Source organism: Antechinus flavipes, chromosome 3, assembly GCF_016432865.1.
Source record: "Antechinus flavipes isolate AdamAnt ecotype Samford, QLD, Australia chromosome 3, AdamAnt_v2, whole genome shotgun sequence".
Taxonomy (NCBI): domain Eukaryota; kingdom Metazoa; phylum Chordata; class Mammalia; order Dasyuromorphia; family Dasyuridae; genus Antechinus; species Antechinus flavipes.
The window spans coordinates 16,996,031-17,066,352 of NC_067400.1; the positions used below are offsets into that span (position 1 = coordinate 16,996,031).

Sequence of the window (70,322 nt, forward strand, 5' to 3'; positions counted from 1 at the left end):
AGTCCGGCAGGGGGCGGCGCTGGCAGACCCACGGCTCGGGCACGCCTGCAGGGATCCCTCCGACCGGCAGAGGGCGCGGCGCCGCTCGGACCTCCGACCTCCATAAGGAGACTTTCGGGCCGCCCCCGCTTCTTGATCGCCCATTGCTCCGGAAGTGTTGGAGCCCGGCTTCGCCGGTCCGGAAATGAGCGGCCGAAACCCGGCGTGACTTTGAGCGGCTCTTGCTGCGCCTGCGTCTGCTCGTGTGGGTGCCGGGAGACGGCGCCGTGTGTCTGCGAGTCCGTGCGTCTGTCCGACAGTCCCACAATGTGGCTGCTCCGAGTCCGGGCGGCGCTGGGCGGGCACGGGCTCCGGCCCGGGAGGCAGGTATGGGGCGGGGCGGGGTGACCTTCAGCCGGCACTGTCACGCCCCCGCCTGTTTACCCACGTGGGGTCCGGGGGTCGCGAGCAGGGAGAGGGGTCGCCACCTTCTTTGGTTTGGGGGTCCGTGCCCTGGGGCGAGTGCGGGGGTGGGGGGGAGGCGTGTGTCCCTCCCCCTCCCCGCGCCTCAGTTTCCCCATTCCCTCCTGCCGGGGTCGGGATGACAGCGCGTGTATAAAGCGCCGTGCACCCCGGAAAGCGCTTTAGAAATGCTGCTGTTAAAGCGCCGTGTAGACGCTGTAGGCATTAAAGTGGCATCGGTGCTTAATGTTACCGTTATTGTGAGGCACAAAATAGGAGACTTCTTACGGCTAGTGAAGCGTGGTGGTTATTATTAACAAGGACCCGGGCAGCGCCGGGAGAGGGGCAGGGGAGAGCGCTCCGTCTGCAGGCAGGAGGCCGTGAGTTCAAAGGCGACCTCACTAGCTCACACCCTGGGCAAATCACTTCATCCCCGCTGCCCCGGTCTCCCCGTCCGTCCGGTGAGCTGGCGAAGGAAAGCCGTTCCAATGTCTCCCCCCTCCCCCCCAAAATCAAATGGGATCCCGGAGAGTCAGGTGCAACTGAACAGCAGATGGAAACGTCCTTATTACTAAAGCCTAACTAACGACAGCTTGGGCCGGCTGGACGTCGGTACCACCGTTACTTTGTTATCAGTAATGAGGCACAGTGTATCCGCTGTTAGAGCGCTGGATACAGTGCTAGCTATTAAAAACCCGGCAGATTTGGCGCCGCTGGGTGGCGCTGTGGAGAGAGCGCCGGCTCTGAAGTCAGGAGGGCCCCCGGTTCAAGTTTGACCTCTGACACTTGACACTTCCTGGCCGTGTGACCCTGGGCAAGTCACTTAACCCCGATTGCCTCAGCAAGAAAACCCAAAAAACACCTTGGCAGATTTTGGCTGTTATGATAATATGATACAATGATGATAAAACTGAAACGCTGCTTATTGCTGGGCGGGACTAGGGGAATCCCAATTCTGGTTTAATCTGGGTCACACGTTTGGGACATTTGAATAATAACAGCTGTGGCATTTATAGAGCACCACTATTTGCCAGGAGCTTTGCGATAATTCTCTCCCTTGACCTGCTACTATTGTAGCTTTTATAGTCGGGGAAACTGAGGCAAACAGGTTCAGGGACTTGAGGCAGGGTCACCCAGCCGGTTAGTGTCTGCGGCTGGATTGGTCTCGGATTCAGCGCTCCGCCCCCGCCCCATGGGAAGAACTGCCATTCATGGCCTCCAGGGCTTGTAGGAGGTGGGGCCTGGGACCGGGCACACCTCATTGCCTCTCTGCCCTCTGTTTTCTTCCCCTGCAAGTTTGGGATGGGAGGAGAGAGGCAGGAGAGGGAGGCCACACAGAGAGAGCCTTGTTTGTTTTTCTGGGGACACACAGAAAAGGCTCCCCGAGCCTCTGCCTGCCACTTGCTGGCTTCCCCGGGGCGCGCCGGGAGTCCCCACGTTCCCCTGTTCCCCAGTCGGGCCCATCAGCCCACGGGTGCTGCAGTCTCGGGTCTCTGGGATGTAAGGATGTTTCCTGTCCAAAGCAAACTCATGCAGAGTTATTACTTCAGGAATCAAAGTTCTCCTTCCTTGGGCTGCCTCGGAGCCGTCCTCACGGCACTTACTGAAAGGCTCGCTCCCATCTTCTCCCCAAAAGCTGTGCTCGTGGCAGAGTCAGTCATGGCAAAGCACTGGCTGGTATTTTGTGCCAGAAAACTCGGGGAAGCAGTTGGTGCTTTTCCTGTCTGGTTCTGGGGAGAGATTGGCTCTCACACTCAGCCGTGTAGTCGCCTATACTGACGAGAAGCTCCTTTCCCATCCCAGGAGTCAGCATTGCCCGCCCCGTGACTGGTAGGACTGGGGCCCTGGGGCCAGAGGACTCGGCGACCCGGGGCCAGGCCGTAAAACCTACTCATCCTCTTCAGTCTACAAGCAGTTCTCTCCGGAGCTTAGTTAGTGCCTTGCGTGCCTGGTGATTGGTGCTGAGAAAGGCAAAAAACCCATCCCTGTCCTAGGGGGGCTCTCATCGTAATGTGGGCAGGGGCGATGATGACCATGATCTCAGCACACTGGGTATATGGGAGGTGAGCCCTGGGAAAGGGTGAAGGTCCACTAGCGAAGGATGGGAGAGGCAGGGAAAGGCCTCCTTTGGAAACTGAGGCTTGAGCCGAGCCCAGGAAGCTGGGGCTGAAGGAGACCATCCCAGCTTGGAGGGGAGCTAGCGTAGAATGCATGGCATCAGTCAAGCCCTAAGCCTTTCTTAAGGGCTTGCTGTTTGCCAGCCACTGGGTGTGTGCACACAAGGGGAAAGAGCCCGACCCCCGGGGAGTTTGCGTTTTAAAGTGGGAAGATAACACGGGGGAGCTAAAACCAGCAGTGGGGGGGGGGGGGGAGGAATCTTGGTCAGATAGAGACAAAGTTTGGAAATGAAAACGGGTGGTTTGGGACATGTTTGTTTACACTAGAGAAGTCCAAGAGACTGGTGAGCCCAGAGGCAGGGGCAGCCCAGAAAGATCTGAGATGCTAATGAAACAGCGGAGCGGATGAGGTCACCGGGAAGGACAGAAGAGGGTCCGGGACAGAGCCCCCAGGGACACAAAGTTTGAGGGCGTGATCTGGAGGGGACTCCAGCAAAGGAGACTGAGAGGGAACACTCAGAGAGGTAGGAGGAGGACCAGGAGAGAGGAGGGAGTGATGGACAGGGTCAGAGAGGTCCAGAAGGAGCAGGCCTGAGAAAAGGCAGCTCAAAAGCCTGGGGACTAAAGGGGGGGGGGGGGGAGGGAGGAGAAAGGGCAGCTTTCCTTGGAATGCCAAGCTCAGAAGAGACGCTGCCTTCTACAGGAAGTCTTGGTGGTCTGCCTTCCCTCCCAGAAGGCTTAGAAACTCCCTCCAAAAAGTCGCCCTGCATTTATTTTGTATGTATTTTAACACATCAAGTTGTGTGCGTGTGTTTATTTTCCATGGAACACAAGCTCCTTGAGAACAGGGCCTGTTTGTTAAACCTTGTGTCCCCAGCACGCCGCCCAGAGCCTGGCCCATGGTAATCGTTCGACATGCACGTGCTGGCTGCTCACCTGAAAAGATGGCAGGAGCACAAAAACATGGCTGAAGGACCACATGGGCCCCACAGGACACACGGAACTCATAAGCACGAGAAGTGGGCCCCAGACTCGGGGGGGTGAATCATCTTGGCTTTGGGGACAAAGAATAATAAATGTGTGCTTTCATTCTGCTAAACAATGGCTTACCAAAAAAGGGAAAGCAAGGCACGTGGTTTAAATTTTAATGGAATGGAATGTCCGACAATGAGTCTGTCAGATCCTCTCTTGCCATGTTCACTGAAGAAAGGTACCAAGGTGAACAGATGAGTTTCCTTTACTCTCTTTTTGTGTCAATTTAGTGCCTAAGTCCAGGAATCCGGGCCCTTCTGTCGCCCATGAGGCCATGTGTCAGTCCTCGCCTGCCCATGGGCCTGTGATCCTGTAGTTGAGTCATGCCTGCCTCAGTAGCCGAGCCTGATTGCCTCTTTATATTCTTGTGAGTGGAACTGAACCAGCCGTGTCTTTTCAGGTGACTTGGAAGAGCTGTCGATGGTGTTCCGGAGTTGTTCCTAATGAGAGGATCCGCAACATTGGCATTTCTGCTCACATCGATTCTGGAAAAACGACTTTAACTGAACGAGTGCTTTACTATACTGGAAGAATAGCCAAAATGCACGAGGTAGGAGCTGGTGGGTGGCCCCGCCGCCGCCTCCCGGTAGCTGTTTTCTGTCATGGCTAAAGAAGCTCCACTTAAAAAACAAAAACACCACCGGCAATGTGCTCTAAAATAGAAATCTCTGGCAATTTTCAGCTACATTTTGATAAAAGGTGAAAAGGCTAAAGTCTTGGGGAGTACAAAGAAGAAAGGTCATGTTGACTTTTGCTATTTATCTGATGACGTGGATGAAAAAACCAAGTCCTGTGTGGGACGCTGCATTTTGGCACATTGCGACTGACCTTTTACAATTTCCCCAGATTAAGGTCATCTTGTAAATGCTCATGTACATATGGGTAGCTGAGTAACTGCTGCCCCTTAGGGATGTGGGAATGGTGCAGGGGAGGAGGGGTCCGAAGTGGTGGATTCCTTCACCGATCATGTCTGCTGTGAGACTCGGCAACTTTGGGATCAGCTGAATCTTGTTCTTCGAAGCCATTTAGTTTTCTCTTTCAATGGGGATCCTGTCACGATAGAATCCTTCCCTTTTTGTGGTCTGTCTGAGTTATTTTTGGCATTTAGGTGAAAGGTAAAGATGGAGTCGGTGCCGTCATGGATTCCATGGAACTCGAGCGACAGCGAGGAATCACTATTCAGTCTGCGGCCACTTACACCATGTGGAAGGACGTGAACATCAACATCATAGACACGCCTGGTGGGCCTTTTATCCTCGTGGTTGTTAGGGCACCGCATGTAGCATGAGCTCCCTCCCCTCAGGGACGTTCCCCCATCCTGGATGTGTGGAGCTGACCTTTCTCCGGGCCCCGCACCTTCAGGTGCAGGATAAAAGGTCCGATTAGATAGCCGCGGTCCCTTCCAGCTCTGAGTCTGCCTCCCACAATGCCAACTGCATTGTCGTGGGGCTCTAAGTCTCTGCTGTACAGAGGGTCTGATGAAGAGACACGGCCTCCGAGAAGATACGGCACTTCTCCATAGTCCCAGAGCTCCTCAATCGGGAGGCAGGATTCAGACCCAGGGCTTTGGCCACTGGGTCACATGAGCTAGTTTATTATTTTATGTTAATTTATTATAAATCTTTATATTTAACTTAATAATTTATATGTGGCTCTGGGTAGTCAGTTGTAAATAATGTGCTAGATTCTGTGCCAGAGACTGGGATGATACTGAGATACAAGGACTGACAGGATGCCCAACAATACAGGGCTCTTGGCACTGCAGGTTACCAATCCCAGACTTACCAACACTTCGGCAATTGCCTCATGATTGAAGATGAATCATTGGATTGGGTATCCATTTAATTAGTTCTTAGCTGTAGTGACTAAATTAGGGCCTTTGTTGAATTGGTCCCATTTTTATGTAATTCATTCTGGAGCTGTTCACACCAACCGTGACTTGTTGGTAGTGAAAGGACACATATGTGGGGTGGGTCCTGTGCTAAGCAAGGCTCACCAGCCCACCTGACTTTCACCCACCCCAGGGGAGAGGGATGTTCCGAGCGGGCACAGAAGCTGGTGCCTGTATTAGGGACCGAGAGAGATGCACCTGTAGATAGTGACTAGAAGTCTTTTTCATGGTCACTAACTCTGGCATTGGGCTGATGATTGTCCACTCTGTGGGAGAATTTATTGCAGGGCTGCTCAGAATGGGAGGTGAGCCGAGGACCTGCCGGGCCGATCCTGGCTGCCCTTTGAGCCATCATGAGACGCTTCTGTCTCTCTAGGGCACGTGGACTTCACAATCGAAGTAGAGAGGGCACTGCGTGTGTTGGACGGCGCCATCCTGGTGCTCTGTGCGGTCGGAGGCGTTCAGTGCCAGACGATGACTGTCAACCGGCAGATGAAACGATACAACGTTCCATTTTTAACCTTCATTAATAAACTGGACCGAATGGGTTCCAGCCCTTCGAGAGCCCTGCAGCAAATGAGGTACCAGGGATGGGCTTCTGTCAGCAAAAGGTGCTGTGTCTGACGCAGGGGCCGCGGCCTTTTAATCCCCGGCTACTTCAGCTTCCTTAGCAACAAGAGGCAGTTCTGCTGCTGGGTCCCCCTAGACTTCAATGGACGCACCTTTGTCTGGGATCCTAAGTGGGGTGCATATTTAGAGTGGCCAGCTCCCAGTGTGTAAAACTTAGTACAGTGCATTGAGGGTGATGAAAACAGGAGCCCGTGTGCTGTCCTTAGATTGCCAAACACCTTGAAGGGTGATCTCATGTGATCTTCACCACAGTCCCATGGGACCAGTCTTATTATTATCTCCATTTTACATAAGCATTGTGTCTGAGACTGGATTCAAACTCAGGATCTCCTGACCCCAAGTCATGCACTATATTCCCAGCACCATGTAGCTGCCTTCAGAAACATAAAGCATTTGTCTCTGCCTGATGGTTTCATCAATTTAGACTGTAGCCTGAGGCTCATCTGTGAGTTAGAATAATCCTCTGCAGTTGCCAGGACCTAGAACTGAAGTGGCCCGCTCAGAGTCACTGCTAGTCTGGATCTCAGTTAGATTTTGCATCCAGGTCTTTGAAGCTTAGCATTTTCTGTGCTTTATAACAACCCTTTAGAACCCACAACAGAGACAGGTGAGAAAACCCTCAATTCACTTTAGCCTCTTGGCTGCAGAAAAGGAGCCAAAGGGTTCCCTGGAGCCCTATTCCTACGGTGTGTGAGAAGTGGCACCTGCCCCAGGGGCCAACTCTCTTACATCCTGCTCCTTTATACCCAGAATGGCCTAAACACATCTTGTACATCGTGCAAAAGTGATGGGGAGTGTCTTTACCTGCCCTTTTTGTTAGGAATTGTGGCTATACCTTTTCAGATTCCTTGAGGATAAAGTGAAATTCTTTCTTTGGTTTGCTACTTCTGAAACCCAAGTAAATCAACTTTCTTAACTTGAAACTGTTATTTGGAATCATTTGTCACATTCAGCATCAGTTCAGTGCTTTGCTTTTTTCTGACCTCCATGACAACAGATAGGCCAGAGCATGACCGTTCCCCTATACAGATTGGGGAATGAGTTTTAGAAGTGAGTTGTCTTGCTCAGGTTTCGTAACAAATTGAGTGGGGTAGAAATTTTGAACATGGGAAATTTCCTTTCTGTTCTGGTCACGGAGCTCTCAGCCTTTGGCCCAGTAGAAAGAAAGGAAAGATTTTGGGATGATGGACGAAAGGAAAGAGATGACTGTGATTGGAAGTCATCTGTGAACATCCACCTTTCTAATTGCTGAAAGAAATGGCACCGAACGGTGGTGGAGGCATTGGGCACAGTGGCACGTATAGGTACCTGGGCTTCCTTGCAGAGAAGTCAAGGCGTGACAGTCAGCCCCAGGTTCTTCCCTTGAGGCCGAGAAAACTGTAGAGCTGGATTTGTTCATTTTTCAGTGTTGAGAATTCTGGAGTAGCAAGTGAGCGCTATCTGGCCGGAGTATTATTTTTAACTTAAACTGTGAAGTAGTTATATAATTAGTGGTTTGCCACCTTTTCCCTTACAATCCCAAACATTCGGTTTTTATTTTTCAGATCAAAGCTAAATCACAATGCCGCATTTGTCCAGATACCCATTGGCTTGGAGGGTGATTTTAAGGGCATCATAGACCTCATTGAGGAGCGCGCCATATACTTTGATGGAGACTTTGGGTGAGTGGCCAAACCCTGAAATGATAAAGGGTGAAAACGAATTTCTTTCAGAAGATAGCGTCTCTCTGAGATTGGGTAGGAATGATTTCTTCCAAAATATTTAATGAAAAATAACATGTAATCTTCTCTTTACTAAAGTTCTGCTATGACAGAAAGAGCTAATAGAAATATTTTTGCATTTATGTTCCTTTTCCTCATTTTCTGGGTTCTCTCTAAGGCATGAGCCTAATAATGGAATAGCTGGGTCAAAGGTTGGGTGAAGTTTAGTGATAATTTAGGTATAGCTTTACTGGCATATGTTCACATTCAGGTTTTCTTGCATTCTTTTCAACGTTTATCATTTTCCTTTTTTGTCATCCTTGCTACACTGATAAGTGAGGTGAAGCTGCTTTAATTTGCAGTTCTTTTTTTTTTTTTTTTTTTTTTTTTTTTTTTTTGCTGAGGCAGTTGGGGTTAAGTGACTTGCCCAGAGTCACACAGCCAGGAAGTGTTAAGTATCAGACCAGATTTGAACTCAGGTCCTCCTGACTTCAGGACTGGTGCACTATCCACTGTACCACCGAGCTGCCCCAATTTGCAGTTCTTTAGTGGAGATTTGGAGCATCTTTTTCTTGTTTGTGGGTAGTTTGAATTTTCTCCTTTGAAAACTCCCCATAAGAGAGGACAGGAAAGATTGAGACTGAAAACAGTGATTGTCAGTTTGGCTTTAAGTGGTCATTGGTGATATATGAGAAAGCAGCTTTGGTGGGGTGGGCAGGGAAGAGGAGGGAGAAGCCACAGGGAAGCTTTTTTACCATTGGGGAAATCTGAGCATGTTAGTAAGCAGATGGGAAAGGACCATGGGGAGTCAGTGAGGATTCATGAGAGGGAGAAGGATGGCTAAAACAGGGTCCCAGAGGAGATGGACAGAAAGGGATCCAGGGGACAGACCAGAGAAGTTTGGGGAGGTGTGAGACTTTGCTCTTCTTTTGTGATCAAAGAGAGAACGGGCAGCGTTGCCCAGAGGCTTTCAGAATTGAGCAAAGATCACGGAGGGAAGCCTGCCCTGCACGCCCTCGCTTTTCCAGAAGAGCAGGAGATCCTATTTTTTGAAACAAAAGACTTTCTTTCCTCAGCCAGACCATCCGATATGCCGAAATCCCCGCGGAGTTTAGGGCAGCGGCCACCGACCACCGCCAGGAACTCATCGAATGTGTTGCAAATTCAGATGAGCAACTTGGAGAGCTGTTCTTGGAAGAAAAGGTCCCCTCAGTGACAGATTTAAAGGCAAGTATTTTCAAAATAGTCCTTACATTAATGGCGAAGCAATTATCTTGGTCTTTCTCTTTTTTTTCTTTCTATAAATGGTATTTCTACTGTCCTCATTGCTGATTGAGGGAATGATGACAAAAACCAATATGAATCTTGGAAAAATGCTTCTTATAACATGTCACTTTGATTTCTTGTATAATATTTTGGAATAGAAAAGAAGGAATAATGTGTGCTTTGAGAAAGATATATCATAAATATTAGCTTATTGGCTATGCCTTTTTCACAAAAGAAAATAAATATAGAAAATTTGGGAGAGCATTTATGTCAGTGCCAGAGGTGTCCCTTGAAGGTACTTCCCCTTCCCTAACACTGGAAGAATTTTTCAGTCTTTCATTAGTTGATATAATTTCAAATGTAAATGTTAGAGGATAAGCTGATAGACATATATCTTAAGCGTATTTGGAAGCCGTGAACCATACTTGTAGCTATGGTGCTTTTAGCCAGACAAAAAGAACTTAATTCCCCGTTGCTTATTTTACTTTTAATTCCGTCAGGTATCCTTGGCAGTTTTGGCTAAAATTGTGCATGCAGGAAGGATTGCGTTCTCTTGGATCGTTTTACCCTCAATACCTTTATTACTTGTAAGGAGGGAAGCTGCCCAGTGTTCAGAAGGTGACAAGCCTGTGAGAGAGGGAAAGCAGGAGTGCAGAATGGAGGGGGCCTTGGCCCCGAGCTTTTGGGTGCATTTCATGTTCTTAGTTTAGGACGCTCTCCCCTTCTTACAGCAGATGTGCTACTGGGGAAAGAGGTTAAGGTTTCAGGAGCAAAAGTTTTTGAAGGTTGGTTTGTTCCAATTTCTCTTCCTCCTCCTCTCTTTCTCCTGGATTTTCTTTTGTACAAAAGCAGAATAATCCTAGGCAGAAGTGTTCCTGATTCCTGAGGCTCCTTATTTCCTTCCCTGTCTACACTGGCAAGTAATGTGTGCTCAGGTGCTAGCCACAAAGCCTGGTCTGCTAAGCATCAGAAGCTTTCCTTCCCTGCTGCAGTCCTCACGCTAAGTCCAGCTTATTATCTGCCATCTGTACAGGTAGTGGGCAGGTTACTCTTCTGCTCAGAAGTCTTTAGTGGCTCCCCGATGCCTCCTTGGGGAGGCCCAAGAAATTGTCCCTACCCTGAGTTCCCTCTGCCGTTCTTGTCTCCTCTCCCATTCCTCAATTCCATCTCCTCAGTGCTCAGACTCTTCTCCCCTCAGGATGCTAGCCGAGCCCTGTGGTTGGCTGCTGCCTCCTCGTTCTGAGAGACAGAGGCAAGAAGGCCAAAGCTCTGGGGGAGAACTCCCCTTCAAGGTTCAGAAGCAGAATGCCTGGTCAGCCACAACCCTGTGGGCTCCAGTTTCTGCTCATGCCAGCAGCAGATTGGGCGACCTGAGGGACCAAGTACTTGGCGTGTTTCAGTCAAAGCGCCCACTCTTTCTTCTCTGCAAAAAACTGAGGGAGTTGACAGAGATGCCCTTGAAGATTCCTTCCAGCTCTCAAGTGCTTAGATTCCAGATCATTCCTTTTGCACTCTCATTTCTTCCATATGATCCCCTCCTATTTACAGTGTAGAGAAAAGGGCATTGTGAAGTTGCTTGGGTTCTCTGTGCACATCGCCTTGTCCTGTACCACGGTTTATAAAACAGCCATTTTTTTCTTATAATAATAGTTCACATTTCCATTTACAAATTGTTCTTCTGATTAAGAGCCTTGCTCTTAAATCAGGTAAAGCACGCTGCATGCTCTACACCCCTCAAAACAAAGCAGGCTAGAGACGGAAGAGCCGGGAATCAAACCGAAGTTTAATTTCAAAGTGAGGGAAATGGCATTTGAGTAAAGACTCACTTTCCAGCGAACCCTAGTGGGAGGGATCAGCTTTATGTGGGGAGATCTCAATGCTCACACCTGCGGCAAGGCAGGGAACCGAAGCCCTGACCACGAGGGTCACAGCAGCAATGAGACAAGACGGCCGCAGACAATTCTGGGCCTTCGCTGTGACAGAGATCATCCGGAGGGTGAGCACAAAGGATTGTTGTTATGCTGAGCCCAGGGCACAGCCTCTGGAATCGGCGTCGCCTCCTATTTCCAGATTTCCCTCTTTTGGTCAAAGCAAACCAAAGTCTGAAAGAACCTCCTAGCTCGACCGTTCCAGACCCTCTGGAATTCCTAGAATATGATCTTCTTACCTCTTAATCACTACATTTTACATCCTAGACACGATAATAGCAACAGTGGTGGTGGGTAGTAATGGTAGTAGTAGGAGAAGTGGTGGTGGTGGTGGTGGTAGTGGTAGTAGTAGTAGCAATAATAATAGCAGTATTAATGGTAGTAGTAGTAGCAGCAGCAGCAGCAGCCAACTCAACTGAGCCTTTCCCTTCCAGGTCAGCAGTGATCTCTTTTTTTTCCCTGAGGCAATTGAGGTTAAGTGACTTTCCTAAGGTCACACAGCCAGGAAGTGTTAAGTGTCTGAGATTACATTTGAACCCAGATCCTCCTGACTTCAGGTCTGGGGCTCTATCCACTGCACCACCTAGCTGACTTTAGCAGTGATCTCTTAACGTCAGCTCTGATGGTTTTCCTCATTTCTGTCCTTGACCACTGCAGTCTTTGACACTGCTGACTATTCTCCAGAATCTCCCCTCTGTTTTGGATTTTCATGATGTTGCTATCTCTTGATTCTCCCATTCCTCAGACTTCTTTTGGGAGTTATCATCCAGTGCGTGTTCCCTAATTGTGGATGTCCTCCCAAGGCTCTGTCTTGAGTAAATCTGAAACACTTTTCACTAGTTTGTTCCAGGCTTGTGATTTCATTAGTGCAGGGAATTCTTGATGAGTAAATTCTCTTGACCAATATTGATCTGCAAGTTTTACAACTTAAATGTGTAGTAATAGTAGTAGTAGTAGCTGCCTTAGCTGTCATTGTCTATAAAATTGCCAACCTGATTTTTCTTGAGGTACTCATCTGACCACGTCGCTTCCTATTCAGTGAACTCTAGTGGCCAGCCCCATTGTGCAGTGCTGCCCTCTTGCCTTCTGTAGCTTAGCCAAAAGTCCCTTCTCCATCGCCCGTTTTTGCCATGCCTCTTTCCTCTGTGTCAGTGCAGCTCTTTAGTAACCTTCTATGCAGAACCTCACTGGATCTTTCCATAACTGATATTCTCTCTAGTTTGTAATTAACTTGCTGGCGAGTTGTGTTTTTTATTTTATTTTTTTCTGGTTATGCATGTGTATATTGACTTTTAAAAATATACTTCTTTATGAATCATGTTGAGAGAAAAAAAATCAAAACAAAAGGGAAAAAAACATGAGAAAAAAAACAGAACAACAAAGTGAACCTAGCATATGTTGCTTTACATTCAGTCTCCTTAGATCTTTTTCTGGTGGCAGATAGCATTTCCTGTTCAGTCTGTTGGGATTGTTTCAGATCACTGAACTACTGAGAAGAACCAAGTCTTTCATGGTTGATCATTGCACAATTTTGCTGTTATTGTGTGCAATGGATTCCTGGTTCTGCTTGTTTTGCTCAGCATCAGTTCATATAAACCTTTCTGTAATCAGCGTGTTTATCATTTTTTAGAACAATAATGTTCCATTATTTTCATGTACTACAATTTGTTCAGCCATTCCCCAGCTGATGGACATCTACTCATTTTCCAATTCTTTGCTATCACAAAAAGAGCTGCTTCAAACATTTTTGCCCATGTGGGTCCTTTTCCCTCCTTTATGATTTCCTTGGGATACAGACCCAGTAGCAGCACTGTTGGGCAAAAGGTAAGCACAGTTTTATAGCCCTTTGAGCATAGTTCCAGATTGTTGTCCAGAATATTTGGATATTTCACAACTCCACTAACAAGGCATTAGTGTCCCAATTTTCCCACATCCCCTCCAACGTTTATCATTATTTTTTCCTGTCACTTTAGCCAATCTGAGAAGTAGGAGGCGGTACCTTGGGGTTGTTTTAATTTGCATTTCCCTTATTAGTAGTGATTTAGAGCATTTTTTCATATGACTATAGATGGCTTTAATTTCGTCATTTGAAAATTATCTGTGCTCACCCTTTGCGGGTCAGTTGTTTTTTCCAATGAGATGTTTCACATTGTTTTCTCTTTTTTCATTCTTTTGGTTTTGTTTTATTGTATCTTGGTTTCTCATAAAGTCATTTGTTAGGTGATTTTAGGTGTACGTGTAAAAAGGAGCTGTATAGCAGGAAATAACCTGAGGAGGGGGAACATTGTATGCAAAGGAGGAAAACAGGAAGGCAGTAGTGAAGGGTTGTTTATCCCAAAATTAATGATTTTATTATTGAGTAGCCTGTACAATGACAGAGTAAAGAATAAAGAAAGCTGGGAATGAGATGATGTAATGAAATGGTATATAAGAAGGAATGTAACTGTGAGAGGAGAGACACCATTATAGGAAATGCAAAGTGCTTAATAAATGCTTGCTGTGCTTAACAACATCTGGTGTCCCGGGTGCTCTGTGGGGAAAGAACACAGCTATAGAGAGCTCTGCCAGATATGTCTGAAGACCAGGGAAAAGGTAGGAGTCCAGTTGAGACCCTCTTGGTGAATAGAGGGACCCTTACAGTCATTAGCTTCCATTTGCTCAATTCTAATTTTTAAGGAATTATTTTTTTTTCTCAGTGAGGTTTTGTACTTCCTTTCCCACTTGACCAATTCTGCTTGTCCTCATAAGTTTTTTGTATTTCCTTTTGCATCCATTTCTCTTGCCAGTTTTTCCTTGATTTTCAAAATCCATTTTGAGCTCTTCCATGGTCCTTGGCCATGGAATATTTTTCTTAGAGGCTTTGAACGTAGGAGCTTTGACTTTGTTATCATCATGTGACTGTGTTTTTTGATCTTCCTTGTCACCATAGTAGGTTTCTATGGTCAGTATCTTTTTCTCTTGTTTGATCATTTGTCTGGAATATTACTTGGCTTTTAACCTTTAACCTTTCCAGGCTGGAGAGTGTGATGTCCCAGGCTTCACGTTTTGTGCAGCTATTTTCAGCGATCCTTTTAGGGATCTGTACTATGAGCCAGCACTGCTACCCTGATCTGCATATGGGCAAAGTGACAGCATCCCGCCTCAGTGCCAACAAAGAGGCCCCTGAAATATTCTGACCAACTCTTTGGGTCCCCCCCCGCCCCTCCTCGCCATGGGCTATCTCCGGAAGCCACAGCTGTCTCTGCATGATCGCTGCTGCTGCCACTGCTGTTAATTCAATGACTCTCACAGCCCTCTCCTGGTTTGCTGGGGCTCCCCCAGCCCCAAACCTTTCCTGCCTAGTTGTCATTTGTGTCTCTGGGCAGAGAGGTCTGGAGATTGCCACCAATACCACAGATTCAGAGGCCCCACCACCTGCTTCTGGTTTCCTGGGGCTCAGGTTCTGTTGGGGTGGCCTGTGCCATACTTATGCTCCATTCCCACCCTGATGCCATAGATGCCTCCTGCAGACCTTCTGAGCCTCCTTCAGCTGGAAGATTGTTCCGCTCTGTCTTTTTGTGGGTTCTGATGCGTTAAAATTTGTTTAGAATCATTTTTTAAAGGTATTTGGGGGAAAGCTCATACTTGTCCTTCTGTTCATTCCACCATCTTGGCTCTTATGATTAACTTCCTTGTAGTTATTTTATCTTCTGTCTACATCTGTGGGTATCTCATCTTCCTCAATAGCGCAATGATAAGTGGTGGCCATTGTGACTCCGAGGAAATGCCGTGGTCTTATCTTTCTTTGTCAGGACTAAGACCTGTGTGTGGCCCATCATGGGAACGATGGATTGTGCAGTTTGGGTAGAGCAGAGTTGTGAAAGGGAATAAGGTACATCGAGGCTAAAAAGAGTTTGGAGCAAGAATTCATTGTTGGGCAGTGACCTTTCAGTTTTCCATTATGGCCTTAAGAAAAAGGGGGCAACTCTCCCAATTGCTATTGGTTTCTGTGCTATAAAATCTTGATTAAAAGCAATAAATACTAATTTATTCTTACTTATTGGGTTTTAGGCATAAAATATACTGTTTAAATGGAGCCAAACAGAAGTAACATTTAGATAAAATTTTATTTTTTGTCTTTTTAGCTTGCAATCCGAAGAGCAACCATTAACCGAGTGTTTACGCCTGTTTTTGTGGGAAGTGCTTTGAAGAACAAAGGGGTGCAGCCTCTTCTCGATGGTGTCCTGGCTTATCTTCCTAATCCCTCTGAGGTCCAGAACTATGCCATTCTCAATCAGGAGTAAGAGAGATGGGGATGCTTTCTGGTTGGGAGGGCATTTTCATTCTCTAAAGAGGGCCGGGATCCGGGGCTATGTATTGAAGGGGCTTCATTTTCCAGCGCACAAATTAATATTATCAGGAAATCTTGGGCAGTGGTTTTTGCATATAACTTGCAACAAAAAAAAAAATTTCTTGTTTTTCATACTTGTTCTAAGTAGAGAACATTGTTTTGTATGTTGTGAGTCTATTTCTCCTTCCTCTGGCATAGATTTTGTAAATAGGCTCTAGTGCTTAAAAGCTTTTCTACCTTCTTTATCTCCCCTGATTTGCCTAGCCTCTGGCTGGGCGCTGCTGCCTTATCCTAGTTACATTCATGTTGGCTGGGAGATGCGGCTCAGAGAGAGGGGAGCAGCCGCCCTCTGCCCCCAGCTGACAGGCTGCTAAGTGAGCTTGAGGGGCACTGTTGGTCCTACAGCTTCCCCCATTTTCACTTCTTTTAAGGGATACCGAAGAGAAACCCAAAGTCCTGATGAGCTCCCAAAGAGATGGTTCCCAACCTTTTGTTGGCTTGGCTTTTAAACTGGAGGTAGGCCATTATTTTATTTTTGCGGAATAACTCTGCTAATTAAGAATGGTGAAAGTAATTGCATGTCTTTTGGGGAGGGTTGAATTGGAAAAGATAATTTGTCCTTGATCATCTAGACAGTAGTTTACATACCACTTGGGTTTGTTTATTTTCTCCCTAAGCACGACTGGAATGGGCGTGGGCTAAACATTGTCTAAACAGTTCTTGTCAACTCATCCTAAAGACAAGATTTGAAGGAAATGGGGGGGGAAGGGGTCCTGTTTTGGAGTGCTGGAGAACTGCTGGGTGACTCCCTTAAGGTTCCCTGAGAAGAGTTACCTTCTTCTCTCCTGGGGGTTGATGAATCATGTACAAAAGGGTCAGTTGCTTACAAAGATAGGACATGTTCTGAATTGACCACGTGCTCTTCTTGTCTGCCTTCCCGTCCAATGTCCCTTTCCAGGCTGGCCGATTTGGACAGTTGACTTATGTGCGAAATTACCAGGGTGAGCTGAAGAAGGGCGACACCATTTATAACACCAGGACCAAGAAGAAGGTGCGAGTGCAGCGCCTTGTCCGAATGCACGCAGACATGATGGAGGCAAGTATCCGGCCCACTGCGGAGGCCAGACATTTCCTTCTCTCCTCTCCTTGGTATGTCTTTCCTGTCCTAAGAGCTAGTTTCCGTTTAATGGAAATCACTTACTCTGTCTTTGTTGTTTCTCCTTCCTACAGTTTCCCATGGTTCTGATTCAGTGTTTCCTAGCATCAGGAAAAGGCAGTCCCTGTAAAGAAGTGGTTCTCTGCCAGATGCTGCAAGCTGTATATAGCATAGTGCCACTTTATTTGCTTTGGGGATGCTCTATAGCAACATCTCAGGCCAAAGAGAAGGAACTCTTTCCTAGCACTTGGCCAAGCGATCAGCTCTGGGTCTCAGCAAGATTCTGTTGTAGCAGTAGGTGCATGAAAAACCCTTCTAAAGGGTTCTCAGGACCAAGAAGTTTCGTGCTCACTCATGTGTCCTAAAAATGCCATCGCGTTTTCCAGAAATGCTTGATCCCTTTTTTCCCTAGTGGATCTGGAATTTGGTTGGAGGTCTCCTACACCCAGGGTGTCTGGAGAGCAAAGGGCAGTTTCTGCCTCCTCCCACTCCCAGGTGCCAACATCTCTTTGCCCAGCCTGCCAAGTGGGTCAGAATTAGCGCCAGGCTGGGAAGGGGCTTTGGCTTGGGCTTTGCCCTCTCTACCCAGTGCAGTGAAGATGACGGAGCTTTCTCTGAGGTCCACAGTGCTGCTGTTCTGTTTGTTGGGCAGCAGAGGGCGTGGATGGTGGGAAGCAGGGCCGGGTGGGTGTGTGCCAGCTGTGTCATGGGCCCCAGCCAGTCTCGGGCTGCCCAGCAAGCAAGGAAAAAGGAGGCTCTCGTGAATGAAACGAACACATGTGGACAAAAGCCGGGAAGCTTAGCGGACACCAGCGTTTTGCTCTCGGATTTCCTGTGTTTTGGGGCCCCTTTACATCTGTTGAAAATTAAGGTTATTTTTAGGCACAATGGGCTTCATTCTCCTGCCTACACTCTTAGAACTTCCTTTGAAGTTATAGACTGAAAATAGCTATCTCACATGTCGTTATCTGATCGAAGGTGCACATGTGGGACTTTTCAACCCCCAAGAAATCATTACACGAAGTTTGGTGATATCAGGGTTACCGATTCTTTCATGGCTTGTCTCGGAGAGGGCGGTCTTAAATGAGACAGAAATGAGACTCAAGTGAAGGTGCTCTGGCTTGCTGCTCGTTGGCTGCCAGAAGTGTTGGGAGATGCACCCTAACTGGTCACTGTGTTTCTGTTAAACACTGTGCACTTCGTTTCGATATTTTTCATGTGTCACGTGCATATAACCTAGTATTCTTTTTCTTCATTTAGGATGTTGAAGAAGTTTATGCTGGAGACATCTTTGCATTATTCGGCATTGATTGTGCCAGCGGAGATACATTCACAAACAAAGACAGTATTGATCTTTCTATGGTACGTTTCATTGCTTCAAAGCAATTCTTTGCTTGACTTGGCAAAATCTGTGTTTTTATACAGTCCATTTAGTGATAAGACTCAGAAAAGCATTGTCTTTTTTGTTGAATCTCACCATCTTGGCCATATAGATACCAGAATTAACAACTTGTTTTCTCCTAACTACTAGAAAATAAGGATCCAATCTGGACACCTAGAGAGAGGCAGGATCCTGGATTTGGGGGCTTCTGGATTTCCTGCTCTCTCTTACAGATGAAGACAGTGGGAATTTTCCCTCACAGAATTGAGACTCCTTGAGGGAAAAAAGGCCTTTTACTTTTGTCTTCATGATTTTTCCTGCCACATATTAGGTGCCTGTTAAGCTGATTCTTGATTGCTAATCCCTTTGTTGGTAAATTAGCCCTTAAAATTTCCAAATTGGGATTTTTGTTTTGATTTGAAAATTTAAAATGATCACATGGGCATCAAACAAGAGAATCATAGAACTGAACCACCCCAGATTTTGCCCGTCTAGTTGCTGGAAGTGCTTATTGTGTGCCAAGTATTATACTAAACATTGTGAGTGAAAAGAAGGCAAATCTAAATGAGCAGCTGGTACTGTCGATAATAAAATCTAGGGGTTTGTACAGAATATCTTATTTAGAGACTGGCCATCATTTCCTCTAACCCTTCATTTTACATATAAGGAGACTGAGCTCCTACACTGGGAGTGGGGATTTCCCGCTAAGGTTCTTTAGCTGCTTCAGTGACAAGAATTTGGGAGAAAACCCACAAGAACTGTCCTTTATTCTTCCTAATTTGTGTTACTTTGTGTAATTCTCCAGTCTGTTCCAACCTAAACTAGAACTTATTTTTTAAACTCTCCTAGGAATCGATCCATGTTCCTGATCCTGTCATTTCTATATCAATGAAGCCTTCTAACAAGGTAGGCATTTTTTGGAAGTGTGCCCCATCCCCACTTAGGTCCAGCAGGGGAGAAGGCCCTTTATTCTTTGTTCTCAGTCATTCCTTCAGGGCTGTCCTCTAGCCGGGTAAGTGAGTAAAGGTAGAAGTTGTGATGTGCCTCCTTGGCAGGGCAGATTAAAGGGCAGCTGTTCTGCACCACCCATGTTAACCAAGGCTTTTGCTGGAGGCCTGGCATTTCTAAAAGGTGCAGGCCCTCTTGAGAAGGGGGCACTTTTGAATGCAATAGGAAAGAGTGAAGTTTAACCCAAACTTCAGGAGCCTCTTTCTCTGTGAAGGGACGGAAAAGCAGAAAACTCCCTCTCCTCTTAGAGATATCTAGACCATAAGATGTCCTCTTTCCCCAGAACTCTGAAGTTTCTTAAGGAAAAAATCCATGTCAGAGTAGACTTTTTTCTTTTTACTTAATTCGGTCTGCTTGGTCCCTGAAATTCAAGGATATTTGAGAACGAGATATAGAGTAACTCTTGTCTTTGGAACAACACAAATAATGTAACTCATTGCTTTTTACTTTGAAAAGAATGATCTAGATAAATTTTCAAAAGGCATCGCCCGGTTTACAAGAGAAGACCCCACATTTAGGATTCACTATGATCCTGAAAGCAAAGAGACAGTTGTCTCAGGAATGGGAGAATTACACTTGGAAATTTATGCTCAGGTAATGACCACTGTTCCCCTTCCCTCTGACCCCTGGCCAGGGACTGTCATTTTGTGTTTCATACCCTTACTTTTGTAGAGGACAAGATTTGAAATTGATCTCAAGGAGTCTAGTTGGGGGCTTTCTTGGCTAGGATGGGATTTCGCCGTTTTAGGGAGCTCCTTGTGACGTGCCATGGGGTGAAGGGTAGCATGTGGACCCAGGGCTCTGAACCTTGCCTCTCCTGACATCACAGACACTGCAGCAGTAAAAGGGGTGTGGGGGAGGTCTGCCAGCCCCTGGGCCTCATACAGGAGCCCAGTCCCCTCTTAGTCCTTAATCTGAAGTTGCCCTTCTGTGACTTGCTTTTCTATGGGTTTTCATTTTAGACCACATAAAAGTGATAGGAAATGGCTGGAGAGCAGATTCTGATGTTTACATCTCTTTCCCCTCCTATCTCTCCCTTTCCCCTAGAGGATGGAAAGAGAATATGGCTGCCCCTGTATCACTGGAAAGCCCAAAGTAGCCTTTAGAGAAAGCATCACTGAGCCTGTACCGTAAGTATAGTGTGCAATTAATCTAATAATTAGACGTGGGTTGGAGTGGTTTATTATGGAATCTATACAAATAGTACACAGCAGTCTGGACACTGATACATCTTGGGCAGAATTTGGTTCCCAAGCTCTGTAGAAGGATGAAGGACACAAGCAGGACAGGTGACTGCGTGTTCCTGCTCATTTCAGTGACGGCACACCTTGGTTTGGTGCGTATAGTTTTTTACTTTAACTCCATATTGGGGATGCCAGAGGACTTGCATTTGGCAGGGATCCATTTCCTAGGGAGGAAATATGTAGAGTTGTTTAAGATGTTTAAGGACATTTAGCATCTTGCTAAAAAGAAATTCAAGGTATCTTTTTGAGTTGTGCATTCGGTCAGTCAATAATCAATAAGGATTTTATGTGCCTGGTCTGTATGAAGTGGCAAAGTAATTTTGTCTTCGAGGATAGGGGAGGCAAAGGTGTCATGCTACATATGTACAGATCTCTGAGGGAAAGGCATTGGCAGCTAATCACACATGAAATGGATCTGTCAACAAGTTGTTATTTTGCCCAGTAAGACAGTTCCTGAGGCAGGGGGTATGGTGATATTACTTTACCTGTGATGATACAAAGTTATGAAGTAGGAAGGTATAGTCAAATTCGATAAAATCATCCTGTCTTATCTGTAACAAAAATTAAATTAAAAATTAATTTAAAACACTTTTCTTTAGGAAAAAAAAAATCTTTGAATGTAAAAGAAGTCAGGTTTCATTTTGAGATGCAGATCCCAAGATGGCTCAAAAGTGAATTGAATTCAGTAGGCAGTCTAGAATGATGGAAAAGAACTGGCTAATGAGTTCTACACAGCTCTGCTCTCACCTTAGCTGGGGGAGGGGAGGTATTAGGGCAAGGTAAGGCACCTCTTCAGGGTAGTTTCCCTGAGAGTGGGGGGACAAGATACCCCCACCGTCCCTTCCAGCCAGAGTTCATCCTCTGATTCCAACTTTGCTTGAACTGGTTTAATTAGCATGTTCAAAAAGCATCACTGTTTGCCCTTTGTGTTGTTAGTCTCCTCATTATTGTGACAGCTGCATAAGAATTGTTAAAAGACTAGTTTATTATTTAAGAACCTAGAGAGCATCCGTCATTATTCATGAAAGCAGAGCTCAAGGGATAATCAATTATTGAAATGAGTTATTTGTATTAAAGCAGCACATGTTTCTATGGAAAGCTTACTCTGGAAAATCTAGAAGTTGTGATAAACACAATGTGTATGTTTACAGGGTTTTCTAATTAAGAGCAGCTAATTAGACATTGGTTTATCTTGTGAGGAGAGCTTCTGGCTCTTTAAGACAACTAATGGAATTAGTTAGTTCCAATTAGAATTGGAATATTCCTCAACTCTTTCGGGAATATGGTGGTTTTATGGTGATTGCTGTTGTGATTGTCTTGAATACAAGCCATTCTGGTTTAAATGAGTTGCTGCAGAGGGCCTTCCTGGCTCTCATCATACAGTTCTGCTTCATGATCTTTTCTGTGCAGATCCTTAACGAATGGCAAACGGGAGATGGGGGTTTGCTTTTGTTTGGCTCTGCAGACACTGTTTTCTTTGGCTGTTAAGGGAATGCATCCAGTAGTCTGCTTGCCATAATAGTGAGACATTTTCTTGAAAAATTGGAATCTTTCTGTTAAGGTACTTGATGTGACTCCAAGTCCCAGTGTTGGTCCAGGCTCTCTTATAAAAAATACCTTATGGATGTGACAATCTGTAAAATTTCTCTTATTTTCTCTATGCCTTAATTAAATTCCCCCCCCCCCCCAGGGAAATAATATTTCGGGCATATGGGCAAAGGAAATTAAAGTTCTGAGTGTTAGGTTATTGCCCACGATGTGACATGGCCGAGTTTTGATAGAACAATTCTTATAATCTGGATTTAAGGGCCACTTAAAATTTGTCTGAGCCAATGGAGAAGAGTCTATTATAATTGGTCTCTTGTTGCAAAACAAATCAGCCAGGTGCAACAAGTTTAACTAAAAGGTTTTATTCCTACAATAGAAGTAAAACTTGAATGAAAGGGTAGGGAAAGGTGGGGGAGGGGATTATTTTCAGTCAGGAGATTTTTTCACCCTTTTTTCCTTCCCTTCAAATTGAACTACTTATAAAACAAACAAACAGATAATGGAACAGTCGTAACAGCACCTTGGGAAAGGTCTCAGTAGCAATGCTATCCAAGACTTATTAAAGAGAGCAGATACATTCCAACATTAAATTAAGAAAGACAGGTGCCAAACATGACCTGGGTAGTTTGGGAAGCACAATTTGGGAGAGCAATTTCAGTGTTTACTGGGTGGCTTTAATAACTTAAAAATGAAATCATGTAGAGTATGGAATTACTAATAAAAGTGAAAAGATCAAAATCATTAAGTGTTTGTGACTAAAAATTTGGAGCTGAAATTGCAAGAAATAAATGACTTAAAAGATCTATGTTCTCAGAAACATCTACTAGTCAATTTAATTTGTGATTAAGGAAAAATTGACTGTTGAGATGCCCTTGAAAGCTAACAGAAGATAAAAAAGCCACGTCCGTGATAGGTATATCTTTCATTGGTACGATGAAACATTGACAGCACGTATTTGTGTGTAAGGGATTGCATTATCATCTATCTCTAGTTGTCAAAAATATAGGATATTTTGGAGGGTTTTGAGCTGTTTTCTTTTGGATACATGAGACGTTCATTTGAGTATACAGTCTCGGAACACTGCTTTGCCTCTGCATGATTATTGGCAGCTAGTATCTATCCCCCAAGAAAATATATTGTGCCTTAACATTGCCATGCTGCCTCCTAAATTTTGTGTTCAGGAAATGCAAACTAAATTTCCTATCAGGCCGAAACAACTCTACATAATTAAGAACCAAAATGTGCTGCCAGTAATTTGATCATCTTATTTTAGAGCCAAATATTTCATGGTCTCTTATAACTGTTTGCTCCCTTTCATAGTGGATAGTTAAGCATTGATTTAAGGACACCAACATTTGCTGTATTGCTAATTTTATGGTCAGAATGGATCTTTGGTATTATCCCCAATGTCTGATGGTCCCAAAGTTGCTACTCACCACTTGCTTGACATTTTGTAAAAATGCCAAGTTATAGTTTGTTTTTTCAGTGGACTCCTGCCATATTATGTAACCACAGGCCACCAAGGCTAGGTGTCGAACTGGCTTCATTTCCGGAGCGATGTACCCCTTATTGTCTGTTGGGCGGAAGCATTTATATGGTGAAGGCGGCCATCATTTCATTGACATAGCAGCAAACAACTCACAATTCTAGATCAGAAGTTGAGATTTCTGGATTTTTGGAAACATAGGCTTCTCGGCAGGATAAAGTTAAAGGGTTTCCAAAATTACTCTTAAGCACCCCCTTGTTGTTTGACTTGGGTACCATTTGAACTAATGCCAGGCCTGCTGAGGGGGAGCTGGGGGATGATCCCCTGAGCAGCTAGAAAGGACATCTCCAGTCTCAGACTCCATCCCTGGCCTTCTCCCTTTCTGGCTGAAGGGCCCCTGCCTGGTTGCCTTGGGGTCCGCAGCTGTCCAGCGATGGTGGTGCTGAAGGGGCCTGCCCCACCCACCCAGTCTATATACAATGCCTATAGCTGCTGGCTCATGGGGCAAAGGTGACTCCATAAGATCTGTAGCCTTTTTACATGTACCTGGAATGTTCTTTGCTTCCAATGGTTTCTTCATGGATTTGAGCCTCTCATAAAATTTATTGTCTTCCTCATCTGTATTTTTACCAGCGTCCCCTTCAATCGTGAATTCCACTTCGGGTACAGTGCTCTGTCCAGCTGTGGGGTAAAATATTTGTGCTTGGCAGCACACTGTTTCCTGTCAAAAACATATTTGCATAAAATTCAGATTTTCTGGTGCTGACTTAGAATTCAAAATACTCTGCTTCTGTAATTATTCTGGGTGTCCCTTAATCAGGCTGACTGCCCCGCTGACAGAAGACTATTTAAACACCTTGATACGAGTGTATGGCTTTATACATACACACATTACATATATATTCATTTATATTTATAAGACACATATTAACTTCGTGTAGAATCCTCATAATCCATCCTGCATTGGAACACCCAACGTTTTAAATATGAATAGTAACCATTTGCAGAATCAGATATCAAAGGCAAATCACCCCCAGTGCCCTCCCTCCCTTTAAACATTAGCAAAGTGAGGTGCTAATGGTACCACGAGAAGGAAAATCAAACATTTAGCTCTTCCATCATTGTTTTATTATTGGCCTCTGAAAGTATCTCATCTCTCATCCCTTACCAGAGGGCAGCAGCGGATAAGCCCAGTTTAAAGGTGGTTGGTTGTCTAGCAACTCGGAGGTCTTTTATCATAATTCCTATCAGACCCTGTATCTCTGGCTCACATTTAACATCTTGTGCCAAAGGCAGAACTTAAATTCTGACTGCCTCCTATCAGTCTTTATCAGGGCAGTGGCCCAAACATCTGTTTCCTTGCCATATTAATACATTTTCATTAAGCCTGTTTAATGTGGTACCATCTTTGCTATTACTGAAATACGTTGGTCCAACAGTATTTGGCCATTTTGTAACTCGTAGATATCTGGAAGATTATTCCCCTCCCCCCATCCCCTTTGCAGCCTCTTGCAAATCAGAACAGGAATGAGGAAAGCAATTTGAAAAACAATTATAATGGAAAAACCAAATTCCTTCAAGGTATTTCCAGTAAAGCCGGACAGTTCTATTGTATCCGGAAGATCGGATTGACCATGGTCATGCTGTTCTTGAAATGGAAACCAAAGGGAAATTGATGGCTTGTTGTTTTCTATATAACGCAGCAAAAATGCCCATTTCCCATTGGGCCTTTGCAGACCACAAAGCTCCAATATGGGTAATATTTAGGAGGCAAGGATTTCACCTTGTCTTTAAAACTAGTCACCCCGAATAGCAACCTTAGGTTCGGGTCAAAGATTATTTTAGGTGTTACAACTCAATGACGTTAAAACATTGGTTACTTACATTCTTGACGATTTCGTGCAAAAAAAGTTTCAGGCGGTACTTATGGCCACTTCCCGGGATGTCCTGAATTAACAATGTAAAGAGAAGGCCAGTCTTACTCTGGCGTTTGGGGAGGGAGATTTGTCCGGGGGCGGGGAACCAAGGGAAAGGGTAAAGGGGTGTTAAATGTCTATGTAAATACCCCTTAGGACAGCCCGGATGCAAAACTGAAGAACAGAACCGGTAACTACGCGCCAGGCTGTGTTCCGTACCTAAAGGGCAACCCACTGCTCGGTTTTTCAAATGATTTGCCAGGTCTTAGTGAGGGAGCCTGGGCCAGCTAAGCGGGGCTCTTCCGGCGCCCTTGCTGTGGCCCTCTAGCAGAGCTGACTCTCCCCGGGGCTCCGTGAGCCGATCCACTTTGGGGCCACTCTGCCGGCTCGGCCTGGGAGCCTAAGTATTCCCACCGCCCGGGCTGCGGAAAATGCTGTCAGCTCCCGGGCGCCCCGGCCGGCCCCTGCCCCTGGGGGCTGCCCACCTAGCCGGGGGCCGGGCATTTCCTCGGGCGCCCGGCATTTCCTCGGGCGCCCTCCTGCCCCCCCTCCCCGGGGTGCCCTCCTGCCATTTGAATCGCAGCTGTGGGAATTCTCCGGAGAAAGGGGGCTGGGGTGGGAGGAGGCTCGTGGGGGACCCCGGCCCTCCGGCCGCCGCCCGCCCTCCCTTCACCTGCTGCTCCAATGAATTAATTCCACGAGCCGAGCTGGAAAGCGGGGCTGCGGGGTGGGAACGCGGGGGCCGCCCCGGCCGGGGTAGGACACTCACCTCCAGGCTGGCCTGTAAGACCTCCCCACCCAGGTACACCTTGTGCGGGGTCCCCTGATGGTAGTTGATGTAGCTCGCGATCACATTGCCCGCCCGCCTTGCGGGGTAATGCGCCGGGTCGATTTCCATCGCTGGCGGGGGCAGCGACTCCGGAGGGTGACTGAGGGACGGAGGAGAGACGATGTGGAGACTCGGAGAAGCGCCGAGCCTTTGGCTGCCGGGCGGCGGGGGCGGGGGCTTCTGGGCGGGGGGCGGGCCCGCCTTCCTCCTCCCCCTCCTTCCTTATTCTCCTCCTACCCTCCTCGTCTTTCTCTCCTTTCCCTCCTCCTCCCTTCCTTCTCTTCCTCTTTCCCTCCTCCCGCCCCTTTCCCTCCTCCTGGAAGGCAGGAAGCTGAGGACCGTGGCCGCCGCTCCCTCTGCCCTCGGGGCTCTCCTGCTCGGCCTGGCTTCCTGTGGCTGCGGGTGTCTCCCGGAGTCGAGGGCTGGGCCCTGGGCGGGGGAGGGCGGGACCCTGCCCTTTGCCTCCCCAGCCCAGCTCTTTCCTTGCAACCTGTTAGAGCCCCTGGGGAAGCGGTTGGGATCCTTTGCTTCTTTCCCACCCAAGTAAGCTCGCACCCCAACCCAGCCCGGGAGCTATCTCGCAGTCAGTGGCTTGTGGGTTTCCCAGCCCGCGCCTCGGGGAGGGCCCTGACTTGGGGTTTGCAGCTCCAGTGATTTACTTAGCTCGTCTACACAGAAAAGTCTCCAGATGATAGCTCCTGCCCCAGTCTCTCCAACACCAGCCCTTGGTATCCACGGGCTTCCCTGCCTGTATGTCCCCGCGTATCTCGGCTGTCATCCCAAGCGGAATTCAGTTCAAAGTCATTTCCCAAGCTTCTCAGCATCAAAACGTTGCTGCGCCTGGGGCTCGCCCCTGCCCTGAGGGCTTTTTCCGAAATCTGGAGTTGAGTAGCCTACACAGATAGGGGAGGGAGGAGGGGGGCGTCAGGTAGCTGCTAAGGGGGTGCAGGATTGGCTTCTGGGAGAAAGGAACCTTGAAGAAAAGTGGCATTCGGAGGAAACCAGAATTTGAGAGTTAAAAGGGACTGATGCAACCACTAAAAGTGGAGTCCAACCCACGGGCCAGGAAGGAGTCTTCCCTGTGACTGAGTCACGTCTGACTGGTGTCCAGCCTCTGCTGGGAGGGCCAAAGGTCGCCCATTTCACTCTTGAGGAGCACTCATGGTCAGGGAGTTTTTCCTGTCGTTCATGTGCCTCTTTATGGGAACCAGCCTGGTCCCTCCCTCCCTTGGGATGCCTGAAGATAGCTGTCACATCCAACAGAGTCTCCTCTTCAACCATTCAAGGCCCGTCCTTCCCTATGCTGGTTGTCCTCTCCTGGAGGCTCATCGGTGCCCTTAAATCATGGCAGCCAGAATGGAAGGCGATCCTCCGGAGGGACAAGAGCAGATTCCAGTCAAACCCTCACCGCCCTGTCCCTTCGGGACCCTCCTCATGCAGCTCCCACTGGGGGCGGCCTCATCAGTCACTCAAGTTTAGCTCAGAATGGGCATTTTTAGCACAGAAGTTCTCTAGCCAAGCTTTCTGCTGTTTTATGCTTGTGAAATTGTATTTTTTGTTCCCTCTGTTCAGTGCTTCACATTTAACCCTAATGCGTCTCATGTTAGATTAAGCAGTAACTGCCAGGAGCCTTTTGGATCCTTTGAATCGCAGTTTCTTTCTCCTCCCAGTTTGATATCATCTGCAGATCTGGTGATCTCGCCCTCTGCACCTTGTCCAATTCATGATAAAATGATGAAATAACAGCAGATCCCCTGGGTACTCCAGTGGGAACTTCCCACCAAGCATAAAATGAAGTGCTTTGTCAAGTAATGGAGCTTTCTGGGTATGGTGGATAGAATATCCCCCCCTTGGAGTCAGGAAGATCTGAATTCAAATCATGCCTCAGATACTTAACACTTCCTGGCTGTGTGACCTTGCATGATTGTCTTGGCCCCTCCCCCCAAAAAATAAATAAATGATGGTGCTTTGGTACAGCTCCAGATAAGCAATATCTCTAGAATTTCCCTGATAAAGCAGTTTTGTAAAGTCCCTTACAAAAGGAAGGTCACTGGGCCAGGAACTGGGCCTGAGGAATCCAGAACCACCATTTTCTTTTCCTTGATGAGCCATCTAGAATTTTCTGAAGAATTGAAGCTAAGTCAGTGGCCTAGGATTTGTAAATTGGGGTCAGCCTGTGTCCTCCAGGCCTTCAGAACCTTTCTGCTTCTCCGCCTTTTGGAGCGGAGGATGAGTGGGGAGAGCATCGAGGCAGGCAGCTGCCTGCTGCGGTCCAGGTGAGGGCCGAGGCGACGTTGGTGAGCAATGTCGTGGAGGTAGAAACGGTAGGTCAGTGACACGTGGTACCAGGGATCGTGAGAGAGAGGAGGGCAAGGGGACACCGGGGTCAGGGTGCTTGGCAGTTATGGGGAAAGGGGGGAGATTTGGGGTTGTTCTCCGGAGCTGTTTTAGTTCTACCCTTTCCAAAGGCGCTTCTTTGGGGCAGAACAGACGGTAGTAAAATGTGAATTGAGCAACTCTCTTCCTGCTGTGCTGGCTGTTGACATCATCCCATCCACCCCAAGCTGCAGGCCTCGCCCTTCTTGGGTTTTCCTCTTCTCAGTGGAGCTGTAAAAGACAAGGATGACTCCTTCTGCTTGTCAGCGTTCCAGGCCAGCTGCAGCCCCTTGGGAGCTTCAGCAGCCCAGCCCTGTGTTTCCAGGACCAGGCCACACTCTTCCAGTTACCCAGTGGCCCTCTGGTCTTGCTTCTCTATTCTCCCATTACAGCCCCCAGTAGGTTAGTCACCGGGTCACCACACGCCCGTCTTAAGGTACCTCTTGTTTTATATTGTTTTCCTTTCTTTCTTTATAAACTTCATTTTTGAGAGTTTCTGACTCACTTGGGCTGACTTGTGTAAAATGTTAGTCCAAGGACCCTTTTTTATTTTCTGATGGAGAGAGAGAGAGATGTGGACATTTCCTTAATTTAAAACAAAAAATGCTGTGGAGGAACAGCTAAGAGGAGTGAATGGGGCTGGGGCTGCCCCAGAGGCACCGAAAGGTATTAGAGGAAAACTGAGCACCTGGGCCGATTCTCTGTGGAGGATCCATGGGAAATCATCGCCAGGAATCGCCCTTGAGGAGCAGAGGGAGAAGGGAGTGGCCATATTATCTTGGGGACCATTAAAATACGAAATAATACGGCCATTTTTGTGCCTCTCTCTACTTCATTTACAGGTTCGATTTTACTCATAAGAGACAATCTGGTGGTGCTGGCCAGTATGGAAAGGTGATAGGCGTCTTAGAACCTCTAGAACCTGAGAACTACACCAAGCTGGAATTTGTAGATAACACATATGGGACAAATATCCCAAAGCAGTTTATTCCTGCCATAGAAAAGGTGAGAAAATTCATTTTGGTTTGTTAAAACACTGGCCTGACTAACTTGACTTAACATCTTACTTCTTTCCTCTCTAACTTATTTGCCTTAATTATAGTTTTCTTCTTAAAGCTGACCTTTCCACTTCTCATTTGATTTAAGGAATTTCTGTTCTTTAATTGTGTGGCCATGTGACCAATAAATTCATGCCTTTTTGAGGTTAGGAAGAGATTTTACTTTCTTACTGATCATAAGCTTTACCTCTCTGATAATAGCTTGAATGTGTTTAGTTGGTTGCAAATATGTCCTAGTAAAACAGTTTTTAAAAATTGAAATTTTTCCTTCTATCTTGAGAGAGAAACATTATGTATGTTTAGTCTCATGGACTTTTGCTGATTTGTTGCTTCAGGGTAGAATTTAAAGTTGCAAGTGATTTTTATTTCTTATTTAATTTCAAAGTTTCTCTCCCCTCTTAAAATGAGAGGTTCCTTGCTGACAGGCTGTAATTTAGGGAACAGAGGTAACACTCCTGGATTTCTCATTTTGCCTACTTTCTTCTGTGTCCTTTGTAATCCTTCCATTGTTATTTATTCAGTAGCTTGCCTCAAGTAGGCAAAAAAAATTTTTAATTACTTGGAATTGAAATTTAAAAAGCTTAATAGAAATATACTTTTGTTACGGCTCTAAGGAAATGGCAGGTTAACGTTATCATCTGCCCCACTTTAGCCCTTATTGATGTTATAGACCATTTCAAGGCATGATCTATTACTCTTGGCATGATACTCAAGGGATTGGGATCTATAGAGAGAACTCAGTTTTGATGGAGGTTTTGTAATAGTATGTGAAATGGCTTCATTTCTCTCTCCCTTGTTTTCCTCATTGGGAAATCATAATAATGTTCTCTTACGATGGGCTGCAAAAATGAAGTAATTACTGTTAAGGGAAGGCGCCAAAGATGGCAGCCCTTTTTCTTTTCATATTGCTGCAATACCTGTGTAATAGAGCTATAAAATATTATCTCATTCATTATTCACTTGCAGTCTTATGTCCGAGTAATGTTCTTCACTCAGCTTTCAAACCCTTGAGTGTTTGGGGTTCTTGGCAGGGTTATGAGTCAGTGTGGAGGCTGTATGTCCACCTCTACCCCTACACACACCCTTCTGCCATTTTTTTCAGGGGTTCTTGGATGCTTGTCAGAAAGGCCCCCTCTCAGGGCACCGGATATCTGGGGTGCGGTTCATTGTAGAAGATGGAGCACACCATATGGTGGATTCTAATGAAATCGCTTTCATTCGAGCTGGGGAAGGTGCACTGAAGCAAGGTAGGATTGATCTGTCGAATCATGTGCTTTTTGTAGGCCGTCGCGGGTGGAGAGAGAGGGTTGAGTCCTAGTGGAAAACAGCAAAGCCCCAGATCTCTCAACTCATCTAGATGTTTCTTGCCTTTGACAACAAAAAAATGTTTGATAAATCTGTCACCTGTGCCTTTAGAATACAAGGCAAGAAGAGCCAGAACTTCAAAAAAGCATCTTTCATATAAATTACCAACGGTCATGTTCTAATTTTTAAGTGATTTATGTACAGGGCAGGAGCTAGATGGTGACTCCCTGAGTGGACTTCTTTACACACGTGGCAATAGAAATTTGTTGTTTTTTATTTAGAAAAGAAGCAGTTGGAACTTCCTTTATAGTAAGGTAGAAATCAGCCACCTCTCATGCATAGAGTCATTGACATGGAAACCCTCAATTGCCCAGATTGTTTTTCTGTAGCGGATGTTTATGAAAGAAAGAAATGACAAGAAAGGCACCCGAGAGTTATCAGAAGCAGCAGCCGTATGCGTTTGTTCCTGATGACTCTTCTGGGCGCATTCTGGCTGGTCACTGCTCTCAGGCCCCCCGGGCCTCCTACTGTCCTCTGATCCAGGCAAGGCTGACGGCACCTTCGGGTCCGAATCCGCTGCTCACAGGAGTGGTGTTGTCTAAGAAAACACCTGCGTCCTTTTCAAGTGAACTCTGCCTTCCTTCTGGAATCCCAGGAGCTCCACTGAATTGCTTCGTCTTAGCTGCAGTTCCTCTTTCTAGCCTCTTGAGGTCTTCTGGGATCCCAATTTTGCCATTTGGGTTCATTTCCTCAGCTTCGCATCCCCTGCAGCTTAATAAGCATTTCTCGGTGGCTTGATCAGTGTTGACCAGAATTGGGCTGATGAATCCCTGGTTCACTTCACTAGAGGCCATTAGGTGAGCTCAGTGCATTGATCCCTCCCCTTTTGCTTAGGCTATGGAACATTCCAGATCTACAGAACTACCACGGTCCAACTTTTCCAAAAAGATATGACAGGGCTTTGGTCAAGTGTCATGTTTGTCATGTATGTGATGTTTGTGGCTTTTCTTTGTAACTCTGTCCAGTAACCCTGTTTAAAAAGGAGATGAGAGGGAGTTTGGCGTGATTCTTTTTTAAGACATCCTGTTTTGAAGTGATTATTGCTTTTTTTCTGAGTGTTATAAACACGGTTTTTAAGAAATCAGTTTATTGGAGGCAGCTAGGTGGCGCAGTGGATGGACTGAAGTCAGGACCTGAGTTCAAATCTGGTCTCAGACACTTAATACTTCTTAGCTATATTCCTAGTATGGCCCTGCGCAAGTCACATAATCCCAATTCCCTCAGTCAAAAAAAAAATCCATTTATTTTCATTTAACAAACATTTATTCTCTCTCTATGCTCATTGGGAGAAAAATCAAAACAACAACAACAACAAAAACTTGTAAAAAATATGAAATGCCTGCATGATGGCCGTGTCTTAAAAAGTCTCAGTCTGCCCTGTCTGGAAACGTGTGTGTGATGTGTCATTGTGAGTCCCCGGATTTGTGGTCAGCCATTGCAAGATGAAAGAACCTAAGCCTTTCAGAATTATTTCCTTTCCAATAATGTCATCGTTCATCTTTGCCTGCTTTGCTCCGAATCCGTTCTTCCTGGTCTTCCGGGCTTCTCTGAAATCGTCTCTTTTGTCATTTCTTAAGGCACAGTAGCATTCCATTCCCTTCCCATTCCGGGATTTCGTTAGTCATTCTTCCTTGCGGGCGCCTCCTTGATCACCAATTCTTTGCCACTACAAGAAGGATTTGAAGGCTGCGAACTTAAAATAAATGGCAGGTCTTGGTTTAAGAGCATCCAGCTCATCTTTCCCTCTTAAAAAATTGAAGCTGAAATCTTAGATATTCTAGAAAGCATTCGCAACCAAGACAGGCAGTAGCCCAAGGCCTTTTGCTGATAGGAAACCTGGAAATATTCACATTAATAGAACAAAGAAATGCTTTGTACATTTTATTTATTATAAATACCAGATTTCAAGGACTGTATGATATTCGAGCAACGTTTAACGTAGGTGGATTTAGTTTTCACAAATTTTCTTTAGTAAATCCAAAGCTGTGATTCAAGCATCGGCCCTTTACCTGAGAGCAATGTGTCGAAAACAAATTACTTTTTTTTAAATGAAAATTGTGCACCACTCAATTATTATTAGCTAAAAATTGATTCCTTATAGGAAAGGGATTACATAAACATCTAGCTGCGTTATATTTAAAGTTTTTTTTAGGCCTTCTCCTTTTAAGGAAAGCACAGAAGAATAAATAGGAGGTAAGGCTCGGACTTGTGGTGCAGCTTCTTATCAGCTCAGACTTAGAGCCTTGCCTAGAATAGTGATAGCAAACTCTTGCTGAATAGTGATTTAGAAGGCCACAAATCCACATTATATTTTATTTATTTTGTTAAACATTTCCAAGAGTTTTTGTATGTTTAACTCCCTGACCTAGACTTGTCCAGGGTCACCCAAATAGCTATTTGTCAGGAAGGACTTGAATCGAGGAGGTGTCCCTGGCTTCACTCCCAGCTCCATCCGCTACTCCCCCCTGAATAAATATGTTGGAAAAAAAGTCCCCAAGTAGCCATCAACATTAACTATGAACCGTTTGAGGAGGATCATTTCTGGATCATTAAAATCTCTGTGCAGGCAAGCACATCTACACATACAGATCCTCACACGTACGTGTACACATCCATATGTCTACGTGTCTAGACAGTCACCCCACAAATGGAGCGCTTGTGAAGAGCCCCCATATAAGTGGTTCGAGCAGACGGAGGCCCGCACACAAAGTCCATCTTAAATGTCTTTTTCTTCACCTTTTCCTCTCATTTTAAACTTGCTCATTCAGAATGGCTGTTTTCTTCCTCCTCTCCCCTGCTTAGTCACTGAGAGATGATCACTGTTCTAGGGGAAAAGAAAATAACTCAAAAACCCAATGCGAAAATTCCAGTTCTTCCAGTTTCCTCACTACCCATCTCCTACTCAATACTTAGAGCTAAAATACTGGTCACTACATGTCAGTACTAATTCTACCTTATCTCCTTCAGAGATGATATTTTATTGCTGTAGATGGGAAAATATTAGAGAAAAATCTTTTCATAGTTATTCTTTACCTCAAACACACGGTTTCACAGTGACGACAAACACAAATTCATCTGCTTACATTTTCTTTTCCGTTTTTTTTAAATAATATATTTGTACTTGTTTTGTACAAATATTTCCCAATTGTATATTAAAAATTTTTTTAAAACATTAATTTCTTAACATTTTTAATTCTAGGCATTCCCTCCTTGTGGCCACCTCTTGGCTTCCTGGCTGCCTTTATGTCCCAAATAAAATCCCGTCTGTCACAGGCTCTTCCAGGCCCTCTTAATTCTGGCACCTCTTCTCTCTCCCTCATTCCCTATTTATCTAGTAGAGAGCTTGCTTTGTGCATATCGGATTGCTTGGTATCCTCCTTCTTTTGGATTGTATCTTCAGAATACTGCCACAGGCACACAGTAGGCACTTAATAAATGTTTGTTGTTTGATTGACTAGTTGACTCATGCAGATTATGCTGTTTTTCTCACCTGGTGTTTACCCCATCACACAAAGAGCCCTCTAGAGCAGCTAGGCTGAGCTCTGGGCCAGTACTTGTCCAGGGAGCACTTTGACCTTCTGGGTTTCCCTGGAATTAAGTCAGGCCCTCCGCTGCCATCCCACAGGATTCTCCACTGCAGCCTTTGGCTTGAAGATGTCTCTGCTGCGCCCGTGTCCTGGCAATGTCAGGCGGGCCATTGGCTCCCTTCTCGATGGCTGCCAACTGGCGGTTACAGATCGGAACCTTGTAGTGGAGCTGACTAGAGAAGGCTCAAAGTGAGAGGGAGGACAGAGGGAGAGGGGAAGGGCACTGGGGAACTGTGCCATTCTCCCAAGGCGTTGGAGTTCTTCATCTGCTTAAAACACGTCCATATTGAATCAAACCAAACCCCAGCTGTTTTTAGAGCCAGGGAAAGCCGGTCATGTGGCTTTCATTCCTCCGTCTGCAGCAGATCAGGCTCACAAGCTGGCCTTTATTCATCCTCATCCTCCTGTCTGGGTTTAGAACTCAGTCCTCTAAGGGATCATCAAAGAGAACCTGGGAGTCTGACATGGCCTTTCACATTGAAGGCCTTTGAAAAAATACTGTAAAAGTCCCTTGTTTGGACTAAATGGGGCTCTGCTTGGGCAGAGGGCTCTGAATTAGAGAACGGTTTCAAGAATTTTGGCTCGATGCTTCAGAACACAAGCACAATTGGGCTGGCAGATTGTGGCTGGTGACGTGCTTTCCTGCTTGTGAATGAAGTTGTTTGAAGGGACTGGGCGGCTCTGAAGGCCCTTCTGCACTCCGGAGGACGCCAGCCTATGACCCTTAAGGTTGGCCAGGAGTTCTTAACCTGGGGATCATCTCTTTAACCTTGAGCAGATTTCAGGGAACTTGTGATGGTGGATGGGGGAAAGGGCTGTCTTTGTTTTCGTCCTCCCAAACAGAAATTTAGCAAGAAGACTGGGGGACCCGGTCTGGCTACAAAGAAAGGAAAATTAACTTGGTCCCAGCTGACATGTGCCTCATTGTACAGCCCAAGACTGAGAGGTTGGAGGCAGGCTTCACCCGCATGATTGTTTGTTTGCCTTGGTCAGAAAGAATGCCTTCCAGTGTTGTTTTCCTTAATGCTTTTGATTTTTGCATTGATGTTATCTCCCTTAACCTTAATGCCTGCCTGCAGCTAGCAAGTAGTGGATAGAGCTCCAGGCCTGCAGTTCGGAAGGTTTGAGTCCAGCCTCCCTCACTCACTAGCTTTATGACCCTCAGCAAATCACGTTACCTCTGTGCTCCTCAGTTTCCATAACTGTAAAACGAGGATAATAAATAGCACCTACTTTCCAAGTTGGGTGTGACAATCAAATGATATGATACTTGTAAAATCCTTAGCCCGATGTGTGGTAGGCACTAAGTGCTGAATAAATGCTTATTGTCTCCCCTATTTTCTCCCTTTTCCCCCAAAGAAGGAAATTTAGCATGAAGGAACTGAAATTCCTTCCATTGTTAAAAGAACCACTTGAGAAGAGATCTGTAACCTTGTCAGATTTAGGCAGACCAGCCTTGCTAACTAGCACAAAGACCATTTTCAGAATGATCCCAAAGGTCCCATTAGAGTCCAATCAACCACCTTAAATGGACTTCTGTTACAGCAGCGGATGCATTTAATTTGAGGTATGTTTAAGCCTCCAAAGTGACTTATGGAAGGGAACAGAGTTAGGAAGAAGAAAAGTGAAAAAAGTTGGATTATCCAAGGCAGTCTCAATAAATGTTAGATAGAAAATACCATCTGCATCCAGAAAAACAAAACCAAAAACATATGCTTCATGATTAACAATTTATTATGTTGAATAATTAAAGTATTTGTTTGTAAGGTAAAACAAAAAAAGAAAAAAGTTGGATTATTTAGCTTAAAAAGGGAAAACCCATATAAAACTGTGCATAACCTTTGACCCCACATTGCCATTACTCGGTCTGTAGCCCAAGGAAATCATAAAGGAGGGAAAAGGAATCACATGTGCAAAAATGCTTGTGGCCGCTCTTTTTGTGGTGGCAAAGAATTGGAAAATGAGTGTTCGCCCATCAGTCAGGGAGTGGGTGAATAAGTCCTGGTTTTTGAAGGTAATGGATGGAATATTCTCTTAAAAAATGATGAACAAACTGATTTTAGAAAAAGCCTGGAGAGATTTGTACGAACCGGTGCCGAGTATAACAAGCAGAACCAGGAAAACATTGTACACGGTAACAATAAGAATATGCAGTGATTAACCATGCAAGACTTGGGTCTTCTAAGTTCAGTCATCAAAGACAATCCCAGTGAACTCTGGACAGAAAGTGTTGTCTGTATCCAGAAGAGAACAAAGGAGATTGAATGTAAATCAACACGTGTGATTTTTCCCTTTTGTTCTAATTTTTCTCTCCCAACATGATTCATAAAGAAATGTGTATTAAAAATGTTTTTTTTTTTTTAAGAAGGGAAAACTCAAAGGTGTGATTTAGTTACTGCAGCAGGGACAGAAGAACAATTGTTGTCCATGTCTAACGAGAATTGGTGTAATGGGCTGAGGCTTGAGTTGATGCACTGAGGTCCCAAGCATGTGAGGCTAAATAGTAATTGGACCATACTCTATTAATATATAAGCTTGGAGAAAGAATGGCCCCCGCCCACTCTTTGTGCAAGTCCTGATGTGTTGTATAGGAAATGACGATTTTGGTGGATGGAGGCAGGGGACTGAAAAGGGAAGCGGAAAGAGAGGCTGCTGGCTGGCATCTTGTCACAGCTGTTCGCATTGCTATCGCAACCGCCCTTCATCTCAGATCCCCCCCTACTAGCTGGCTTCCTGTCTCAGCTGCTCACATTGCTATCGCAATCCTTCCTGCCCATATTGCTATTGCAGTCCTTCTTACCCATATTGCTATCGCAAACCCCCACCCCACCCCCCCACCTCTACTGAGAATAAAGATTGAAGATTTTTCCCTTAGCCTGAATTCCTGACTCCGGCTGATTTTAAATACGTGGTCATCACATTTGGCGCCCAATGTGGGGCTGAAGCTGCCTCAGATTCACCCTACCCTTGAGCCTCACTTAAGTCTCCATGCCCTGTGGGGATATGATCATTAATCTGTTTTTTGTCTTCCTCCTTTATGGCTTCCCCATTTGGCTATTCCTAGAGTTGTTTCCTTTTCTTCTAGAACTTATACAGTATCTTAAGGCCAACTGTATCATATTGTATAAATAGAATGCCTCGATGGAAATTGAATGCGGACCGTTTTCATTGTTATATGCGGAGAGCTGTTGACCAACCAATGCCCAGTTATCTGGAGAGATTTGCTCTTCCTCTAAGAACCAAGGGGAGGTGCATTTTAATGTACCCAGAAGTGTAGCTGCCTGTTCCCAAGTTACAAGTAGCCCTTGATCTTCTATCAGCTTAAGCAGGCTTTCTATAGCACCACTCCTGGGTGGGGCTGGGGGTGAGGGGGTTGGGGTGGGGGATGGAGAATCTTTACCTAGGAACTGTCCCATTTCAGTCAAAAAAGGTTACTTGTTTAGTCTATTATACTCACCTAAGTTCCTGGTCACTGGAAACTTCTTCAGTGAAAGTAGGGTCCTTGGGCCCCACGTTGGGCGCCAAATGTGATGACCGCATATTTAAATCAGCCGGAGTCAGGAATTTAGGTTAAGGGAAAAATCTTCAATCTTTATTCTCAGTAGAGGTAAGGGGGGGATTGCGATAGCAATATGGGCAGCTGCGACAGGAAGCCAGCTAGCAGAGGGAGATCGGAGCTGAAAGGCCGTTGCAATGGCAATGTGAGCAGCTGTGACAAGACGCCAGCCAGCAGTCTCTCCTTCCCCTTCCCCTTCCCTTTCCACTCCCCTGCCTCCACCCATCAAAATCGTCATATCCTATACAACACATCAGGACTTGCACAGAGAGTGGGCGGGGGCCATTCTTTCTCCAAGCTTATATATTAATAGAGTATGGTCCAATTACTATTTAGCCTCATGTGCTTGGGACCTCAGTGCAGCAACTCAAGCCTTAGCCCATTACAAATTGGAAAAGAAAAAATGGATTTAAATTGAAGCAAGAATGATTTCATTTAGATAAAAGGAAGAACTTTGTGATGACATGATTAAAACTGAACCCCTAAGGGTCTGGCACAGTGAGCTGTCCCACGTGGGCTCCTGGTTCTTATCCCAGGGTGGTCTGGGCAATCTCATACCTGGAGACGGGACTTGGGGACTGGGCTCGGTGACTTTGGGGAGGTCTAGTTCTTTGTCCCTGGGTCCCACCATGGGAGGACTAAGCGTCTGTGCTTGGAAAGATTGCTCAGGTCAGAAGGAAGCCCCAGTTACCTGGTGTCTCCTTTGGGGAGACCAGCCCCGGGGAGAAGTGTGTCCAGATGGAATGTTGCAGTCTGCAGAACCATCTGGGGCCCCGGCCTCCAGGCTGGGCTAGTGGAAGTGAGTCGGGGCAGACGCATCCGTTCCCTCTGCTGTCGCGGCAGACGCTGGCACACGCTCGTGCCCTCTGTGCCCGTGGGTGCTAAGTCTGGCTTCTGTTCCCCAGCCCTGGCAAACACCACTCTGTGCATCCTGGAGCCCGTGATGTCGGTGGAGGTGGTAGCTCCCAACGAGTTTCAGAGCAGCGTGATTGCTGGGATTAACCGCCGCCACGGAGTGATCACAGGCCAGGACGGCGCCGAGGACTGCTTCACTTTGTACGCAGATGTAAGTGCCGGCGGGACCCCGGGGAGGCAGAGTCCGTGGGAGCCCTGAGATCCATGGCAGTGACGGGCTCACACAGACCTTCTCTGGCCTTGTGTCCATGGGGGAGACCTTGTGGCAGGGGCTGGGAGCTAAGAGGCAGCGGGCTTGGGGCCTGCAGGGAGCTTGGGATCCTGGGAGTCTGGACCCGGAACGGCCTCCAGGCCGTGGAAGCATCTCCCAACTTGGGTGTGTTTGTCCAGCTGCTTCCCTGGGAGGTGGGCCTTGGGATTAACTGAGTGATGACCGCTTCTTCTGCCCCTGCCTTTCTCTCACCCTTGTTTATCAGGGGTTCTTCCCAGGGATCCTCTGAGGAGAGGAAAGGGCTCTGGCCTCCCCAGAGGCCTTTTGAGGGGAAGAGAGAGTTCAGACCTCCCCAGGGACCCACTGAGGAGAGGAGAGAGCTCTGGCCTCCCTAGAGGCCGCTCCAGCCCTGGCTGAACCAGGAGGTCAGAGGGGAGAGGCACAACACTGTGGGAGGCCTGATCTCCTCGGTCCCATGGAGCCAAATAGCAAATATACGAGTCTGGCCAGATGGGCTTCAAGTCAGCGGGGGTTATGCCCAGAAAGTTGTTTGGGGGTGGGGGGGTTCTGGCTTTTTTTCTCTGATGCTGACGTTTCCCCCAGAGGTGAATGGGAGCGCTTTTTCTGTGTTCGATGTTTTTCTGGAAGCCAGACTGAAACCTTCCCTGCCTTGCCTTTCAGGTGCCGCTAAATGAAATGTTTGGCTACGCTACGGAACTGAGGTCGTGCACCGAGGTAAGCTAGGCCGCCCACCCCAGGAGGCCCAGGAAAGCGCCTGCGCCAGCGTACTTGGGGAGTTCTCTTCCCTGCTGTCTTACAGAGAAAAGGAAAATGGATTGTTCTATGTCCATCCTTTCACTTAAAACTCCTAGAAGCTTTCTCTGCTCTCACGGCATCCACAGCCTCTCCTCTCACCCCCGCCCCCCACGCTGTTAGTGCTGCCCCCAATTGCCTGCATGTTTTATATTTAATTACGGTATTTCCTCTGATAAATGTAAGCGCCCGGGGAAAGGACTGCTCGTTCTCACTTTGTGCCGGCACACAACAAGCACATAAATGCATGCTTGGTTATTGGGTAACAGACCTTGTAAGGATTAGATTTAGGGAACCAAAATGAGATTAGGGTTTCTGGGGGTCAGGAAGTTAAATGATAAGGTCTAGTGGCAGATTCGGGGTTCAGGGAACCAAATGGAGAGGTTTGACTCCCCTGCACCCCCTTGGGATTCGGTGCAAGGGTAGGGAGTTTGGGGACTCCCTTCTAGCAGTGCAAAGGTTTAAAGAAATTTACAGACCCCTAGCTTGATAAAAGAGGTTTATTATGGGGATTGGAAGTCAGGTTAGAAATCCTGACAGAGAGGCATAAAGTCTGGTTAGGGAAATAGGTGAGGGTAAAGAGAGGGTGGCACTGGGAAGAGTACTCCAGTGGGCAGAGGCTCCTTGGCGTGCCAAGCATGGCATAGCATGGAATGTTTGGAACCTCTGCAAAGAGAAGGTTTTAGTTTGGCTCTTTTATGGCTACAAGCTGAAGGGGGCCCGTGGTGGGAGTCCCAAGTTGGCTCCTCACTGGGTTTCAGCCTGAGCTAGAATCCGAATTGAATTCAGTGAGTTTCAGGACTGAGTCGACCCCTTCGGGGCGGGATCCCTCACTGAGGCAGAGTTGAAGGAGATTTTCTCCTTTAAGGATTTTCAGAGTTTCAAGGTCCCCTCTTCAACCTCACTTTTGCCTGACTTTCCATGACAATCGTAATAAGTCCAGGGTGACCTTGTGCTCTTTTCCATCCTGCAGGGAAAAGGCGAATATACAATGGAGTACGCCCGCTACCAGCAGTGCTTGCCCGCCACCCAGGAGGAGCTCATCCACAAGTACCTGGAAGCTACGGGCCAGCTCCCTGCGAAGAAGGGAAAAGCCAAGAGCTGATTTTCTCCCCTGAGCGGGGCAACAAACTTGGTTTGGATTCCCTCTCCAGTCTCCTGCGTTCCTCTGAAGGCTGGATTCCAGGGGAGTGGATTTAGGCCGAGGAGAATAGGATGTGAGCGGATTTCCTCTCTTTTTATTCAGAAGTAACCAAAAGTTAATATATGTATAATGCCCTACGGCCATGGAGTCCTTTTTTTTAGTCTTGTAATAGATGTCTATTAAAAACGTTTATACTATTCTGAACAATATTTATTTGAGGGGTTACCATATTGGACTGGGGGTCTTTTCTTACCAAAGGCTGTCAATTAGAGGGAAATCCTGATGTCTGCATGCCCAGTGAACAAATGTTTTTGATTGTTGAAAAGGATAGAGGTGCTTTTTCAGGCTTGGGTCCTGGCTTCAGGAAATTGATGTATTGGCCTGAATTTCTCGCTCTAAAGGGTTTAGGGCCCTGTGTTTGTTGCTCTGGCAGCTCTCTCACAGCTGTCTGATTCTAGGAGGGCAGAGGACATTCTGCTAGGCCCTTATGTAAGGAGTGTTTCCTACCTAGATTAGTCAGAAGGTGCTCGGCAGCACCACGGACAGCTCTCGACCCCAGTCTGCTGCTTGGAAGGGTGATTGGTTGGAGCTTGGGTTTATGAGCATTCTGGGTGGCATCATGGCCTATTGTTCTAGACTCTATCTCGTGTAGCAGAAGAGTTTGTCTTGCCTTAGAACCCTCGGTTTCAGAGAGGCCTTTTATCCTGCCTTCTGAGATGTGTCACAGCACGTTATTGTCTTCCCTCTTACAAAGATGGTTTCTGTTTGCAAACAAATGAACAGTGGTCTGGAAGCTTGAAACAACTGATACTTAGGAAAATTGGCATTTGGGGAGGATGGGGAGAAATGAGAGAAAGGGGAGGAAGAGGCGGGTGCTCATTCATCTCCATAGTTTGATTTAAACCAAGTTGGGAGTACTGATCATTTCCCGCAGAAACCATATGACTATAGACTCCCCATCTCTTTCTTGGGATGTTAAAAAAGCAAAAACCCATTAACTAAAGGCTGACATTGGGTTCCTTGTAGTTTCTGGGAGCGTCCTCCTGCATGACTTTGTATTTTGAGTTCATAAAAGGAGATATTAGCTACGAAGATGACTCAAGCCTTGCAAGTGTTGTTGTTACTGAACGTCCTTCTGGACTGAGCTTTTGGATCAGCCATCTTAGCTCCGGCCGTCCGAGGCTCATTCAGATTTTCAGGTAAGTTGGCAATAGGAATGAGTTAACTCAGGTGACTTTTCTTCCTTAAGTGTTTACAGAATCAAGTTTTCGGGTTGGAATGGATCCCAGGAATCATATAGTTGAATCCCTCTGCAATTCCCTTGATGAGCAGTCGTACTCACTACTCCATAAGGCAATTTATTCAACCCAATTTTGGGCTGCCCCTCCCTCTCTCTATATATATGAAAAATTATATAATTATGTGCATAATTAAGGAAATTTTACTCCTCTCAAGCCAGAGTCTGCCACTGGTCCTTATTCTGTTTTCTCAGGCCAAGGAAAGCACCTGGCCTGGAGCACCTCTAGCCTAAAGCGCGGTGACATATTCTCACAAAATGCTTTTCTGTTGCTTCCCCGTTCAGATCTTGCACTCACTCTAGCATATAAAGGACTCTTAAAACGGGGCAGCCGAACCTACACACAGCACATTGGATACAGGTTGACTAGGCCAGAGTACATTGCAACCAACGCTGCCTTTGTTTGGGGTGCTCTCATTCTCTTAATGAGCTTTTTTAGTCACTAACTTAGAGTTTGAACTCTTGCATTTGACCCATGACTTCCATTCTGTACACTGATAATTCTGTTCTTGAACCTGAGTGTAAGATTTTAATAAGAAAATGTGACCGGGATAAAATAAATATAGATTTATCCCATCGTTCCAGCCTGTCAGTCTTTGCTTCCATGTCACCGTCTGGTCCGTTAGCTCCCTCTCCCTCATAATAACTCCATTTTGCCTAACGTTCCATATATGGGATGGAATGGAAACACACTGAACACCCACTGTGAGCCAAGTACCGCTCAGTGTTGGGGACACAGACGGCTCTTCTGGCAAGGAGTTCACATTTTAATGGGGAGGGGGGCGGGGGAAGGTCACACATAACAGAGGGTGCATGTTGATGTTCATCTTATGGCAAACAGAAGGGCCGGGGAATTCTTTGACAGAGAATGTGGCAGGACAAACAGCAAAGGGCCAGCAGATCTTGGGGAGCAGTGTTGGGTCAGAGGATTTCCAACCTAGAGGATGAGAGGTTCAAGGGTTTGAGTAGAATTGGGTTCCGGAATACCTCCAGCAGAGGAGGACACATGGGAGCCAACATCCATCCAAGAGTGAGTGTCAAATTTCTGTGGACAACCTATGTATATATTTATATATATATACACACACACACACACACACACCTGTACTACTCTAACAGCACCATAAGTACCAGTGTAACATCCCTGATATTATCATACTTTGATGGCACCATAGCTACCAGTCTAACATCTCTGTGTTGCTGATAATCATACTTCTTTCCTCTATACAGTAATCCAGGTCTTAGCTCAGGGTTGCCTCTATCAGGTTTCAAGCTAGATCCCCTTCACCTGGCTAACTGATGCCCCAAATCCAAGATTCCCCTTTTAGGAATAGAATTGCAGACTTCACCCCACTCCTTACCCCTGTTCTGCAATATAACATCAATCTATTAGGACTACAGGGAAGCATACAGTGTGTGTGTCGCTAGGATGGAAAACCCCTCCACTGTCCGGCTGCCTGCCATCTTGGGAGACCTAAAAGCCATTGGCAAGTCTCTCCTTACATCCACCAGTGAAAAAGAGACCCCCTCTTTGGACCTCAGAGTGAGGTCATCTTATGGGAAGCTGTTCTTTGCACTTCCGAGCCAGATCTTTGAGCCTTTCAGAACCAAGTCTCCCAGTGACACCACATGGAACTTTGGGCCTTCCCGTTCTTTTCAGAGCCCGCCTTTGCATGCGATTCCCACCCAATTCCTGTGTTTTTTGTACAGACCCTTTTCTTCCAGGTGCGTCCAAACCTACCACCCCAGCTCAGACCAAGCAGACATGCCCCTGGCCATCCTGGCCTTTAGCTAGAGTCCAAGCCCTTCACGGCAGGCTCCTTAGTTGTGGGCTGGACCCTCAAGGCTACATTTGGTTTCTGAATCGGAGCAGACCTGTGAGTCCATTGACTTGGGGGAACTCCCAGGGAGGAAGCTCTTTCTCTAGCTACCAGAGCAGCTTGGTATCACCTCATATACTCGAAATGTCTAAAAACCACCCACCAGCTTTCTCAGGACTGGAGGAATAATTGGGACAGGCAAGTTATGGTGTTAATTATACTGTGACAAAGGAAAATCATTGTTTAACTCGGAGATATTATGAAGTGATGACAGATACTGGCACGAGAAAATAAGGACTAAACTTGGTCCCTTCCCATGGGAAGCTAATTGCTCCATTATTTATTTATGAACCCCAAGGCAATTTCCTAGTTAACCCTTAACTCTTGGGTTAGTATTTGGGCCCTCGGACATTTGCTTGGTATTTGATCTTTTGCATTTCCCATTAGGTTCTATAGCTGTCTTTGGCTTTCTGTATATTGAATGTTTGACCAGAAGTCTAATAGCCCCCTAAGTGTGGATCAGAAATTTTGTCATCTTTATTTAGGACTTTTCAATTTTTTTCCATAGAAATAATTTCACAGGTAATCTAAGAGACAAGTTTCTTTAAACTCTGGGTTTGAGATCTCTACATGGAGTCACGTAACTAAAGGTGAGGGTCACGAAATCATGATTTATTATCAGTAAATGTTTGATTTGTAGGACTATTTTGTATACTACATACCTGAAGTTGCATAAAAATTTTTCAGGGGAAAAGAGGTTTTCCCTGATCTAGAGGATACTTTTGGACACAATTCTGTTAGAAAGAATTTAAGTAATTGCAAACATGTAGGAACACCTGACTTTTTCTATAAATTTCAAGGAAGTAGATTCTACGTGCTGGCGAGAATTTGTTATTTTGGGGTAGGAAGATTTGATTTATCCCGTGTTTTCAATTTTCTAAACGTGCAAAAAAATTTCCTAATAATACAATATACTGATAACTCTGGTGAGAGAAATAATTATTTCATTTATATAACGTTATTAATTATATCCATTACAACTATGGGGTGATAGAAGTTTTGTTTTTTTCCCTTTTCTACTTCCTCATTCAGAAACTAGTTCCTGTCAGGCAAAGCAGCCTCTGAAGGACTGGGCTGATGATGAAATTGAGTTGAATCTTGGCAGAGACCCCACCCAATTAAGAATGCTTGCTTCTGATAAAAGAATCTTTATCCTTTATCAAGGTGGACTTTTTAAGATAACTCCCCCAAAGTCCTACTCTGGGTAGAGAACAGATCCTTTAATCTAGATTCTCCTGAAGGTCCTATTAAAAGGATTAATTCTCCCATTCAACCAGACTGATTTTTAAAGTTAAACATGAAAAACAATGAATTAGCCAAATAATGGACCTGAGTTCAAATCCCAACTCTTGTAATTTACTTCCTATGTGAACCTGGGCCTCAGTTTTCTCATGTATAAAATAAAAGGATTGTATTCAACTTCTGAGGTCCCTTTCTGCTTTAAATCTATAATTCTAAGAGGAAAAAACCTTACATATTAATATAAGCAGCTAGCTGAATGAAATTGGAAAAGAAAAGGCATTTTCCTGTAATTCTAAATAATTGACGTATCCAATCCATCTTCTAGCTACTCTTTGCTATACAGAGCATAAAAAAATGACATGATCCCAGTTACTTTGGATGAGTCATCCTAAAAGAACACATATAATAAAGTATCTATTCAGTGAAATAAGATAAAAGGTCTAAAATGACCTTTCCATTTCCAAGGGAGAGATTTTTGAGAAAATCTTACATGCTAAATTGGTGCCCTTTCCTTTCCCTTCTATGAATTGTATATTAATTTTAAAATAAAAATGTCAAGATATTGGGTGCCTCCATGTGTATTCTTCCCTGATAACTTTTTTTAAATAGCAAAATGCCTATTCTTAATTAGCTCATTGTGTTTGCAGGCCTCAAGTCTCAGAACCTCACAAAATAGTGGGAAGGACTTAATTGTCCACCTGGAGGTTAATAATCCAACTAAGCTTTTTTTTTTTTTTTTTTTCCCCTTAATTGACTCAAGATTAAGACTGAATGAAGATGCTTGCTCAGGCATCTGAAAACAAAAATCCTTTCTTTTGTGGGGGTGATCATGGGAGATTGGGTGCTAATCAGAGTAGGCAAAGCTTCTGAAAAAATTTAAGTCTTTTTTTCTGAAAATGTCACAGCCATTGGATTACTAAAATCATTGTACTGAAGAGCAGGTTTGAGCAGAAGTCATCCATTTTACTGTATTTTCAAGAGTGTTTAATCTATGGAAGTTAATTTAGAAAGTGTGAAGTCATGGCTACATCATTGGATATAAAGTCAGGAAGAGCTGGGTCTAAATTTCATCACCACATGCTTGGACTATTGTGATGATCTGGTTGTTCTTACAGCCTCAAATGTGTTTCCAATCCAGTTCATCCTTCACTCAGCTATCAAGTTGATCTTTTGAAAACCCACATCTGGCCATGTCACCCCCTTGTTCAATAAACTCCATTGGGTCCCCAGTACCTGCAGGATCAAATTAAAAATCTGTTTGACATTCAAAGCCCTTTATAGTCCCATCTCTTCTCCATTTCCATTCTTCTTACACCACATCCCCCCCGCAAATACTCCGTGGTCCAATGACCCTGATCTCTTTCTGTACCTGGAATCAGACACTCCATCCCATAACCTCCATTTAAATGCTCTTCTTCCTCATCTCTGCCTCTTGATTTCCCTGATTTCTCTCAAGTCCCAGCTAAAATCCCACCTTTATGTGGGATTTTTAACTCTATTTTCTCTCTGTGACTAATTTATTCTGTATATCTTGTTTGTGATTGGAGGTCATTTGTGTGTTGTCTTTCCGTTAGACTTTGAGATGTTTGAGATGAGCTGCCTTTCTTTCCCAAGTCAGTGTAAATAAGGGAGGGGTGCTGGGCAAATAGATGTCAGGGTGTGGGGTGTCAAGAATGTGCTAGAGAACCTGGGTCATTCATAGTGTTACTAATGGTCATAGGACCTCATGATACAGTGGAAAGAGCTCAGTTGATGTCCACGGGTCTGTTCCTCTCTTGTGTGACTTTGGGCAGTCCCTTCTCTCTAACTCTAAATCTGTGACCCATGATCCTCCAGAATCTGATTTCTGTAGGATCTTAGGCAAACCTTTTGCCCTCTGGGGGTCTGTTCCCTCATCTGTAGAATGAGATGGTTAGACTAAAAAACTTTGGCAGTCATCCTTTGACCCGGCTCCAAGGCTTTAGGCAGGCGGTGCCGGCTGTTTTACCATTCCACGTAAACAGGGAAATGTTCATTTTTTTGTCAGCTAGAGCTTTTAAGGCTGCTGCTTCGTCATTATTGGCCCGAATAATTTGCTTAATACGTTTCTGACGTTGTCACTGACCTTCCATGACATGGTACCAGTTCTGAGTACCATCAGATAATGGGAACATCTATTTTCCATCCCTTTTGTTTCCTTCCGCAGCCATTTTGGTCCTGCCCCTAGGAGGCACGCCATTGGATTCAATTAGAGCTTCCATTATGTGTTCTCCTGCTTGCTATTAAATTACTTAGGCTAAGGGGAAAAACCAAGGGTGCAAAGTCTTTTGTGAGTGAAAAACAGAAGGAAGCTTGGTATACTGGAAATGTAACGCCCGAGAAACTGAGACAAGATAGACAATTCGGGAAACCGAGTCAGGACAATAAAAGAGAACTGTGGCACAAAAGAAAGACGACTAACTAGATCCTGAAGTCCTGGATTCAAATCCCATTTCAGATGTTTACTCCCTTTGGGTGTCTGGGCAAGACTCTTACCTTTTCTGGGTCTCGGTTTCCTTGTTGGTTAAATGAGAAAGTTGGACAAGGCAGCCTTTTTAACCCATTTCTAAAACCTTCCCCTAGACTTTGTTTGCCCATCCATGCTTTACGATCTCAGTTTTAAATTCACTCTCCGTCCTCAGCAAGCCTTGCCAGTCAAAGCAAATGATGACAAAGCCAGTTGTCTTAATTAGAAACGTAATCATATTTATTTGACCGTCGATTCTTGGGCTAAAGAAGAAATTGTTCTGCTGGAAACCTTAAAATCATCATCTTAAATCAGCTTAATATTTATTTCCCTTTCAATTTGCTTTTATTCAAATATATTATCTTTATTTACCTACTGGCATGGATACTCTTGAGATTTGAATGATATAAAACAATCAGTTATAGTATGACAAATAATATTGGGGGCCAGCTTTGGAGAATAGCAAATTCAACCAAATTCTGGAAGCTGTTAATTCGTTCTGGATTTCTAGGTAGTAGTTTAGGGCTTGACCAGTCCTGACATTCAGGCCCCAAATTAGCTCCGAGTGAAGATAAGTGAACTCGTGAGTTATGGGAACCAGCCATGTGCTCCTAGAAGCTGATTAAAAAAATAATGTGCGTTTTTCTGAACATTGACTATTTAATCACCGTGTTATCTACATCTCCAGAACACTTGGAGTTGATTCTAGTCACCTATGGTACCAGGTAGCAGCTGAAGCCATTGAGTATAATTTGAATTTGGTAGAAGCATAATAAGGAGGCTTTCGGAAGTTACTATGCGATTTTATAGGGAATGCTCTCCTGAGCCTTCACCATGCCCAGAACCATTTTCTTGTGTCCCGGAATCTTGACAGTGATACTGTGTTTTAGAGGGTTTTTCAGGATGCCAGACCAGATGCACCTGGCAGGAAATGATCTCCTAGAAAAGACAGGATAGAAAGCACCGTTACTGCATGGACACATAATGAATGGAATGTTTATTGACTAAGGGTTTGTGAGATCTCTTACCTGGCTCTTGAATTCATGGAGCAGGACCTTATAGTGGAGAGCGATAAAATCATCTGGCGTTATCTGGCAAAAGCAAAGAAGAATGAGCATGAGAAATAGCTTGAATTGGTATCAGATCAAGTAAATCAAAGCAATCAAGTCAACAGATGCCTGTGACGGGCCAGATCCTGCTCTAAGTACTGAGCTACAGAAGAGTTTCAATGGCTTGCTGTTCAACCAGTGCAGAGTTAATTAACTCCAACCTCGTATGTACATAGTTGTTAACATGCCGTCTTCCCCACTGGACTGTGACTTTGTAGAGGGCAGGGGTGATTTTTCCATTATTTATTACTTTCAGTGCTTAGTAAATGTTTGTTGACGGACATCATGCTAGATAAACTCAGCGTTTCTTTTCTTTCCTTGGGGATGATGTTTTAGAATGAGATCTGGGAGGAGGAAGTTTTCCTTTTCTGCTTTGGTACCATCTTGTAATGTGACTAAAACGTGTCCTCGTCAGCAATCGCTATGACTCAGAGAAGGTTGGTCTTGGTGGTAATGACACTGATTTGAGTTTTTCGAAAGGTTGTCTCCTGGTGCAAGAGGGATTAGGCTTCTCTGGTTCCAAATGATAGAACTCAAAACCATATTTAGAAAGAAACAGATTAATAATAATTAAAATAATAATAATAATAGTATTTATATAGTGTTTTAAGGTTTACAAAACATTTTGTTTTATAAAACACTAGTATGTTAAGGTTTATAAAACACTTTAAATATTATCCCATTTTGTCCTCACAGCAAGCTGGATGATAGGTGCTTTTATTACCCATGTTTCACAGATGGGGAAACTGAGGCAGAAAGCGATTCAGTGCCTTGGGTTACACAGCTAGTCACGGTTTAAAGGATTTTAACTCGTCTTCCTGACTCCAGGGCCAGCAATCTATCTTGCCCATGTTCTGCCATGGTTCTACCTTAGCTAAGAACCTCTTAAAATTGTTATCCAGTGTTAATCAAAAAATAGAATGCACTGCCTTAGGTTCCCCCATCATGGAAGTCATCGAAACGTAAGATTTCAGGGTAGGGAGGGTCCTCAGCAGCCATCTAATCCAAGCCATATAAGGAAGTCCCCCCAACTAATATGGCAAAGGAATGGTCATCTAGCTTCTGCTTGATGGGCTTGATGCTCCACTGAGGAGGAGCCCACAGTTTCCAAGCCCAGGCTGGATGACCTCTTGTTGGATGATGTGTAGGGGGGCTTCTTTTCCAGGGATGGGGCAGACTAGGTGGCTGTGTCGCCCCTCCTCTTAGAAAAAAAAAAATATCGCATTTGGACTTAAGAGAACCTGGACCTGAATTCCAACCCTTCTTATTCCATGGGTCAAGTTACTGAACCTCAGTTTCCTCATCTGTAAAGCAAAGGGGTTGGGCTATAGGATTTCTGTTGTCTCTTCCAAGCTCTAAATCCATGACCCTAAGTCACCAGGAGCCCAGCCTGAGGAAGATGGCGGATAAGAGCATCCAAGAGTGTGGATAATTCCCTACCCAGAGTTGGTAGCTTTTTGCCATTCTTGGCAGCTTATCCCCCAAGAGACTGCTCTAGAACCAGCCAGCTAAAACACCGGCCCCTGCGGAGGGCTAGAGAAAACCCCCCTCCCCTTGCTTCTAGAGAAGCTTTGCCGATTTCCAGTCCCATTTGACCCCAACGGTTCTGGAGTGACGAGATCCACTTTGTCCTGTCTGGGTCAGAAGGAGACTGCTCCGTCCAGATCCCGATGCTTCTGTTTGTCCACCTCATCTCATTAGCTTGTTCTCTTCCTTTGCTGAGCTTCTCAAAAGCTGACTGGTGTATGTCATCCTTTTCCTTCAGTAATTAAAAAAATCTGTTTTATTTTTAAATCTTGGATGATGTTCCCAGGACAGTGGCTCCTAGTTCTGTCCTTCAGAAGCATTGTCTTGGAGGCTGATTTTATGCTAAACAGAGACAGGACTTGTGCTGAAGTCAGTGATGGGAATCTGGCCCCCCTGGATGAAATCGTTTACTTAAGACACATCAAACACATTAGGCCAGTTTCCCATTTTTACGGCGGGCAATTCCCAGTATCCTCAGAGTTTCAAAACTCTTGTTCTTATAGTTATTGCCTTCCTCAGTGAAGGCTTCTCGGTTGATTTCCTTGGAGAAATCCTTCCCGGTGGGATTCTGGGGCTTGCGCTTAGCTCACCGCCCCTCACTCACCCTGTGCCTAGAACTCGGTTCTTGGGCAAGGGCGGATGCCAGAATCCCTCTTGGCCTTTAGAATATCCTTGTTTCACGTCATGGGGTCCTCCTTAAGTACTTTTACCTGGACCAATCATCACAAGGTCTGTTGGGTGAGTCGGTGAGAATTCACTGTAACTTTGATCCCTTGACAAAGGGGTTGGAAGACTGGATCACAAAGGTAGAGCTGTAATGAATCCCAATGGCCGCCCATCCCAAGCCCCCCATTTTACTGAGGAAGAGTTTGCCCCGAGTCCCACAGGTAGTGAGCATGAGATCTGAAACCCAGTCTTAGGTTGCACTTTCTCTGGTTCTCTGTTGACCCATTCTGTATGTATCCATATGTTGTCCCTGCTCTTGCTACATTATTGTCCCACTCCTTTTCTGGGCCACTTACAAATTGGAAACAGGGACTGAGAAGACTCAGTACACACCCTAGGGTGGGAAATAGTGGTTTGTGCCCCAGTAATATAAATAAAGGAGCCAACTTTGGGGGGCTAGAGCTGTGATTTCTTTAGGATGGAGACTGTCCCAGCTAGGGCTGGTTCCACTGGCTTTTGCTTCTCCCCATTTTGTCTTTTTAATGAGATGGTGAGCCATGGAAGGGCTGGTCTGGATTTGATGGGAGATGGGACAAGTCTGGTTTTCCCAAGGAAAAATTCCAGGAACAATTGTTTCCCTTAACACCCTAAATGACTTCCATGTTCTATCTCCTGTTAATGAGGTTTTCTTTCTTTCTTTCTTTCTTTTTTTCTTTCTTTCTTTTCTTTCTTTCTTTCTTTCTTTCTTTCTTTCTTTCTTTCTTTCTTTCTTTTTCTTTCTCTCTCTCTCTCTCTCTCTCTCTCTCTCTCTCTCTCTCTCTCTCTCTCTTCTCTCTCTCTCTCTCTCTCTCTCTCTCTCTCTCTCTCTCTCTCTCTCTCTCTCTCTCTCTTTCTTTCTTTTTGGCTGAGGCAATTGATGTTAAGTGACTTGCCCAGAATCATACTGCTAGGAAGTGTTTGAGGCCAGGTCCTCCTGATTTCAGGGCTAGTGCTCTATCCACTGAGCCATCTAGTTGCCCCATAATTCTTTTCTGAGGGCACTGGACTTGATAGAGTCGGGTTGAGTACGTTTGCGAAAAACTTTAAAGGGCATCCTCCTATATGGATCCATATGGATTCAAGAAGGGAGGAGGGGGAGAGGGAGAGGGAGAGACAGAGAGAGAAGGAGGGAGTGTGTGTGTGTGTGTGTGTGTGTGTGTGTGTGTGTGTGTGTTCAAGAGAGAAGGGAGAACAGAGTGACTGAGCTCTCTGTGAAGGGCTGTGTAGATGATGGATGATCCAGGGCTCCCTTTTTGACTTGGGTAAGAGGCCTGGGGCTCTGGCTCAGGTGCTCCCAATGGCACCGAACACCTTAATTCTTTTTTGTTTTCAGAACTCTCCCCAGCTGTTCCCCAAGTCCCGGGGGTGAGAGTGATGGAGGCTGGCTGGGAGCCAGTGGAAGCTCAGCTACATTTGTTGATCTGTAGCTTATGTTTTTATTTAAATCTCCATTACCCAAAGTTCTGGAAGTATCTCGGGCTCCATTTGTTTCCATGCTGATGGGCCTGGGATGCTGTGGGCTACTGCATCACAAAGTCATTGGGAATAACCGGGCCCCCACCCAGTTGGCTGGAATGGAGCCAGTTCTGCTCCATTCCCACTTCCCGGCGGACTCTCCGGCCTGCTCAGGTCTGTATCGGCTCTTTCTCTCTGAGCACAGATGCCCCCGACACTGAGCCAACTGGGCCTTGGGTGGTTTGGGGGGAAAAGCCGGAGAACCCCCCCCCCCGTGGCCCCACGATCAGACCAAGGGAACGCTGTTCCTATAAATGAGTTTTTTTAAAGGGAGCACTAGACTTTCCCCAAATGGGACAGTCCCCATTATCTCTAATTACTGACACTTTAAAATCGGGGCTCTGGGAAGTGAGTTTTTACAGTTCTCCTCCAGGTCCCTTAACCTCTTAGTGCCCCCGCCATATCCCAAGATTACGCTCTGCCAAGTCTGCTTAATCAGTATTTACTGACTGTGGCCGTGGCCCAGAAGGGAGAGACCTGCTTTGATAGAGAGAGCTTCTTCTCTGGAAGAAATACAGAAATGCTTGTAGAACTGAATTGAGTTCCCCGTCCCAAGGAAATCACAGGTCCAGCCCCGAAAGTTGGCCCCTTTATTTTTATTTACCGGGGCACAGGCCACCGTTTCCCACCCCAGGGACATCTCTCTGGTGGGCACTGAGTTTTCTCAGTCCCCGTTTCCAATTTTTAAATGGCCCAGCAAAGGAGTGGGACAATAATGTAGCAATAGATGGATACACAGAATGGGTCAACAGTCAGAGAACCAGAGAAAGTGCAAGGAGGAGATTCTTTGTGGAGAACTCATCACAAAGTATGGTCCAGAATCACATGGGATAAGAAAAATGATATGGGCTGCAATTTTTGCCAGTGATGGGAGTAGCACAAAATGGAAATCTGGGTCGATCCAAACATCAAAGTCCCTCGCTGCTTATTTCTGTCCTGAAGTAATCGTTCTGAGGTTCCAACAGGCTGTTCTAGATCGAAGAAGAATTCTACTTTGGGTTGCCTGTTTTCCACATGATTGGCAATTGTGTTTCCCCTCGGCATTTGCTTGATCCCCATGCGATCAGTAGCCATGTGGAGGATGCGTTAGTCACTATTCCAATGGAGGCACCGGGCCAAAGGATCCCTAGCTTTCTTCCCCACCCCCACCCCAATCCTGGCATTTTACAGAGAAGGAAACTGAGGCTCAGGGTTGGGTCTTGACTTTTTGAGGTCCCACAGGCCAGATGTCAAAAGGGAGACTTAAACCCAGGACCCTGGAGCCAAAGCTTTTCAGTTGTATCTGGCTCGATATTAAGCTGTGGAGCTCCAGAATGACTCAGCTGGGGGCCATTTTACAAGATATCTAGTCTAATACAATTTAGGAGAAGTAGACAGAGATGGGGACTAATGGCTGAGCTCAGATGCTTCGTGCTTAACAAACATTAATTGGATGAAACTGAACTAAACATCATGGATGAATGACTTCATGAATGTGAAGACTCTTTCCACTGGAGCAGATTGCAACCCATCTGGGCCTTGTCACCTGGCCTAGGTTCTTCCCAACAGAATCTGTTAGAGAACCTGATGGATGGATAGCTTTTCACCTTTCTGGTGGACCATCCATCTGATAGAAGAGAAGAGCTTTGCAAGTTTAGAACCACAGAGATCATGTGGCCTAATCCCTTCATTTTACAGGGAAGGAAACTGAGTTCTGTAGAGGGTCGGGGACTTTCAGGACCTCCCAGTTAGGAGGAGTCTGAGACACAGGAAGGGAATAATGCTTGTAGTGGGGCTGTGGACAACAGGCCATCAATAACCTTGTGACAGAGCATTCACTGATAACAAGCACGGGTCCTCAGAGGAGATAAGCATGATTTTCGCATAAATACCCACGGTTGAAAAATGAATTTATCTCTAGCCGGGAGGGTATGTCCTGTGCCTTTTAGTCTCCTGAAAGGAAACTACAATCTTGGCCAAGCAATCGAAAGTTCTTATCTAGATTCTGGAAACCCCCTAACATGGCAAGTTAGCCCACGGGCTGCCAAGAGGGCCAGAGTGCATTCTGGGTCCCGCTCCTTCCTTCATGGGGCAGTGGGGTGGATTCACTCTTTAATGCAGATTTTTTTTCTATATTGCTTACCCGTTTCTTTATATTAGTGATCTGCTGCACATAATAGTATGATGTCACCGTCGTCTTCTCCCACATCACGAAAGAGTTCCCGATCATGGCTAACTCCCACAGGGGCTGCAGAGATGGATCCATGTTTCCAAACTTGTCTGAGAAGAAGGAAGGAAGAAGAGATGTATTAGTGTAGTGGAGAGAAATTTCAGTGCTAAACTGAGGACCCGGGCTGTGAAAGGCATAGCATCTGGAGCTAGCCATGGGACATCTTCCTGTTTGGTCTCTGCTTCTCTGAAACCTTCCCTGCTGCTTCTTGCTACTGTGGGGAAACCAGTTATAAAACACTGAGGGATCCCCAAGTCTTTGTGCTCCGTAGTTCAAAAGCAGAACAATGGCGTCAAGGAATGACCCTTCAGAAAGGGAAAAGTGACTTCCTTCTCATTTTGTGCTCCTGGAGATTGAGGAAGAGAAGGGAACGCATCCTGGGTCCTCATTTGGTCCTGCCCGTGGAATTCCAAGAGACCCTATCTACCTACCTGCCAAGCTCCTAAAGGGAAGGGGCCAAAGAACAGGGAAGGGTTAGAGAGGGGCAGGTGCCTGAAAACCTATGGATGATCCTTCCTCTCTACTGGACGAGACTTAGAAACTCCAGGGAGACCGCCAACGATTACACTCTGGAGCATAGAAGAAGCCCAAGAGTGGAGACTTGTGGGGGACCCAGAGTGATGGGCCATCCAACGAGTAACGGCTCGTGCTCCATCCTCCCTGCAGGGATGAGAATAGGGAGCCAGCGGCCAAGTATTCAGGACTTGTTCTTTTTAAACTCCTCTGCTCTGCATAGAGTTTGCCTTAGTAGGGGAGCATGTCACCCCAAGGGAGGTGTTCTACTATGGCCCTAAGACTTTTGGATGCTAATTCTGCCACTGAAAATAAGAGGGAGTGCCTTTTTTTCACAGGGCGTGTGCTAAGCCAAGCATCCAATGGGAAGGACTCACAGAGCCGACACTCCTGGAATAACGAGATGGATTACATTACTGGACAGACTAAGGGCAGAGGCAGCCATCTTTCTGAGTATCACAGAGAGCTTGGCAATTTCCTTAGGTTCCTTCTGATGGAGAGAGCAACTTTTTGCCTGACCATTGGGTTGCCATGGCAGAACAGGATCAAGGGAGGGGCCAGCAGCACCCCCGGTGGAGCAAAGAACTCCCATGCTTTATAGCATGTGGAAATACAATGGAATACAATGCTCCATGTCGGAGGGGTCTGGAGCTGGGTGGGACTTTTGGGGCTGGGAGCGCACTCTGATGCTAGTTGTGCACCTGATTAATCGCTTTATCTTTCTCGACATCTGTTCCCTCGTTCATAAACTGGAGATTACAGTGACTGTAATATCTTCCTTCAGGATTAAGGACCAATGAATTAATATATGCAGAACACTTTCTTTTTTTTTTTTTTTCTGCTGAGGCAACTGGGGCTAAGTGATTTTTTCAGGGTCACCCAGCTAGAAGTGTTGAGTTCTGAGTGCTCTATCCACTGAGCCACCTAGCTGTCCCTGCAGGGCACTTTCTAAATAGCACTTATCAATACTGTTACTCGATGAGATAATAGATATAAAGAATTTTTCGGGTTTTAAAACACTATGAAAACTACAAAATTCAAAGGTTTGCTTATAAGACTTTCCGGGACCTTGCCTGACCACACCCTCTCATTCGCCGGGGTCTCCGTCCAGTCTCAGGATGCTCTGAGTGTCTGCTGTGGCTGAGTCACAAGATTTGACTCCAGACTGTGAGATGGAAGGAGCCTTGGACTGTGAGATGGAAAAAGCCTCACCAGCTGGGTCCTTCCACGTGCCATCTGCTTGCATCCCTAAGTTAACAAGCCGCGTTTGTGTGTGATCACACAAAATAAAACGGTGACTGCTAAAAAGAATCGCTTCTTAGCAAATGAGCCTCCTGCAGGAAACTCATCTCGCGTAAATCCCACTCTGTGCTGGCCACTGTTTCACTCTTAATGGAGATGATGCGAGAATAGTGAAAACAATTTGTGATTTGGGGAAGAAAAAGGACTGAGAATAAGGCCTAAATATCACGGGCCAAAGATGTTATCTTCCTATTCTCCATCAGCAGGTGCACCTCCAAATTTTTCAGATTCAAAAATAACCCCCCGATGTCTCCAAACCGAGCTGTTGAGCCGGTTTGGTGCTAATCAACCATTTTTTCCCATCCCAATTTGCCTTTTAATTGTCCAAATCTACCAGGTAATTTCCTGTTTCCCCACTTCCAGCATGTTAGCTGCAGGGATAAATGGGAAATGATGGCTGCTCCTGCAGATGTTACCATAGAAAGTGGGTCCAGATGTTCAGTTGTTTCTCACAAAAGTATTAATCAGTATTTCAAAGATGGATTTGTCATTCCTTGCTACCATGATGCCTGAACAGCTGGAGAGCTAAACTCAAAGAACATTAGATAGAGCAAAAGACACTGGCTGGAACATTGGGATGTAAACACATTTATAAAGCAGAACAAAACCTTCTTCACAGATTCATTTTCATCAGTTTCCTTATTGATGCCCCATTATGGACACCTGCAAATCTTCACTCAGTTTGGATTTAGATTTAACCAACATTTATTAAGTGTTTTCTATATGTTAAGTGCTTTATGTGTATATATGTATATAGTATAAATATGTATATATATATAGTGTATATATATACATACATATAAATATAAGTAATTATGTTTTACATATATGTACATATATGTATATTTAAATTTTCATCTGATCTTCACCACAACAAGGTAGGTATTATTATGATCTTCATTTCACAGATGAGGAAACTGAGGCAGAAGTTCAATGATTTGCCCAGGTCACACATAAGTACCTGAAATTGGATTTGAATTTGGGTCTTCCTGACTCCAAGTTCAGAGCTTAGTGCCCTGCATCCTTCAGCTGCCTTATTTTTAATTTTTAATTTTTTTCCTGCTCACCTTGATTCATCTTACACTGTTCTTACATTCTTAAAATATCTGTCAGCTAGAAATCTGACACTGTAGAAGGCAAATTGATTCATGGGAAGTTGGACTGATGGCAGGGTTCGGATGAAGAAGAACCTTCTAGGAGCATCACTCATTATTGGGGATAGAGTCTGGATGTATGATGTCACTGACATAAGGAACTCCCAGGTAAGGAAATTCCCTTTATCAATGCAGGTAGGTACTTCCCCTGGAGATCTGGGTTGGACACTGAGAAGGGAAGGGTCTAGTCCTGACTTACCCTACAGACCACATCATAAATAGACCTTGAATCAGAGGTTTTTTTGGCTCCAAATTGTTTCTCATATCCCACAGGATTAACCCAAAATTAAGCAGGACAGGACTTCAACCAATTCAACACAAAGGTATAGTCCAATGCTTTGTCTATGCTACAAGGGCATTCTGAGCTATGAATCGTTAAATGTCTATAGCACCTCAAAGGTTTGGAAAGATGTGTTGTTTAAGTATTATTTCTCCTATTTTATAGCTGTGGAAACTGAGGCTCACAGCTACTAATGAAGAAATTTAGAATGTGTTCATTCTCATATTAAAAAGGGGAAATTCCAGCAGAGAACAAAATCAATTCTAAATTCTCTTAGAAAAATTCTTCCTAAAAATATTTTAGGGAAAAAAAAAAGTAACCAGGGTTACTTTGTTATGAGTGAAATCATCAGTTATTTCCAGGGACAGCTCTGGATCTCAAATTGACTTTATCTACTACCAATATCCTCCAACTGTAATTCAAATGATTGATTTTCTGTTTTGTTTTGTTTTTTAAAGTTGAATAACCAATTCTTTGCTCTATCCTTTCTCTTTCTCGCTTTTGTTGGGAAAAGTGCTTGGAGACAAAAATTTTCCCCTAAGAACTGCTTTGACTGCATCCGCAGAATTCTAAAATGTTGTCTCATTGTTATCAGAATGAAATCATCTGTTGTGTCTATAGTTTGTTCTTTGATTGACCAATTCTTTAAGTTATTTAGTCTCTAATTAATTTTTAATCCTTTCTTCAGTGGTCCTTAATTTAGTATCTTTTTTTGCTGCATTATAGTCAGTAAAAAATGTATTTAATATTTCTGTCTCTTTGCATTTGGTTGTAAAGTTTTTGTGGTTTAATATATGGTCTATTTTTATAAAAATGCCGCACATAGCTTAAAATATATATATATACACACATATATATATGTGTGTGTGTATGTGAATTTTATTTATATGTATACACATGCATACATATGTACATATATACATACATACACACGCAAACATTCTTTTCTATTCCTCTGTAGCAGTCGCCAGAAATCCACTATCTCTAAAATTTTCGAAACTTCTCATCCGAGCCTTTAAATTTTTTTTTCGTTGTTTGATTTGTCTACATCTGACAGGAACATATTGAGGTCCTCCACTATTCTAGTTTTACTTTGTATTTTATCCTGTATTTCATTTAATTATTCCTTTAATTACTATAGTACTTGGTAATATAATACATAGTGATAAATAATTAGATAGAAATATCATTATAATTCAGATTGGATTACTACTAATAAACCTATAATTGGATCATAAGAATTAGATTCCTTGAAGAGTAATCCAAATCCAAATTGGCCACTAGCGTCTTTTGAAATGTCAATTGGCACAAAGTAAGGGAGAATTTCCTTCGGATATTTTGGAGGTGATGTTATTGATTGGAAACCAATTGTTTCTGTTCAAACAGACGGCCTTCTTGTGAAAGAGGATAGTAGTCATGTTGTCAGGGATGAACAACCAGGCAGGGACGAGTAACTTTTAAATCTCATGCAAGCAATCAAATGCTCAAGATCTTGTCCCTGTTCTCCACCTGCCCACAACTGCGGCTTCAGAAAAAAATTTTGGATCGTTCCCCTGCTCCATCCTTCGGTTCAGTGACCACATAAACTATCGGATACCCTGGATGTTTCGATGGATGCCGGCACATACCTGGGATCATGGTTTCGAAAGGGGGTGTCTCCAGCTGCTTTATTTGCTCGTACAGTTTGTAATCCTCTTGCTCTCTTTCCTTTTGGTCTGGGAGCAGTGTGCAGTTTATGTTGACAGTGGGTACGGGTTTATGCTCCTTGAACCCCACTTGGGCAGAGCATGTGCCCAGTTGCAAGTTCTTTGATTGAGGAAAGATATACATACAAACAGAGAGAGAAGGTGGGGGGGGGGAAAGGAGGGAGAAAGGGGGAAGGGAAGGGGGAAGAGGGGAGGGAGAGTTAGAGACCAAAACAGAGAAACAGACAGGGAGACACAAAGAGAGAGGCAGAGAGAGACAGAAACACAGACACACACACACACACACACACACACAGAGAGAGAGAGAGAGAGAGAGAGTGTCAGCAAGGGGGGAAAGCCCAGGAGGAGATCCTTGGGAGCAGGACATGGCCTGGGACCCTCTGGAAGAGTCTGACTTTGGGTCATCTGGCTAGGGGAGGGGAAATCTGGAGGGATCAATAACCTCTGGCTCGCTCATGTGCTTTGGGGCCACTTTTTGTGGGGATTATAGAGGTTGAGATGGGGGAACCTTAGTGGTACTGGCAGGGTCCTCAGGAGGCACCCAGTCCACCCTCTGGAGGATAAATGACTGAGCCAGCTCCATAAAGTTGCTGAGGGGCTCAGGAGGAGGTGGAGTCCAGGTCTTCCTGTGTCCAAGCCCGAGTTCTAGTGGGAGTCTGGCCCTGTGTGTCTCACGGTTTCGCCTTGCCCAGCCCCCTTGGGTCCTCCTGGCACACACAACTACACCCCAGCTCTCCTGCTTTCCATGACCCTCTCCCCTGGGGCTTCCTCCTCCCTGGCCCATCCCTGGGAATCCAACCCACCTTGGTCCTGTGGCTTTCTACGGAAAACGCCACTTTGATTTCCTTCTCTCCTTTCATGATCTGAAACAGAGAAAGGAAAGGTTAGCCCAGGACGTGCCGTCCGGCCTGCAGACACAGGCGGGCACCCTTCGCCCCATCCCGGACGGGCTCAGGCATTAGCCATCCCAGTGCCCACCTGGCCTGTGTTTGACGGCATGGGATCTCTGTAGGAGATCATTGGGCTTTGTCATTGGGCGGGATTTATTTAGACGGGCAATGAGCGGGCGCGGTGGATCCGCGGGGCCTGGAGTCAGGAGGAGCGGGCCCCGTCCTTCCCAGCCGCTGTCTCAGGGAACCCTGCGCTCTCCAATTCCCGTCCAATAAGCTGGAGAAGGAAATGGCAAAGTACGCCAGTGTACTGGCCAAGAAAACCCCAAATGGGATCATCGAGTGCCCGATGTGGCTGAAAATGGCCGGACTTCCGCTTTTGTGTAATATTTACCTGTCTCTGTTTAAACAGAGATTCTTCACAAATAAGGAAGGTTTCATTCTTTTGTGCCAAGCACAGTGCCTAGCATGCAGTAGGCGCCTAATGTTTGCTAACCGAAGGCTTGCTTAGTTGACTGACAGGAGTGACTCCACCACGGTCCTCCTCAGATTCCTTGCTGGAGGCAGGGAAGTGACTGTCGGGTGGGATTCCAGTCCCCACCAGGACGTGGACCCGCCAGTGGCTGTTCTGTGCCTTCGGTCAGCGGGCACCGGGCTGGGCATGGACAGACACCATCAGAAGCAAACTTAGCAATGGCAGAATGTCAGCCTCCCCCCCTTCACCCCGATTGAGGTGAATTATGCAGGGAAGTTGGAGCTCACTTGGGATGGGACCCGCTTGGCTCCCGCTGGACCAATCAATCAATCGGCAAGCACTGATTGAGCACCACTATGTGCCAGGCATTGAGAACAGAAATATAAACATGAAACTTAAACCCAGTACAATTGGGGGCGGGGGGGGCAGGGTAAGACCCCTGGGTCTGCAGTTTGTGGGTGCACACCCTGGCTGCCACTGCATTGCTTCCGGGAGGCAGCAGCTGACCATGTTCCGGTACATCTTCATATAGCTGTTTTATTGACAGCTTGGGGCTGTTTTCTTAAAGGCCCTTTTCCTAGGTCCTCGGTTTTATCCGAGATGAGACTCTTTCTTCTGCCCAGGGCCCTCCCTCCCTCTCTTCTTCCTCCGGTGACTCAGCCATTGCCCTCAATGTCTGACCAGCTCCTTCAGAGATAAGCCCTGTGGCAATCCCTCTGGTCAGAAGATGGGAGATAGGATCCCTGGGTCTTTCTGGGGAGAGGCGTTCACAGAAGGTTCTTTCCTTCCCTTTTAGCGAGGGGTGTATGGGTATTCAGCAAGCATCTATTAAGAGCCTCCTGTGTAAGAATGGGCCAGATGCTGAGCAAGGCCCTTTGTGTACAGAAACATACAGGTCAGAGTTTTTGCCCTCGGGAAGCTGTAAGAGGCTCCTGACTGGACTGGCGGCTTCATTGGTAAGAGGGAATTCTCACTGAGGAAACTCCCTCCACCAATCCAGCTCCTTCCCTGCACTCGGGGAGATGGGAAGGACTCGTGACTGGGCCAGACTCTCCGAGCCAGCACGGAGCTCTGGGCTTGGATGCAGTCTCTGTGTGGCCCTGGGCAGACCTCTCTCTTCTGAAACATGAGGACCCGGACTTGGTGTCCTCCGAGATCCCTCTGGCGCTCTGGACCTTTGCGGGAGACTCAGAGCAAAACCAAAATGGCCCTCGGGAAGTCTGCGTTCTCCTGGGTCTCCCGGGGAACCACTTGTGAGCAGAGAATAGTGGGAGTACAGGCTGTGATGGGGATGATGGGGATGATGGAGACGATGGAACATGATAGGGTGATGATGATGGTGATGGTGATAATTCTTCCACACCATCCCTCACTAAGGTTCTCCTCGGATGCCCCATCATGACATGAAAAGGATCCTGAGTTCCCAAAGGTTATCCCAGCAGACGGCCAGGCTGAGTGTGGGTCCAGCAAAGGACCGCATGCCTGTTCCAAGCACTGGCCTCATTGACTTCACAGACGCTTATCATCCGACGGCTGCAAGGAGAGGACTGGGGCAGCCACTGATATTTTTGAAGACCAAAAGGAACTTGGACCTAAATCCTGACGGGATGGCCACAGATAAGTCACTCTACTTCTCTGGGACTCAGTTTCCTCATCTGAAAAGGAAGGGATTGGGCCAGTAAGTATCTGAGGTGGAATTTGAACTCAGGTCTCCAGTGTCAGCCTTCTCTCCATTATCCCACTTAGCTCCTTGGAGCCAACACGATTCCTAGAACACAATAGGCACTTAATAATTGCTCACTGCTTGATTGACAAGTTGTCAAGGCTGGTAGAAGGGGTCTCCAGATGGACGAGGTCCCAAATTTTGAATTAGTGATGAATAAGTAAAGTTGAAGCCCCAGCAGCTCTTTAAAAATGGGTACTGAAGGTAGCATCTATTTAAAACCAGCAGTAAGCATTATATGTAACAGGGACAAACTGCAACCATTCCCAGTAAAATCAGGAGTAAAACAAGGTTGCCCACTCTCACCGTTACTATTTAATATTGTATTAGAAATGCTAGCTTTGGCAATAAGAGTTGAGAAAGAGATTAAAGGAATAAGAATAGGCAATGAGGAAACCAAATTATCACTCTTTGCTGATGATATGATGGTATACTTAGAAAACCCCAGAGATTCTACCAAAAAGTTATTAGAAACAATCTACACCTTCAGCAAAGTTGCAGGATATAAAATAAACCCACATAAGTCATCAGCATTCTTATATATCACTAACAAAACCCAACAGTTAGAGATACAAAAAGAAATCCCATTTAAAGTAACTACTGATTGTATAAAATATTTAGGAATCTATCTGCCAAGGGAAAATCAGAAACTTTATGAGCAAAACTACAAAACACTTTCCACACAAATTAAGTCTGATCTAACCAACTGGAAAAATATTAAATGCTCTTGGATTGGGTGAGCAAATATAATAAAGATGACAATACTACCTAAATTAATCTACTTATTTAGCGCTATACCAATCAGACTCCCAAAAAACTACTTTGATGAATTAGAAAAAATAACAACAAAATTCATATGGAAAAACAAAAGGTCAAGAATTTCAAGGGAATTTATGAAAAAAAAATCAAATGAAGGAGGCCTAGCTGTACCAGATCTAAAATTATATTATAAAGCAGCAGTTACTAAAACCATCTGGTATTGGCTAAGAAATAGACTAGTTGATCAATGGAATAGGTTAGGTTCAAAGGACAAAACAGCCAATAACTTTAATAATATAGTGTTTGACAAACCCAAAGACACCAGTTTCTGGGATAAGAATGCATTATTTGACAAAAATTGCTGGGAAAATTGGAAATCAGTATGGCAGAAACTAGGCATTGACCCACACTTAACACCGTACACCAAGATAAGGTCAAAATGGGTTCATGATCTAGGCATAAAGAATGAGATGATAAATAAATTGGAAGAGCATAGGATAGTTTACCTGTCAGACCTTTGGAAGAGGGAGGAATTTATGACCAACGAAGAACTAGAGATCACTATTGACCACAACATAGAAAATTTTGATTATATCAAACTGAAAAGTTTTTGTACAAACAAAACAAATGCAAACAAGATTAGAAGGGAAAAAATAAACTGGGAAAACATTTTTACAATCAAAGGTTCTGATAAAGGCCTCATTTCCAAAATATATAGAGAACTGACCCTAATCTATAAGAAATCAAACCATTCTCCAATTGATAAATGGTCAAAGGATATGAACAGACAATTCTCAGACAAAGAAATTGAAACTATTTATAGACATATGAAAATATGCTCCAAATCATTATTAATCAGAGAAATGCAAATTAAGACAACTCTGAGATACCACTACACACCTGTCAGATTGGCTAGAATGACAGGGAAAGATAATAGGGAATGTTGGAGGGGATGTGGGAAAACAGGGACACTGATACATTGTTGGTGGAATTGTGAACACATCCAGCCATTCTGGAGAGCAATTTGGAACTATGCTCAAAAAGTTATCAAACTGTGCATACCCTTTGATCCAGCAGTGTTTCTACTGGGCTTATACCCCAAAGAGATACTAAAGAAGGGAAAGGGACCTGTATGTGCCAAAATGCTTGTGGCAGCCCTGTTTGTAGTGGCTAGAAGCTGGAAAATGAATGGATGCCCATCAATTGGAGAATGGTTGAGTAAATTGTGGTATATGAACGTTATGTAATATTATTGTTCTGTAAGAAATGACCAGCAGGATGAATACAGAGAGGACTGGCGAGACTTACATGAACTGATGCTGAGTGAAATGAGCAGAACCAGGAGATCATTATATACCTTGACAACGATACTGTTTGAGGATGTATTCTGATGGAAGTGGATCTCTTCGATAAAGAGAGCCTTAATTGATCAAAGATGGACAGAAGCAGCTACACCCAGAGAAAGAACACTGGAAATGAATATAAACTGCTTGCATTTATGTTTTTCCTCCCGGGTTATTTGTACCTTCTGAATCCAATTCTCCCTGTGCAACAAGAAAACTGTTTGGTTCTGCACACATATACTGTATCTAGGATATACTGCAACCCATTCAACATGTAAAGGACTCTTGCCATCTCGGGGAAGGGGTGGAGGGAGAAAGGGGTAAAATCGGAACAGAAATGAATGCAAGGGATAATGCTGTAAAAATTACCCTGGCATGCGTTCTATCAATAAAAAATTATTAAAACAAAACAAAACAAAACAAAAATGGGTACTGAAGAATGGGGGATTTGGGGACCAGAAGGAACTGAGGCACAGGGGGATGAGAAAACTTCTTGGAACTGTGTAGAGCAGCAGCTGTACTCAGGGATAACTTAGAGCAAGGGGTCCACACTCCCTCAGGAAACTGGGAGCAGCTTAAGGTACAAGGGCTTCATGCTGTAAATACAAGTTCAGTAGACCAGAGTTAAGTGACATTTTAAAAGCAAAGTCCTGGTGCTGTGGCTGAGGAGATCCTTCCGCAGGGACCAGTGGCCCTGTTTCTTCTGAGAGTGACAGCCCATAAAGCAGTGAGGGACCCAGGATGCACAGGTCTGGAGGTGTCTGGGGTGGGGTTGGAATCTCCCTCTCTTCTCATAGAGGAGACGTTCCTTGTAGGCTCATCCCCAAAGTGGGGGCTGTTCACCCTGTGCCTCTGTTCTCCCGTCTCTGTCACCATCTTGACGTGGTTCAGGCCCTTGTGGAGGATGAGCTGCCATTTATCCCATTAATTAGCACCACTCATTCTTGGTCACCTTGGCCCTAAGCTTTCTACTCCAGCGTGGAAGCCTCGGCCTCCAAAGGTCCAGGAACCCAATTCCCTGGAGGACGAGGGACGCAGAAATGGCTGATGGCCGAGGAGGCAGCTCAGCAGAAATCTCATCTGGGAAATGTCACCACCAATGGCAAGTCTGAGCGGCCTGTGCGGGGCTGAGCAAAGACCAGAGGCCCGTCCCTGAGAGACTGCTTGAGAGGGCGGCCGAGGCCTTCCGGCCCATCTTTCCAGATGAGGCCCGGAGAGCTAAGAAACCCAATCAAGATGGGAGAGGCAGGAGTGTCCGAGGCACCAGCTTGGAGGAAGCACGGCCCCATCCCCGTATCGGGGTCCTTAACCTTTTGTGCCCTGGGTCTCTTGGGTCGTCAGGACGGTGCTGCCTTGGGAGCCATTCTCAAATGCTTTGAAATGTGTAAAAATCACATACGTAGGATTACCCAAAACCAAACCAAATAACAACCAAAAATCCAACTGAAGTATTTTCTGTTTGTACACATTCATACATAAGTATGCCCACGGCTGGATCTGTCTCCATCAACCAACTTCACAAGAACCCTTGTGCCCTTGTGCCTGAGCTTCCATTTACCCATCCTGTCTCTCTACACTGGCCCCATACCCAGAATGCCGCCTTCCTCACTCCCGCTTCCTGGAATCCCTTCAAGGGTCAGCGCTTCTTCCTCTACCTGACCCTTCCTGATCTCTCATCCTCCCCCACTTAATATCCGGCCCCCTCCCATTACTTTGTTTAGATTCTTGTATTTACTTATTTTTGTGCACATTATTTCTCGGGGAACGTCAGCCTTTTGGGGGCAAGGTCTGCTTCATTTTTATACTGACGCTGTCAGCCAGCAAACATTTATTAATCACCTCCTGTATGCCAGGCACTGTATGGAGCACCGCGGGAGCTTACAGTCTAACAGAGAGGGTCGCAATCTAATCATCCGCCCCTAGAGAGGAGCCCCGCACACAGCAGGCGCTTAATAAAGCTCCCTCAAGTTGAATTCGGGCCATCAGAGTCACGTCTGTGAGCCTACAAAGCTTCAGCTTGAGGCACCGGCGCCTCCTTCCTTCGGTCCCAAACCCGCTTTCCTGCGTCTCCCCGAGCTCTTCTCTGCCCAGTTTTATCACGTGGAGGACACATGAGCGTCCTGGTCCTTTCTCTTTTAACTTCTACCATCACCCGGCTGCGCAACAGCCGGAAGCAGAGGACGTCGGGACTCCGATTTTCCAGCGCCAGGCTCTTTTGTAAAAGAGGAAAAAAAAACTCGGACAAAGGAAGGGACCCGAAGCTTTCCAGCCCGGAGGAAGGAGGGGGAGGCGGTATTTTCAGAATTGGTTTTTAATTGGACACCAGTCGGAAAGCTGGCCAATGGGGGGCACCGTGGCGTCCCTCCTTCCACGAGGGTTCGAATTCTGACCCCCCTCCCCCCCACACACACCGGGCGGGCTGCGAGGGAAGCCCCACTGTCCAGCCCACCTATCTCAACCCGTTGTATTTGTATTTTTTTGATGATAGATTCTTACTTTCAAAACACAAAAAGTTTTCGACATTCACCATCGCAAAATCTTGTGTTCTAAATTTTCCTCCCCCCCAGACAGCAAATAATGCAATATACGTTAAACACGTGCAATTCTTCTAAACGTATTTCCACATCCACCATTCAGCCCACTTCCCAGAGGGGAAAACTGAGGTGAATAGGCTCGCCCAAAGTCACAGAGTAGCAACGCCTCCTTATTTTTGCCCAGTCGCGTCGGACTCTTCGAGCAAAGATACTTTACAGACCAGGGAACTGAGGCGGGAGCCTGAAGGGACTTCCCCAGGCACTGGCTCCTAGGGAGCTCGGCTCTTTGTGGCGCCACCTGGCGGCCCACCGCTGGCGTCCTTCTGGGGCTGAAATGGATTCAATTTGCAGCCGGGACCCACTTCAGAATTCTTGGGGAGAAGGACTGGATTTGCATTATGGGTAATCGGAAGGGTCCCCAGGGGAACCTCTGTATCTTCCTCTTTTTTAAAAAAAGAGCCTTTCAGGTGAAATGACAATTTTTTCACCAGTCTCAGCACCAATGGACACCCAGTGTCCGCCCGGTGCCGGACGTCCCACTTAGGCGAGACCCCATTCAGCCAGCATCGATCCCCCGGCTGGGAGTCCTGGGGGAGTGCGGAAGGTCCCGGGAGAATCCCCGACTTCTGGAGCTTCCCTTTTCTCCATGTCTGCCCTGCAGAGGCTGACACAACACACGGATACAAATAACGAGGCAGACGGGGGAGGGGGTGCCCTCAGGCTGGGGGGGGGGCGTTTCTTAAGCTGAGTCTGGAGGGGATCTAGGGGAGGGGGAGGGGGTGTGTGTGTAAGTAAGTCGTCCAGCTTGGCTAAAACAAGGGAACGTGTGTGCAAGGAGTGATGGGAAATCACAAGCCCCGCTTTCAGGGGGCTTCCGGCCCTCGCCGTCACTGAATCCTGTCATCAATCCACAAATGACCCCCAAGTGCCGTCCACTGTCCTAGTCGTGGGGCACACAGACGGGTACAGTGTAAGTTCTCGGCAATGACCTACACGGTGTCCCATCCCTCGCTCAGATTCTCCCATCGTCCGTATGCAAGTAACCCCCACGCTCGGCCACTGCCCCCAGTGTCTCCCCGGAGCTGCAGGGTCCCATCGCCAGGCGGGCCCTCCCGCGGGCCTCCCCAGCCACAGAACTGTTTCCGGCCGGAACTCCGGGCTCCGCCCCTGGGGTCACAGGCTCCGCCCTTGGGGTCACGGGCTCCGCCCTTGGGGTCACGGGCTCCGCCCCTGGGGTCACAGGCTCCGCCGTTGGGGTCACGCGCTTTCCAGGCTAATTCTCCACGTGGCCGCCACACTCGCCACTTCCCCTTCCGCGTTCTAGCGGAAGCTCTTTGAGGGCAGGGTCTGCCTGGCTTTGTATTTAGAAGGGTCCCTGGGCCAGAGTCACGGCACCAAGTTGGAGCTTAATAAATGTGCACGCGCCTTCTCAGTCTCTCCCATTTTCCTTTCACTCTTTCCCCTTCTAAATTTGCCTCTTGTTGCTGAGACATCATCCCGGTCACCCAGACTCTCTTCCTCAGGACCATCCCCGGCTCCCCATCCTCACCCCTCACATCCAATCCGCCGCCAAATCTGGGGTCCCAACATTTCCCGTTATTGTCGCAGCCCAGACCCTGCCTCACCCCCACCCCCTCGTCCTCGCTTTCCTTGACCACTGCAACAGCTTCCAAGCAGCCTCTCGCCTCCATCCTCCGCTCCTCTTCCACATGAGGTCTCCTTAAGCATGTCACCCCTTCCCCCCAACTCTGCAGGTTCCGATGATTCTGTAACATGTCTTGGAAAAAGCCTATCAATGGCTCTGTTTGGTGTTTAAAAATTTTCCTTTTTCTCCTTTCCTCCTCCTCCTCCTCCTCCTCCTCTCCTCCTCTTCCTCCTCCTCTTCCTTCCCCTCCTCCTCCTCCTCCTCCCCTCCCTCCTCCTCCTCTTCCTCCTCCTCCTTCCCCTCCTCCTCCTTCCCCTCCTCCTCCTCCTCCTCCTCCTCCTCCCCCTCCTCCTCCCAATAACAGCTGCCATTTACACACATCTCCTAGGTTACAGAACCATATGTTACATGTTACATATGTTCACTTATTTGATCCTCACAGCAATCCTATTTCACAAACAGCCGGTGGTTCAGTGAACAAAGCACTGGGTCTGGCATCAGGGAAATCTGCATTCAAAGCCAGCCTCAGACCCACTATGTGATCCTGGGCAAGTCATTAACCTCTGTTTTCCTCATCTGTGATAATCCCAGCATCTACCTCCCATGGTTGTTTGAGGATCAAATGAGATAATAGTAGGAGTTTTTCCTTAGCTTTATATTTTCAAAATATATGCATAGATGTTTTCAACATTCCCCCTTACAAAACCTTGTGTTCCAAATTTTTTCTGTCTCTTCCACCCACCGCCTCCCTTAGATGGCAAACAATCCAATGTATGCCGAACATGTGCAGTTCTTCTGTGCATATTTCCACAATTCTCCTGCTGCACAAGAAAAATCAGATCAAAAAGGAAAAAAATGAGAAAAAAAACAAAATGCAAACAAACAACAAAAAAAGTGAAATGCTGTGGTCCACATTCAGTCCCCACAGTCTCTTTCTGGATGCAGTTGACTATATTCAAAACCCATGAGAAGTACCCTGAATCACCTCACTGTTGAAAAGAGCCAAGTCCATCCCAGTTGATTATCAGATAATCTAGTTGCCCTGTCCAATGATCTCCTGGTTCTGCTCATTTCACTCAGCATCAGTTCCTGTGAGTCTCT

General features: G+C 45.8%; 3 protein-coding genes across 3 annotated transcripts in view; 1 reads left to right on the forward strand and 2 right to left on the reverse strand.

Annotated features, from left to right (window-relative positions):
• Nucleotides 1–202: 202 nt before the first annotated feature.
• GFM1 (G elongation factor mitochondrial 1) lies at nt 203–41,125 on the forward strand. The gene is made up of 18 exons (XM_051983089.1): nt 203–366; nt 3,991–4,140; nt 4,699–4,831; nt 5,858–6,062; nt 7,656–7,772; nt 8,888–9,038; nt 15,130–15,284; nt 15,767–15,851; nt 16,294–16,431; nt 17,752–17,853; nt 18,722–18,778; nt 19,337–19,474; nt 19,928–20,010; nt 29,122–29,284; nt 30,440–30,584; nt 38,751–38,911; nt 39,653–39,706; nt 40,758–41,125. The coding sequence occupies exons 1-18, from the start codon at nt 307–309 to the stop codon at nt 40,887–40,889; spliced, it is 2,229 nt and encodes a 742-aa protein (XP_051839049.1). The 5' UTR covers nt 203–306; the 3' UTR covers nt 40,890–41,125.
• On the reverse strand, nt 20,047–26,073 carry LXN (latexin). The gene is made up of 6 exons (XM_051983090.1): nt 25,844–26,073; nt 25,043–25,105; nt 23,705–23,879; nt 23,109–23,245; nt 20,610–20,675; nt 20,047–20,288 (listed from the first exon to the last, which is right to left on the reverse strand). Exons 1-6 carry the CDS (start codon nt 25,970–25,972, stop codon nt 20,193–20,195), a joined length of 666 nt encoding a protein of 221 aa, XP_051839050.1. The 5' UTR covers nt 25,973–26,073; the 3' UTR covers nt 20,047–20,192.
• A 6,920-nt stretch (nt 41,126–48,045) lies between the features above and the next one.
• RARRES1 (retinoic acid receptor responder 1) overlaps nt 48,046–70,322 on the reverse strand; it is a 37,562-nt gene continuing 15,285 nt past the window's right edge. The window contains exons 2-6 of the mRNA XM_051983091.1: nt 60,656–60,715; nt 59,775–59,952; nt 54,811–54,947; nt 48,861–48,923; nt 48,046–48,771 (exon numbers count right to left, since the gene is read on the reverse strand). Of these exons, the coding sequence (XP_051839051.1) occupies nt 48,637–48,771; nt 48,861–48,923; nt 54,811–54,947; nt 59,775–59,952; nt 60,656–60,715 (573 nt within the window). The 3' untranslated portion in view covers nt 48,046–48,636. The remainder of the gene's footprint in view (nt 48,772–48,860; nt 48,924–54,810; nt 54,948–59,774; nt 59,953–60,655; nt 60,716–70,322) is intronic.

What these genes read in the sequence shown, in the direction of transcription:
- LXN (XM_051983090.1), bottom strand. Translation starts at nt 25,972, where the DNA reads ATGGAAATCGACCCGGCGCATTACCCCGCAAGGCGGGCGGGCAATGTG. An exon ending in TCTTACAGGCCAGCCTGGAG is followed by an intron (nt 25,106 to 25,843) that starts GTGAGTGTCCTA and finishes TTGTTAATTCAG; the next exon opens with GACATCCCGGGAAGTGGCCA. An exon ending in ATAACTTTGTATCATCACAG is followed by an intron (nt 20,289 to 20,609) that starts GTAAAGTAATAT and finishes TTTCCTCCCTAG; the next exon opens with GAAATGGATCCCTGCCAAAT.
- GFM1 (XM_051983089.1), top strand. Translation starts at nt 307, where the DNA reads ATGTGGCTGCTCCGAGTCCGGGCGGCGCTGGGCGGGCACGGGCTCCGG. An exon ending in GGAAGGTGCACTGAAGCAAG is followed by an intron (nt 30,585 to 38,750) that starts GTAGGATTGATC and finishes TCTGTTCCCCAG; the next exon opens with CCCTGGCAAACACCACTCTG. An exon ending in GCTTCACTTTGTACGCAGAT is followed by an intron (nt 38,912 to 39,652) that starts GTAAGTGCCGGC and finishes CTTGCCTTTCAG; the next exon opens with GTGCCGCTAAATGAAATGTT.